Below are 59,562 nucleotides of genomic sequence, written 5' to 3'. Positions count from 1 at the left end.
CATGAAAACCACGCCTACTTAAAAGGAAACGGAGAGTGAAGATTTGAGATTTGATGCTGATAACTCCGCAAAAAAGATTTGAACAAATGAAAATATCGGGGCAATCGGCACAGTGAACGATGTTTGAAGCCAGAAACAAAGCTCCATCCTTGAAAGAAACCAAAGGGTCATCTTATTCCGTTTGTAAAAATCGCTGACTTGTTGACCCCACCCCACCCCCTTCTCCTCCCTCCATAACCTCATTTCCCTTTTAATTCATACTTCCCCTTTCATCCTTGTATCAATTTTTGTTGTCATTGTCGCCCCTGCGTACGTCATAAATAGATAGTCTACAAGCTAAAATCTGCCCACCAAAACCAAGGTGGTGACGTCAGACGCAGCAGGAAAAGATCCTTCAAAATTGAATCGGACTTGTCTACAACATCGTTTGTCCCTATATTCTGCCGATTAATCGACCTTGGACCTCCAATTTGAACAGGTTTGGTGTTTCCAGCAATTTCATGATGGCTCATTTGATGCGTATACATCCCATCTCATCTTAACATCATTCCACCCCCCCCATCTCATCTTTACATCATTCCACCCCCCCATCTCATCTTAACATCATTCCACCCCCCATCTCATCTTTACATCATTCCACCCCCATCTCATCTTTACATCATTCCACCCCCATCTCATCTTTACATCATTCCACCCCCCATCTCATCTTTACATCATTCCACCCCCCCATCTCATCTTTACATCATTCCACCCCCCCCATCTCATCTTTACATCATTCCACCCCCCCCATCTCATCTTTACATCATTCCACCCCCCCCATCTCATCTTTACATCATTCCACCCCCCCATCTCATCTTTACATCATTCCACCCCCCATCTCATCTTTACATCATTCCACCCCCATCTCATCTTTACATCATTCCACCCCCCATCTCATCTTTACATCATTCCACCCCCCATCTCATCTTTACATCATTCCACCCCCCATCTCATCTTTACATCATTCCACCCCCCATCTCATCTTCACATCATTCCACCCCCCATCTCATCTTCACATCATTCCACCCCCCATCTCATCTTTACATCATTCCACCCCCCATCTCATCTTTACATCATTCCACCCCCATCTCATCTTTACATCATTCCACCCCCCATCTCATCTTTACATCATTCCACCCCCCATCTCATCTTTACATCATTCCACCCCCCATCTCATCTTTACATCATTCCACCCCCCATCTCATCTTTACATCATTCCACCCCCATCTCATCTTTACATCATTCCACCCCCCATCTCATCTTTACATCATTCCACCCCCCCCCATCTCATCTTTACATCATTCCACCCCCCCATCTCATCTTTACATCATTCCACCACCCCATCTCATCTTTACATCATTCCACCACCCCCTCATCTTTACATCATTCCACCACCCCCCCATCTTTTCTTCATTCCACCCCCCATCTCATCTTTACATCATTCCACCCCCCCCCCCAATACATCGAAGCTCATGGAAGAACAAAGCGACGGAAGATAAAAAGGCAACAGTTGGACAAAAGCAAGGTAATGAACAAAGAGGAGGAAAACAGAAGTCGATGAACCACAGTAACCTGCTATTAAGAGGGTTGGGTGGAAATGGTGGTGCAAAAGAATCAATGGGGGTGCAAAAGATGACTGGGAGGGATGGAGGAGGACATGACATGGCAGTGCATCATATGTTTGAGCAGCCTCAGGAAATTGGTTCCACAAATGGGACAGAAATGAAATATATGTGTTGAATGTGCAGTCAACCTCGATTTGGATTTGGGGCTCACCGGATGGCTGAGAGGTACGCACACTTGTCTCGAAGCTCTCTGTCCTGGGTTCACATCTCGACTCAGCTATAAACTGTCATCTCGTCTGTTTTTTTTTTCACAGGCAGGGCGATTCATTGGTGTGTGCCGTCCCTCGGATGGACGTTAAACTGGGCATCCCATTTGTCAGCCTCAGTTGGTGGATGTTAGATATCTCACTATGTCCTTCGTGAAGAGGAGGCGAGCTATCACCGGCACCCGACACAAATTACAAATTCCTGCCGTAACCAGCAGAGGGCATTGCATCAGCAGCACAGCCATGCCCTCAGCCAATTATGCCACCCGCAGCCTTGTTCTGCACACAAGAAAAAGAGAGAACCAGGAGGGGGAATAAAGGGAGAACGTGCGTCAGTCAGGAAGTTGCTGGGGAGGGTCAGAGGACAGAGAGCAGAGGAAGCCATCCTGGGGAATAAGAGGCTAAAAACGGAGATCATTTACCTTCCTGTGACGTTGCTGCGAGACAGCGACAGACCTTGTGCTTCGGCCTCCTCATGGTAGATACCAATAATGTTGAGAGCTATAGAATGCATGGAATCTAGGAGTGACAGATGTGATACTGGGGAGCCAACCTATAGGCGAGAGCAGTACTCCACTGAATTACGGACAAAGGCCATGTGGATTGCGTTGTTCTGATTTTCCAAGGAAAGACTTGGAACGACGGAGGACGCCTATTCTGCGGCTGGCTTTGAAGGCCAGCTTTGTGACGTGGTTGTCCATGAGAGGCCGTGGGATGTTGAGCCTATAAATAGAAGAGAAGTCTTCCAGTGGATGACCATGGAAATAGACAAGTGTTCATTTGATAATCCTTCTGGAGCGAAGAGGTGAGACAGATTTTCCAAGATTGAAGGACGTGCACCATTTATTATGAGACCAGCATATAATATTTTCCAGTTATCAGGAAGACACATCTGCTACCTGCCTGTCAGTGGGATGGAGTACAACATAATGTGGAGTTGTCTGCAAAAAGGAAGAGAGAGTTTTCCTAAGCATTGGAGAGGCGATTTATATAGATGAAGAACAAGACTACCTTGGGAACTCCAGCCTCCACTACGAGGGGAGAGGTTTCCAGCGATAGCAACACATTCACCAGGTGAATGGAAGAAGTCAAACGCTCTGAGGTACCAGGGAGGCCTTGTGTCACAGGCAGCGAGCTTGGCGATCAAAGCAGGATGTCAGACTGTGTAATGCCCAAAATATATTCAGGGAGACAGTCTTGCCCTTTTGTTTGACATGCTGGGACTATAAAGTGCTCATGACAATGGAGCAGAAACATGTTCAGAGTTGAGTGACCAAGAGGGAATCCAAAATGATGGTCAGAGATCAGGCTGTTTGAAAACAGGAAAGACTTGACATCAGCAGCAATGATGATTTCCTTGTAATTGGAAGTAAGCTCAGTCGTTGATAGGATCTGATTTTGCACTCTTGTGGACAGGAATCATGTTTGTTGACTTCCAGGTATTTGGGAAGCAGTGAGAAGGGAACAGGCTGAAGAGTGTCCCATCTGACAGAAGCGCAACAGAAGGATTTGAGAACATGGGCAATGATGTCACCTGGGCTCATCCACGAAGCAGGCCAGACATAACTTTTTCTACCTTCGCAGGCGAGGAGGACACAAAGTCCAGTGGACAGATGGGGTAAGATAGGGACAGAAAGGGATGGGTTGGGTACACAGGATTTGGAGGTAAACACCAAGCGAAGACATTCTGCCATATCTCATGCCGTTTGAGGTGAAGAAAGGGATGGACGACGTGGAGAAAACACCAGAGATGGACTTGACAAGGTGCCACCATGATTTGGAGGAAGGAGACTGGTTGGACAGTTCAGCCTTGAGGTTTATAAGATGGTGTTTTCTGGTTTTCCTCAGGATAGATACACTGTTCTTACGAGCCTTATGGAATGAACGAAGAGTGGGAACATTATAAACTTATGTCTTCAAAATGTGATTAATCTACGCATGTGACTGCCTTCTTTGTACAAACTCGAGTTCTGAGGTGATGGCTCAGGCCTGTGATAGCGAGTTGAGCTGCCAGAGAGATGTTCGATAATTTTGGATGTCATCAAGTGATTAGGATGTTGCACGTCATTAAATTCTTTAAACGACCAATAGAAAGATTCTTCTCCAGTAACACAAGTTACACAATCAATAAGAAATGATCATATGGGGTCAGAACACAATTTTATGAAAACTTTATTTACGACAATTGTCGCTAAACTATTGAAAGAGATTAAAAAAAATTCTCAACCAGCTTAAATATACCCACAAACACGTTTATATTCCGTGTGCCTCCTCGACCGATTGCGTCACAGGCGCCCAGCGTCACGGAATCGTGCCAGCAGCTCGTCATTGCTACGCAACGGGAAACTGAGCGGTCGCGTCCGACAGACATCGCCATCACGACGCAGGTCGTGGATGACGTCGGTGAGCAAATGGGCACGCTCGACACCAGAACCTGGAACGTCTGCCGCCAGGTGAGTGATGTGCACATGCAGGTGGTAGTACGATGGCTGGTAGTGCAAGTAGCAGCGGAGTTGACTCGCTGGAACACCGAAATGACTCAACACCTCCGCCTTCAGGTACAGAGAAAGAGAAACAGAAAGCTCATCATTTGATGCAAATTAACATAGTAACATAAACCAGGTAACTAAATCTTGTCATGGTAAACTGTTTGCATTAGGAATAATGGATGAGTGAGATGGGACATAATGCCCCTTCTAGGTACATTTGATGCAAATTAACATAGTAACATGAACCAGGTAACTAAATCTTGTCATGGTAAACTGTTTGCATTAGGAATAATGGATGAGTGAGATGGGACATAATGCCCCTTCTAGGTACAGTGCAAACACCAACCCCGGCCTATCTGTGTGGCGCACTGTGTGTCTCATCACATTACTGTTCACAATAAACCAGACGGTCTGTTCCTCTAACAATGGACTAAAGGAGATAACACTTCCCGGCAATGTCTCAAGGAACGTTGAGGACTTGTTAAGGAATTATCACCTGGTGAAAGTAAATCACGAGACCAATAGACAGAAAAAAATAAAAATAAAAAACAAAACAAAACCATACCCAGTGCAAACCCCCTTTCCCTGGTCACGTGATGATCAATGGGGGAACCTATATGTTTACTAGATGAAAATCCAGGTGCTCAATGAGTGTGTTGGTTACCTGGGTCTGAAAGAAAACATTCTCCAGCAGGGGAAGGTGGTTTCCTGTCAAGTCTCGAAGAGATTTGATGTTGCGGCGACGGCAGATAGCCACCAGGTAGAGCTGTGTTGCCTAAGCAGGAACAGATTACCGGTTCAACAAAGACTCTTTGGCACAGTCTTAAATGTATGCAACCAAAACAATTCCATAACCGAACAATAATATTGATACAAATGACAATACAATACACCCAAAAGTGGTCTGTGAAAGAGGTGTTGCCCCACCCCCATTCCCCCAGGAGATTGGGACCATACTCTGTGCAGAGCATTGGTGCTGCTAAAGCAGTCTCCTTGGCTATTGGGCACAATCCTGGACGGGTCGCCACTCCGTCACAGTATACCAGCATGCTGGCACTCATTTTGCTGACCTCGGAAGGAGGACAGGCCGATTCCCCCAGGTAAAAGCCAAATTGTGACCAACTTTGGGTTGGTCACCTTAGCAGGATCATAGGTCTGATAACATCATTTAACCCCAATATATTATTTACATGATAGCAGTCCATCAATTCGACGATGACACTGACGGAGGGGTAGGAAAAGTCAAACTATGTGTTTGGATCTCTGGTGTGAGCATAAGGTCAAGTCTTCAAATGAACCCCCTTCCACAGATGTCTCAGAACACATATGTTCGAGAGCCATTGTCATGTCTTCAGTGACGTATCCACTGATATGTCTCTTTGGCCTTGCTTGTTGAACTACATTCTTTCCAGATTGGGTCCTCTCCATTCTGGGTTATTTTGGGTAATTTTTTCCGAAGACCTACCGGGTGAAGGTCTGTTGTCGTAATGTAATGTGGCGTCAATCTGGGATGGTCAGAGCTTTAAGATGCTGTTTGATTACACCTTTGTACTTCAGCCTTTTGTCTCCCCAAATTAATCTTCATTTGGGCGGTTCACCTTAGAGCACCGCCTTTGGGAGCCAATGATAGGACATCGCAATTGGGATGAAGTGAGGGAGGCCTCAACACGAGGCATGTTCGTACGCCATTGTATCTCTACATCCAGGACCCTGTCCTTTCTATGCGCTCTAGTGAATCCGTCTGAGGTGCCGAGCAGTTAAGCTCTATATATCCTTGATGCGATACCTGGTGAGCATGAAGGCCTCACAGCAGCATGTTGTCTATATACATCTTTTCTCGAACAGCAATTATATTTTTGTACCACAAACAAAACTACAAGGTGTCGTGCAGATCATACACCACCTCCTTTTGGTCCCATTTGAGATCCGGTAGAAGGACGAAGCCGTTTTCAGGGTCGGGGTCATCAAATACCACATGGTTTTGCTCTGCCCGGCCCTCCAGGATGTTGTAAACCCACTGAGGGATAGTAAGAGACAGGGCAGTAGGAAATCAATCACTATAGGATTGCTCACAAAAACCTAAATGGTTCACGATTTACCTTCATATCTTTCTGCACGTGTCATGTCGTGTCTACATGTGGTGCAAGTGGTCGATTCTTCAATGTCCTCAGAACAACTTAGCAATGAAAAAGGTCCTCCCTTATTCATGGGCCCTAAAAGGCAGTAAATAAGGAGCAGGCCTGCTCACATCCGCCCACGAAAGAACTAAAATAATTTCTGAAAAACCATTAAAACGGAAAACTGTTAAATAATGGAGTGAAGAGCATGATGAAACCAGAGTACAAATTGCCACACCCCCTCCTTCAGTCTCTCCACCACTTACCCTCTTCCTCTCCCAAGAGAGATAGAGTGAGAGAGGGGGGATTGACATTGAGAGTAAAAGAAGGGGAGATGGAGATGGAAGGAGGGAGAGAGGGAGAGAGGCATCGAGATGGAAGGAGGGAGAGAGGGAGAGAGGCATCGAGATGGAAGGAGGGAGAGAGGGAGAGAGGCATCGAGATGGAAGGAGGGAGAGAGGGAGAGAGGCATCGAGATGGAAGGAGGGAGAGAGGCATCGAGATGGAAGGAGGAGAGAGGGAGAGAGGCATCGAGATGGAAGGAGGGAGAGAGGGAGAGAGGCATCGAGATGGAAGGAGGGAGAGAGAGGCATCGAGATGGAAGGGGGGAGAGAGGGAGAGAGGGGGATTGACATTGAGAGTAAAAGAAGGGGAGATCGAAATGGAAAGAGGCAGAGAGATCGGGATATCGAGATGGAAAGAGGGAGAGAGATCGAGATGGAAAGGAGAGAGATCGAGATGAAGATAGATTGACATGGAGAGGGAGGGGAATGAGAGGGACAGAAGGGGAGAGATTGAGAGAGGAACAGAGAGAGGGAGAGATATTGTGAGGGAGAGGGGGAGAGAGAGATATTGTGAGGGAGGGAGGGGGGAGAGAGAGATATTGAGAGGGGGAGAGAGATATTGAGAGGGGAGAGAGAGATATTGAGAGGGGGAGAGAGAGATATTGAGAGGGGGAGAGAGAGATATTGAGAGGGGGAGAGAGAGATATTGAGAGGGGGAGAGAGAGATATTGAGAGGGGGAGAGAGAGATATTGAGAGGGGAGAGAGAGATATTGAGAGGGGGAGAGAGAGATATTGAGAGGGGGAGAGAGAGATATTGAGAGGGGAGAGAGAGATATTGAGAGGGGGAGAGAGAGATATTGAGAGGGGAGAGAGAGATATTGAGAGGGGGAGAGAGAGATATTGAGAGGGGGAGAGAGAGATATTGAGAGGGGGAGAGAGAGATATTGAGAGGGGGAGAGAGAGATATTGAGAGGGGGAGAGAGAGATATTGAGAGGGAGAGAGAGATATTGAGAGGGGGAGAGAGAGATATTGAGAGGGGGAGAGAGAGATATTGAGAGGGGGAGAGAGAGATATTGAGAGGGGAGAGAGAGATATTGAGAGGGGGAGAGAGAGATATTGAGAGGGGAGAGAGAGATATTGAGAGGGGGAGAGAGAGATATTGAGAGGGGAGAGAGAGATATTGAGAGGGGGAGAGAGAGATATTGAGAGGGGGAGAGAGAGATATTGAGAGGGGGAGAGAGAGATATTGAGAGGGGAGAGAGAGATATTGAGAGGGGGAGAGAGAGATATTGAGAGGGGGAGGGAGAGAGATATTGAGAGGGGGAGGGAGAGAGATATTGAGAGGGGGAGGGAGAGAGATATTGAGAGGGGGAGGGAGAGAGATATTGAGAGGGGGAGGGAGAGAGATATTGAGAGGGGGAGGGAGAGAGACACATTGAGAGGGGGAGGGAGAGAGACACATTGAGAGGGGGAGGGAGAGAGACACATTGAGAGGGAGAGAGACACATTGAGAGGGAGAGAGACACATTGAGGGGGAGAAAGACACATTGAGAGGGAGAGAGACACATTGAGAGGGAGAGAGACACATTGAGAGGGAGAGAGACACATTGAGAGGGAGAGAGACACGTTGAGAGGGAGAGAGACACATTGAGAGGGAGAGAGACACATTGAGAGGGAGAGAGACACTTTGAGAGGGAGAGAGACACATTGAGAGGGAGAGAGACACATTGAGAGGGAGAGAGACACATTGAGAGGGAGAGAGACACATTGAGAGGGAGAGAGACACATTGAGAGGGAGAGACACATTGAGAGGGAGAGACACATTGAGAGGGAGAGAGACACATTGAGAGGGAGAGAGACACATTGAGAGGGAGAGACACATTGAGAGGGAGAGACACATTGAGAGGGCGCGCCACATTGAGAGGGAGAGCCACATTGAGAGCGAGCGCCACATTGAGAGGGAGAGAGACACATTGAGAGGGAGAGAGACACATTGAGAGGGAGAGACACATTGAGAGGGAGAGACACATTGAGAGGGAGAGACACATTGAGAGGGAGAGACACATTGAGAGGGAGAGACACATTGAGAGGGAGAGACACATTGAGAGGGAGAGACACATTGAGAGGGAGAGACACATTGAGAGGGAGAGACACATTGAGAGGGAGAGACACATTGAGAGGGAGAGACACATTGAGAGGGTGAGAGACATTGAGAGGGAGAGAGACATTGAGAGGGAGAGAGATATTGAGAGGGAGAGAGAGAGACATTGAGAGGGAGAGAGACATTGAGAGGGAGAGAGATATTGAGAGGGGGAGAGACATTGAGAGGGGGAGAGACATTGAGAGGGAGAGAGACATTGAGAGGGAGAGAGATATTGAGAGGGAGAGAGAGAGACATTGAGAGGGAGAGAGACATTGAGAGGGAGAGAGATATTGAGAGGGGGAGAGATATTGAGAGGGGAGAGATATTGAGAGGGGGAGAGATATTGAGAGGGGAGAGATATTGAGAGGGAGAGAGATATTGAGAGGGGGAGAGATATTGAGAGGGGAGAGATATTGAGAGGGAGAGCGATATTGAGAGGGGGAGAGACATTGAGAGGGGGAGAGACATTGAGAGGGAGAGAGACATTGAGAGGGAGAGAGACATTGAGAGGGAGAGAGACATTGAGAGGGAGAGAGACATTGAGAGGGAGAGAGACATTGAGAGGGAGAGAGACATTGAGAGGGAGAGAGACATTGAGAGGGAGAGAGACATTGAGAGGGAGAGAGACATTGAGAGGGAGAGAGACATTGAGAGGGAGAGAGACATTGAGAGGGAGAGAGACATTGAGAGGGAGAGAGACATTGAGAGGGAGAGAGACATTGAGAGGGAGAGAGACATTGAGAGGGAGAGAGATATTGAGAGGAAGAGAGATATTGAGAGGGAGAGAGATATTGAGAGGGAGAGAGAGATTGAGATGGAGAAAGGGAGAGAGATTGAGATGGAGAAAGGGAGAGAGATTGAGATGGAGAAAGGGAGAGAGATTGAGATGGAGAAAGGGAGAGAGATTGAGATGGAGAAAGGGAGAGAGATTGAGATGGAGAAAGGGAGAGAGATTGAGATGGAGAAAGGGAGAGAGATTGAGATGGAGAAAGGGAGAGAGATTGAGATGGAGAAAGGGAGAGAGATTGAGATGGAGAAAGGGAGAGAGATTGAGATGGAGAAAGGGAGAGAGATTGAGATGGAGAAAGGGAGAGAGATTGAGATGGAGAAAGGGAGAGAGATTGAGATGGAGAAAGGGAGAGAGATTGAGATGGAGAAAGGGAGAGAGATTGAGATGGAGAAAGGGAGAGAGATTGAGATGGAGAAAGGGAGAGAGATTGAGATGGAGAAAGGGAGAGAGATTGAGATGGAGAAAGGGAGAGAGATTGAGATGGAGAAAGGGAGAGAGATTGAGATGGAGAAAGGGAGAGAGATTGAGATGGAGAAAGGGAGAGAGATTGAGATGGAGAAAGGGAGAGAGATTGAGATGGAGAAAGGGAGAGAGATTGAGATGGAGAAAGGGAGAGAGATTAAGATGGAGGAAGGGAGAGAGATTGAGATGGAGAAAGGGAAAGAGATTGAGATGGAGAGATATTGAATATCGAGATGGAGAAGTGAGATCGAGATGGAGAGGGGAAGAGAGATTGTTAGACAGAGAAAATTAATGAGATTATAAAAAAAGGAAAAGCTGTTCATCAAATTAACCATCCCAATTGGACAAAAAAACCCTCCAAGAACCAGGCAAAAGGCAGTACTACTAATTACCAACCAATCCTGACCAGGCAGGAAATGTTACGGAAGATTACTTTTTCTGGCTCAATGTTAGTAAATGGTGGCATGGATGACGACATCAGGGAAGATGTTAGATTATGCAAAGGAGGCATCCACCCTTCATGTAGTATCAAGCATTATACAGGTTTGCCCTGTATTCATTACACAGGTTTGCGTTGCATTCATTACACAGGTTTGCCTGAACAGCATTCCATTTTAAGTTTGTTCGTTTTGCTTCAAGGCAGAAACAATATCTTCGAGTAGTGGTTCTCAATGCATTTACCATAGCGTGCCAAACTTGCAGCTCTCTGTGTTACATGAGCCGCACGAACACAACCTACTTGATGCTTTGTCTCAAAGTGCCTTTTCACATTGGACGTTTTTGACACATTGAGGGCCGTACGATGTGATAAGTAAAATGCCTTCCCATCTCTTTAAAGTTTAAATGATAGCAGACATCTCTTTCCAGTGACCTTGTACCTTTCTGCCTTCTGCTGTCAAACTACAAAGTTTCTCTCCTTTCTTATCTGCCCTTTTACCTTCATTGCTTTCCGAATCCATGCAAGATTGTTTCTATCCATGTCCTACAAAGCGGTCCATTTTTCTGTGTCCAACTTACTCCACTTCAACAAACCATGGGCAACAACAAGTTGTTATTTTGTTTTTTTTCTGCACCAGAAACCGTGGAACTAAATAAGCAATTTCAAGTTGCAATTTGAAAATTTACAATACATAGGAGTTTTAATTTGTGAGATGCTTATACCCAAAGGAACGTGACTTTTTTGAGCACATTCATTGGTTACACCACAATTTTGGGTTCAGGAAAAAAAGAAAAAAAAACTGGTGTCATCTTTACTCTTTTTTTTTTTTTTCCTTTTTTTAAATTAAAAAAACAGGATGTCACTTGTGCCACAGGGGTGTGCTGATTGGGCTGCATGTGGCCGTAGGTTGAAAACCACAGTCTTAGAATAATGCCCGAAATGCTGAGCTTGCACGCCCAAGTCCACTTCTCACCAGAGCCGGGCACTTTACGAGCCACTCTTCTCCCCTCTCCGATGATGGTGCACCTCACCAGGCCCTCTGCCTATGTTGCTGCAACGCGCCAGAATTCCCCTTTGCTGGTACACCAAACCAGGCTCCACCCAAACCCCCACCCATAGTTTTGCAGCTTCCCAGACTTCCAATCTCCAGTGATGCCCTTCCTGAGATTTTTCTTTCTTTCTGAACCACAAACCCTGTAAGTAAGCAATTTCAAGACGCAATTTGAAAAATTACAACACATTGGAGTTTTGATTTGGGACACGCTTGTACTCAAGGCATGTGACTTGTTCAAGCACGCTCATTGGTTCCTCCATAATTTCTGGTTCAGGAAAAAAACCACGCTCAATGGTGAGATAACTTGTGAGGTACCTGTGCCAGACCCTGCCATGGGACACATAAGCCTCAAGATGGTACTATGCACCCAAGAACTCATGTTAAAACAGAAATAATTGAGGAGAAGTATTGGCAAATGTAAGAGGAATTAGATAATTGTTGGGTTAGTTTTTACCTGTAAACATCAACTCTGTTTTGATGTTTTTACCTGTAAACTGAACTGACTCTCCAACAAGAAGGGCAGAGTGATGTCTCGGTAATCCTGCTCAGTCTCTGTCACCAAAAACATCTCCTGTTGAGTGTATTTCTCCAAGTGCTTGGCTGTCGCTGGGCACACCAGCGTTGCTTTCACCTCTAGAACGCACACACAGACATTTCAGCTGTCCTCTGCACAGACAGACGTTATGGCCATGCTCCGGGCAGAAACATCATGGCCATGCTCCAGGCAGACAGACAGATGGACACACAGACAGATCATGGCCATGCTTCCGGCAGACAGACGGACAGATAGATCACGGCCGTGCTTCCGGCAGACAGACAGATACATCATGGCCATACTCCCAGCAGACAGACAGACAGACAGATCACAACCGCGCTCCTGGCAGACAGATATAATGGCTGTGCTCCCTGCAGATAGACATCAGGGCTGTGCTCCCAGCAGACAGACAGATAGACAGATCATGGCCACACCTCAGGCAGACAGACAGACACATCACAGCCATGCTTCTGGCAGACAGACAGACAGATCACGGCCACGCTTCTGGCAAGCAGGCAGACAGACAGACAGATCATGGCTACACTTCCGGCAGACATATCACAGCCGTAGAAGATATCATAGAAGACACATCGATGGCTCGCGTTTTCCCAGGGGATATTACCATTCACATCAGGCGGTGGGCGAGTCAGGTATGAATGATAGATGTCGTTTTTGAGTTGCAAGCGAAAGGTTGTTGCGTCACCAAGAACTGTATCCAAGTCTGAATTGTCGAAAGAGGTTTTCTCCAAGATCAGTACAGCATTATCCATGGGTTTTCCTCCCTCTTCAGATCCTTCCTTCGAGGTTTCAACCCCATCTTCCTCCACGATGCGGGCCAAGGGTGACAATGCTTCTCCACCCTCCTGGAAAAAAAACACCACATTGAGCCCAGTTTTGACTCGTTCAATCAGACTTGTCCCATCGTGGCCACACGTTATCACATTGAGCCCCAAATTAATTCAATCAAGCAGACTGGTTTCACTGTGGCCACACATTACCACAATGAACCTCATTTTCACTCACAGTAGTTCTACTGTGGCCATACATCACCAGGTTGAGCCCCGTTTTCACTCAATTAATCAGAAGGATGGCCTTGGTAGAATCAATCACCACATCGAGCCCCAATCTCACTCAGACCAGTTTCAAATAAAATCAAAACATTCCCACAAAGGTGGTATTTTAATCACATGGATTTCTGGTCACACCACCATTTTTGAGGACTTGCGTTGGGCTCCATTATAAACCTCCCATTGAGCATGACAGCGACAGAGGGCTCATCCTGTTGAACATGAGAAATTGTAAATATCTGTGTGAGTGCCATTCTACTTTGTGCTGATTTGACAAGTCACTCTACGAGTGATTTTTTGGGTGGTCGCAAGAGTACCCTTATTTTCACTTTTTCTGTCTGTCTGTAGGTATTCTTGCGAATTCGCGCCCGCCGGCGTGCGATCGGCCACATAACTCGAATCGCGGCACGTCGCCGACCGGATGGACAATTCAGTCGTGACCCTCTCGGAACAACGCCGGGAGCTAGTCACGGGTGGGTCTTTCGACCTCACCACAATCGTGCCAATCGGCCACCCGCGTAGGATAGGGTTGTTCGCCAAACTCAACCTACCTAAGTACCTACGCGGATGGTTAATCGGGCGATCGTACCTCGCCGCAGGTCAACTTCGGACACGAACCACTTAAGCGGTTCATTCCGTACTGCAGAGATAACCGAGCAGAGTTATCGTCGACCTCGACGGTTCAGATTAGTTACCGGGAACTTACACCCACTACCAATCTCTTACGCGATGCAGGATGGAGAGTCAATAAAAAGAAAGGAGACGAAGCAGAGCGGGAACAGTTCAACAAGCAAGCATTTTATTGCACAACACACAGACACAAAGCAAGCACGTATATTCAGTCACAGTAATAATAAAAGGAACGTATTCAAGCACAGAAAGAAACAGTAAGAAAGAGATACTATCGACTACGACCGACACACGGCAACACTTACACAGTTTTACTTAACAGACGGCTCCACCACAAGCATTTACACAAAAAGCAAAGGAAAAAGAAAGCCACCCTCATAGGCGAGGGGGCAGACAGGTCCTTAGACCAAATGTACGTGAATCCTGGAGGATCGGCCAGGTCCACGAGACCGGGGAGGTCTTACCCGCGTCCTCGTGACGCGATGGCGGGCAAGCCACAATGTTCGCACCGCTGCACCCCGACTCCATGTCCTGGCGTGGTCGGCGAGTCCTCTTCGGCGTGCTCCGCGCGAGCGGTCCCATTGGCACCACGTTTAGGGTGGGGGAGGAACGGGGACCCCCCCCCTCGGCACCATCTCAGCGCGAATGGGGGGGGGGAAATCGTTGATGCTCAGGGAGAGGGGTATGGATGGCTTGCCTGGATCTCGCGACGAGTCAAGCGACCCCCACACCGCAACCTCATCGCCGTCCATCGTCTTCCCTGTAACTCCTCCGCAACTTCTCTCCAAGCTCAACTTCACCCTCTTTTAGTTCCACACTCCCGCCGCGAGTCGCCTTGCGCTCGTATCTTTATAGGTCTCAGGAGGAGCCGATATGCAAATATGCGGATCAAAACGCGATTGGAGGCGGGGCCACGCCACCCTCTGTTCAGCCATTGGTTGGGCAAAAGGGGCGTGAACCTCCCTTGATCCGCATATTTGCATAAACGGACTTCACAGACACGCGCTTGGAGGCGGGGCCAAGCCGCCTCGCGTTCGCCCATTTGACGGAGGGGAAGTGGGCATGAAGCATTTTGGATCCGAATTTTCCCCTCGGAAAGGCCGCCATTCGCGCTCGCGGCTCGGTGCGTTTGGCACCAATCGCCGAACGGGCCATAGACAGCCCGACGTTCAGAGTTCACAGGTGGTGCGGTTGTTGGTTGTGAAGGAGAAAGGCGAAGGTGGTGGAGGGTTTTCTGTGGTGGTTTGATGGTTATGGTGTCGTTTGGGAATGGCGGTGAAGCGATGTTTGCGGGATGGAGTTGTGAAGGTAAAGGTAGTGGCTGTTTGCGTTGTTGGCGGCTTAATGGTTGAAAATAACAATAGAGAAAGAAAAAATGGCTAACTGAAGGATCGCAGCCCGAATGGATCACATAAATTCCCTCTATACAACGGGTGTGGGCAAACTACACATGGACTTAGAGATATCTCACCTGAGGACTCTTTATGGTGTAATGCGAATTTCCACAACCATAACAGTATGTTTGTTGGGTGGTCGCTAGAGTACCCTTATTTTTAATTTTTCCGTCTGTCTGTATGTTTGTATGTTTGTATGTAATGGACAGCTCTGGAGGCCAGAGGAGTCAACCAATTTTGTTGAAACTTGACAGGTCGGTTCATAACAGGATCTCGTTCTATGCTTTTGAGCACCGTTGCTATGGACACCACCGTTGCCTAGCAACGGGACTGAGAATTTTTTGGAAAATCCTAAAAAAAAATTGTTTTTTCGAAAATCAAAAATCGGCTTCCAGGCTTTAATGCGCACTATAATAAACCTCTGTCAAAAATTTTCAGCCCAATCCGTCAAAAACTATGACTAGTATGCAATTATGTAGCGACCACCCATGTCGCCTACCAGCTTATATGTTTGTTTGTATGTCATGGACAGCTCTGGAGGCCAGAGGAGTCAACCGATTTTGATGAAACTTGACAGGTAGGTTCATACCAGGATCTAATTGTATGCTTTTGAGCACCGTTGCTATGGACACCACCGTTGCCTAGCAACAGGACTTTGAAATTTTTGAAAAATCCTAAAAAAATAATTGTTTCGAAAATCAAAAATCGGCTTCCAGGCTTTTATGTGCACTATAATCAACCTCTGTCAAAAAATTTCAGCCCGATCCGTCAAAAACTGTATGACTAGTATGCAATTATGTTGCGACCACCCATGTCGCCTACCGGCTTGTCATTTTTTGGTTTATCTATCCGCTCACTTTTAATCACCTAAAGGTCACAATTTTAAACCGATCTTCACAAAACTTCACCAAATGGTGCATTTCTAACTTATGTTTGACGTGCTTTGAACCAATTATTTACGTAGTCCCAACACACATCGACGTATGTAGACGTATTCCAATGACGTCTTCCGGTCGACAAAAAAAAAAAAAATTTACGTGTTTCTAGCTTACAACTGCCATATAAAGACGTGTTCCCAGCGGTTTTGGGAATTGGTATATAAAAATGCTGCTCATAAAAGGGGAATCCAACAGTGTTTTCGAGTCCTTTTTGAGTCGATGTCCATGTCAGCAGTAACAGTATCAGTATCAGTATTAGTATTAGTAGTAGTTTGTTCATGTTGGCAGTAGTAGGTGAGTATGAGGGGGAGGGTGTGGGTTATGATGGATCGTCCTTGCGTCCACGTGTCCACGGGTAGGAAACATCTTTTCACCATTGTTCGAAGTTCTTCGCGGCTAATTTTTTATAGGGCTTTTTCAACAATGAGCTATGGCTTGTTTTTACGATTTAGGTCTATTCATAACGGGTTGGACAAATGCACAATGAACTAATAATGTGCATTGAGCGCTTTGATTACTTATAGATACGATATACCAACGAATAATTATCGTGAAGCCGGCGTTCACAAACTATGCCCAACGATAGCCCAACTTATCCATATCGTGCGGCAGTTTATCTTTGCCGGTGACGTAGGGTTCGCTATTCATCGGCTGCCACTCAACGATTTAAATGGCTGCATCTCCACTATTGAAAGTAGACGCTTGCGCTCAACAATTGGATTTTTTTGACACTCAACGACTTTTAAACTGTACCACTCAGCTATTTTCATTGTTTACAATGAACGATTTAAATTGCTGTCACTCGCCTTTGTTTTTTGACGCTGGCGCTCGGAAATTTTAATCGTTTCTATTGATCGTGCTAAATCGCTCAAACCCCACTATTGAAAGTAGACGCTTGCGCTCAACAATTCGATTTTTTTACACTCAACGACTTTTAAACGGTACCACTCAACTATTTTCATTGTTTAAAATGAACGATTTAAATTGCTGTCACTCGCCTTTGTTTTTTGATGCTGGGGTTTTGAAATTTGAAGCGTTTCTTCTGAACGTGTTAAAACGCTCAAACTCGACTATTTTAAATAGACGCTGCCGATGGACAATTGGAATCATAGCCAAGCTAGACATCGAAGTGTGAACATCCTCGTCATGCCGAAGAAAAGTTTGAAGAATGCTGCAAATAAGTGTCCTGGCCGTGGCCGTGGACGCTGACGCAAGGACGATCCATTATACCGACATCTTTCAGCCTATGACTAACTTAAAAGTAACGTCTGTCGATGTGTGGCAACGATCGCGTAACGTGCCAACAACACGTTAATCATAGGTTAGAAATAAATTTCGGGTACGCTAAACATTACCTCGGCGTGTCTCAACTTATGATTAACTTACAAGTAGCATGTGTTGACGTCTGTCAACGATCGCAGACCGTGCATACAACGTGTGGCCAGCGTAGCGGAACGTGTGAGTCATACGCCGGCATACGTCGTGAAATTTCAAGCATGAAAAAATTTGAGGACAACCAAAAAGTACAACGTTGAAAGCCAGCGTACAACGACGTATGGCAGTGTTTTTCAGCGTGCTCTCAATGTTATCAAAACTTACCCATAACGTATTCAACGTGTGCCAACGTTTTAGAAAAAAAATTCAAAAATCGGCATACGTTGGCTAAAACGTCAAGGTGTGACCGGGCCTTTAGATGTGCTGCGGATCGATTTAATAGTTAGGGAGCGAACAATGGAGACGTCCCTCCCCCTCTTCTGCAAAGAGGAAGAAGAACCCTGCGGTGACGTCAACAACTCTCTCCCACCCGTGGTTGAGCGTGAGGTGGATCACGAGGGCATGAGTCACGTCGGGTGCGGGGGAGGGGGTGGGAAGGATAAAGGGGAGATCCTTTCTTTGTTCGTGTGGGAGTCCGGTGGTAGGGCTGAGTTCGTGGGAGTCCCGTGGTAGGGCTGAGTTCGTGGGCTGAGTTTGTGGGAGTCCTGTGGTAGGGCTGAGTCCGTGGGCTGAGTTCGTGGGAGACCAGTGGCAGAGTTCGTGTGCTGAGTCCTGTGGGAGGAGTAAGATTTTTTTTGCTTCGGAGAGAGTAGTCGTTCAGCAGGCCATTGGATCCTGCTTGGCTTGAGGCCTTCGGAAGCTTTTTGCTTCGGCTGGCTCAGTGAGTTTCGGCTGCTGCTTTGTTTTAGAAGGAAATTGAGCCAGTTGTTCGGCTCGAGCTGCGAGTGGAGGCTTCTTCCTCTTCTTCCTCTTCTTCTTGGTTCGTGGAGCTTTTCGTTCTCCATTTTGTTTCCCGGCTTGGTGCGACGCGTCGGCCTCTTCTTGGAGTTGGATCCTCGGGGAAGCGACGATCGACAAGAAGGATCGGCGCCTCGTCTCACCAGCACGTGCTGAGAAGCGTGGGAGGATTCGCGGGAGCTCGGGAAGGATCCCGGCGATTGGATCCAGCTCACTCTCGCTGGAGCCCGGGTCCGGACAAGTTGAAGACCACACGAGGTGGAAAGGTTCGAGTCACGAAAGAGCTGGAGCTCGTGATTAAAGGCCTTTGCCACCATTTCTTGGGTGTGTGTGTGTGCGTACGTGTGTCCGTAGGCCCGTCTAATAAGTAGGAACAACTGTTGTTAAGTGTAAATGACTGTACATAATAAGTAGACGGTTGTAGTTCTTTTGTCATGCTTTTGTTGCTTGTATAATTGCATACGTGTTTTGCCTTATTTAATTGCATATGTGTTTCATTATAATAAATGTCCTTGTGTGAATGTAAACTTGCTCGTTGCGTCCATTCCCTCATTGACTGAACATTTCGTGTGTTGGGAGTTAGAAAGCCGTTGGTTTGCCGTAATAGGGAGACATTTGGACAGACGGTTCTCGGCGATTACTCCACTCGGAATCGCGCACGGACAAGCTCGTCTCGGCGGTTTGTTCCGTACGAGTTCCGTCGAGGGTGGAATACCCCTGTAGTTGGATCACGTGGGTATTTAGGTAAATTGAAGATTGGCAATCGACCCTACCCCACGTGATCTGACGATTGGCATATTTCGGTTCTTGTACAAGGACCCGTCGCTCGGAGTTATCCGGGCGGCGATCTATATTCCGGGCGATCGGTCGGGCCGACTCGACTTGCGGCTCCGTTCAGAGCGGTCGGTTGGCGGCTGACCCCAGCCAGTAACAATATTTTAAAATGTAAATATATGTTTTTCTGCATTCTAATTGTTTCTCGTTATGGTCAATATATTGATATACAAGAATAATTATAAAAAAGTGAAATGTATTGAGGGTAAAATAAAAAAATTATAGCTTTTTTTGTCCAAAAATGTAAATTTTTTGTCCCGAAAAATTTTTTTTACCTGATACTGATTTTGGCTCCAGCACCAAAACAAATAAGAAATGTTGAAGACACAAGATGAAATCAAGTCTATGGCAATACAATATAATTATGTAAATCATTGAAACATGACAAAATTCAAAATTCCACTCAGGGCAATCCCATCTGCCTGATGAAGGTTTCGAAATGAAAATGAAAATTCGCATTAAACTCAGAAACTACATCCATTATAAACTTATTATACATGTTGAGAAAAATCAAGCGTATTCAAGTTAGAACTCGACAATGTCGTCATCATCCTCATCATTGTCACATGGAGTGTTTGTGCAGCCAGAGCCCCTGCAGTTTCCACAAGCTGGAGTGCACTCAATGTTGTGCTTCTTGCATGTGCGGGGGAATCAAAATCTGTTGAGTTTGCTTTTGTTGCAATTTGTGGGAGGTTGACCAAATATTTCTGCTAAAATGCCTGTACTATTATGACAAAATTAGGTGGATTTGAGTTGGTTGTGTGACAAGATCAAACCAATTCGATTTTGGTTCAGATCCAGCCTATCAATGGGATACACAACGTAAACTGTTCAGCCTAGCAAAGGTAAGTGCTCTTCTGAGTGCCGTTCTACTTTGTTCTGTTTTGCCAAGTGTCGCGCCACGAGTGTTTTTTCAAGTGTTTTTGTCCGCACAGAACTTGTGCATTTTCTCTACGACCTATTTTCTCTATTTCTTTTCTCTACGCTGCTCAGATTGAGACAAAATTTTCACCACAGGAGCAACTACACATGTAGAACATTTTAATGAAAATTATGACATTTATAGGTCACATGGTGTGGCAGCCATGTTGGAAAAAACTGAAAAAAATTGGACCTCTGTATCTCTGAAACCGCACTAAGGAAAAAATTGAAACTTGGCACATGGCAAGTACTACTTATAGGGAATAAGTGATTTTTTAAATGACGTCATAATTGCATATGTAGAACATTACATCCGATCAGTATGAAGATTTTTGAGGGTCATCGCGGGATAAAATTGTCCATAGTAAAAAAAATTGATGACATCGGTCACGTGATTCGGCAGCTACATCGTTTGTTTGTTTTTAAACCTTCAAAAATCTTCTTCTCTGAAGTGGCTGAACAGATCGAGGCAAAACTTTACACGTATGACCGCCTATCCATGAGGAACAAAAGTTTCACACAAATTATGTCATTGGTTACACGGTTTGGCAGCCCTATTGGATTTACCCTAAAACCCATTAAAATATGTTCTCCAGAAAGGCTGGACAGATTGAGGGGAAACATCACACAAATGTTCCACAAGCCTTGGGAGTTCAAGGTTGTAAAGAAATAATTGATAGGTCAAATGATTTGGCAGCCATATTGGATTGAACAAAAATATTAATGTTTTCTGTGGAACTGCGTAATCAATCAACATAAATTTTTCCAATTATGATCTAGTAGTGATGGGGAATGCATGTTTTAAATTTCAACTTGATTGGACACATGGTCTGGCAGCCAGAATGATTGAATTTTTTGATGTGGGTTCTTTTTTTTTTTTTAAATATTTTTTAAATAAGTCTCACTTGGCTGTGCCTGGATGGGTTTGAGGGTAGAGGAGTAGCAGCTGAAATGTGAATCCTATCCAGGTTTCTCCTGATGACTTCATCTTTGCTTTTTGCTTTTTTGGGGTTCTTTCTGATGACTCCATTGCAGGACTGGTCTTCCATTTGATTTGAATTGAATTTATTTTAATCCCATTCTCAATTCAATTGAATAATTATAATAAAACGTCATAGGTCACGGTCAGGTGTCCAATCAAAGCTGGGTTGCATCAAAGTGGGACATCTTGGAACCCAGTCATCACTGCCAACAGTTATAAAGTGGCATTTCCAATTATGTCTCATTAATTGTGTAACACACCAGTTCACAAACACCACACAAAACTAAACAAACATCACACAAAACTAAACAAACACCACACAAAACTAGTCCTGGTGAGGGTCTGCAATCTCCGATTGCTCTTTTTCTTGTTTGTGCTGTATTTTTCAAATTTGTTTTTGTGTTGTTCAAGGTCTGCCTTCACCACTCCTCGGCAAGCAACTGTGAAAATCCAGAGTTCCTTTTGTCTCTGTATTCCTCGTTTTGCTTTCTTCTTCCCAAATATTTTACTTCTACCTCTTCAACATTTTGATGTTACTTTTCCACTCCACAATGATCTCATTCTACTTGAACTTCCCTCCATTTGTACTTACTGTTCTCCATTCCTCCCCCCCCATTTTTTTCTTCTCAATGTCTCCAAACTGAATCTTCATTGAATATAAATGCTTCTTCCTTTAAAGGCTTTTAAAAACATTTTAAAATGCTTCAATGTCCTTATTTTTCTGTCTGAGAGATTGTCCTTATTTTTCTGTCTGGGTACTCCACATGTTCTTCTACACCACAATCTTTTTCTCTTCATCTTCTTCTTCTTCAGAAATATTATTTTCCAAAACTGTACGTCAGCAAAGCACTTGGTTTACCAACCCTCCTCCTGCAACTGCAGCACCACCTTTCTCCATGCCTTAAACCACAATTCTTACTTTCCATCACATGAAATTTATCTCCGTTTGTCCAATTTGGGAATTTGGAAAAAGCATCCATCCACTTCATATACCCTCTTTCTTATTTCCACTTCCCCCTCCTATTCCATCCCCTCAATGCTTCATGTCCCCCCCTTTCTGCATCCCTCCTCACCACACACACCTAATGCTTCTCCTTCACACCACCACCTCAATGTTTCCCCCCGCACCTCACCACCTCAATGCTTCCCCCTCACTCACATTATCCCATACCGCACCCACTCAAACTTTACCCCTCACCCTACCTCCTCAAAGTCCCCACCTCCATTAGCCCCGGTCGGCACCTTCCCAACGCCTCTTGCCATGTCCTTAATTGTGTGGGCCTCAAACAGATCTCTCAACCCAGCCGCTGCTGATAAACCAGACATCATCTGTTTAACAAAATCCTTCCTCCCACAGGACGTCCCTGACGCCTTAGTGTCTTTTCCTCAGCTATTGTCTACTTTGATTTGATAGGCTTGAACCCCACACTGGCTACGGAGTTGTACTTTACATCAATTACTCAATTTCTCACTGCCCTTGAACTAATCTTACACCCTCCGTCTCCAACAACCAAAGTATATTTGGCTGCGACTTCCCCTCTGCTCTCACCTCTTGTTTGGCTGTGTTGTACCGTCCTCCAAACTGATGATGCCATCTACATATATCTATCTCTATCTCTATCTCTATCTCTATCTCTCTCTCTCTCTCTCACAACATAGACAAACTTTTAACCAATCATCCCAATCAATTGTTACCATTCCCACATGGATTTCTCCCAATTGTAAATCCTTCCTTCTGGACTTGGGGATGACAAACTTCCCTGTAAATGTCTCTTGCTCTTCCTTTGCTCCAATTGGTTCATCTGATCATATACTTCTGAGTCAACATTTCTCCAGCAATTATCAGAGCTGCCTCAGTGACAGTGAGTCCGGCAGTTTATTCAGGCATATTGGCAAGGAATGCAAGCAGCCATCTCACTTCAGCATTGGTCTCCCATATCTACTGCCCCTGTTATGAACTCAGCCTGGGAATTCTTCCATAAAAACTTGCTCTTCCTTATACAAAGATTCATCCCATCTTGTATTCAGTTCCTACACTTCTTCCCGCACATGGTACACTGAATCCTGTGGTGAGACAGTTGCTCCGAAACAACTTGCTTTCTCTTCCTGGAAAGCAAACCCTACCAAAGGCAATCTCGGCTCATTCCACAAAGCCCAAAATAAGCGTGTGTCCACTCCAAGAGAGCCAGCAAACAACATCTCTCCAACCTCAGGATTGAACTTTCAAACTTGTTTCCCTCCTCGAAAACCTGGTTCCGCCTTGTTAAGTCTGTTTCCGGAGTATGTTTCCCTTCCACCCCCTTCCTTCTCTTCAAATGGCACCACAGCTGACACCACTCATAAGAAGACCTAATGCCTCAATTCTGTGTTTGCTTCCAAATATTTTGTCCCCAACCCCTCGCTCTCTGTAACCACCCTACCTAATTGTACCCAACTGCTCCTGGACTCTGTCTTTTGCTCCTGTGATGGTAGAGAAGTTTCTGGCAACTCTTATTTCTGATTCTGCAACTAGACCAGACAGCATCAGCTCATGTGTCCTAAAAACCTACTCTGCTGCTCTTGCACATCCTCTTTCTGCTGTTTTCACCCTATTGTTTGCCCTTGGTCATCTTCCATCTGCTTGGAAATCAGCTCACGTAAAAAAGGTGCAAAAACCGATCCCCTTAATTACAGACCTCTCAGCTTGCTTCCAATCATCAGCAAGGTCATGGAATCCATTGTTGTAGTTGACATGAAATTCTTCCTTTTCTCCAACAGCCTCATTTTAGATCACCAACTCAGATTCAGACCAGGTCACTCCACCTCGTGATTGCTGCTCCTATTCTCCAAACAATGAATGGAGGCCCTCAATGTTAGACATAAGATCAAGGCAGTCTCACTACATTCAATGGCCTGCAAAAGTATTCACATTTTGATGCCACCTGAACTTATTTTATGATGCTTTCAAATCAAACTCAGTATATAGAGTCTTTACGAGCTACTCCATAGTGATAAAGCTAAAAAATGCAGATAAAATGTGAATAAGTCAAATTAAGAGAGAAAATCAGATGATTCTCAGTTGCATAAGTATTCAACCCCTTTGCCTAATTAACCCTAAATCACTTCAGGGGCAAATTATTTGTTTGACAGGACACAAAAATAAGCATAATAGGTTTCACCTGTATGCAAGTAATCAGTGGTTTAACTTGAAAATTAAGCTCGCCCACTTATCTCAAGAGGTTTAAGGTGCAACTCACTGAGTCAACCAACAAGGCCAACATGAAGACGAAGGATCTTTCCAAAGAAGTCAGACATAAAGTGGGGGAGAAGCACCGTTCAGGAGAGGGTTATGAGAAGATTTCAAAGTCATTCATTATCCCTTTGAGTACGTTGAAATCTATCATAAAGAAGTGAAACACGTAACATACCACCAAGACTCTACCCACATCTGGTCACCCATCCAAACTCAGCAGCTGGACAAGCAGGAAACTGGTTCGGGATGTCACTGTAAATCTAACAATGACTTTGAAATATATGCAAGGCTCAATGTCTGAGATGAGGGTCAGGGTTCATCAATCAACAATATCTCGTTCCCTTTGCAAAGTTGGCCTTTATGGACAGGTGGCAAAACAAAGCCATTACTGAAAACGACACATCTTGAAGCTCGTAGAGAGTTTGTGAAAAAGCATTTCAATGATACTGCAGGCATGTGGTGATATGTTTTGTGGTCTAAATTCAAAGTGCTACGTCTGGCGCAAGCTTAATACTGCACTCATCCAGTAAACACCATGCTTAATGTCAAACATGGTAATGGCAGCATCACGTTATAGGGCTGCTTTTCATCAGCAGGACTTGGCAAGCTTGTGAGGATAGAAGAGAAAATGGGTGGTGTGACGCACTGGAGAACCCTTGATGAGAACCTGCTCGAGTCGGCCATGAATGTGAAACTGGGTGGGAGATTCACGTCTCAGCAGGACAATTATCTGAAGTACAAAGCTAAAGCCACACTGGAGTGGCTCAATAAGAAGAAAATAAAAGTTCTTGAGTGGCCCAGTCAAAGTCTGAACTTGAACCCAAATGAACATTTATGGCGAAACTTGAAGACTGCAGTCCATCGACGATCCCCATCAAACTTGGCAGAACTCGAGCAGTTTTCACGTAAAGAATGGGCAAAGATTTCACCATGTCACTGTGCAAAGATGGTGGAGACCTACCCAAAAAGACTCAAAGCAATCATTGCTGTAAAAGGTGCTTCCATCAAGTGCTGACCTTAGGGGCTGAATACTTTTGCAACCAGTGAATTTTGATTAGTACATGTTTTTTGAGAGTATTCCTGACATGTAACCTCCTTGAACTATAACAATGTTTAGTTTGATCCCTTCAGTTATGAATAAAAAAAGTTCATTTGGAAAAAGTTTCTAAATTAATTCATCTAAATGTGGCATTTTTGGTAGGAGGTGAATACTTTTGCAGGTAACTGTACATCAAGCTTTCAATACAGTATGACATCCTGCTTTGCTCTCCAAACTCTCTACCTATGGCATCCAAGGCCAACTCCACACATGGCTTGCTGACTCCCTCTACCCACATAGCCAACATGTGGCACTCAAGTGGCTCTCTCGTAGCCAATGTGTGGCTCCTTTCATCTCTCCCTGTTAAGGCTGGAGTTTCCCAAGGCAGTGTTCTGGGCCCAGTCCTATTACTAATCTTCATCAACAATCTCTTTGCCTCTCGGGAAAATCCTCTATATCTATTTTTTGACAACTCCACCCTCTGTCATGACATCCCTCATCCTTCAGGCAGGCAAGTAGCAGTCTCTTCCCTCTTGACAAAAATCACAAGCTGGTCAAAGACTTGGAATTTGTATTTCAATCCAGCAAAATCTCACATTCTCATTCTCTCTCTCATTCTTTTTTCCTCTTCCTCTCTCTCAGGACCACCTGCCAAACCCTCCTATCTATTTTCTTCACAATCCTCTTGAGAAAGTTGAGTCACTTAAACTCTTGGGTCTCACTAACAGCCATGATCGTTCTTGGTCAAATGACATTTCAAAGTTGGCCACCTATGCCAGTCACCAACTGTGTATCCTCCATTGTACGAAGTCCTTCCATTACACACCTGAACTTCCAATGACAAGGCCGTCATCCTCAGCTTGATGGAGTACAGATCTCCACTCTGGGCAGGGACTCATGTCCCACACCTGGCTCCTCAGCTTGGCGCCATGGAAATCAAGGCCTTCAATGTTATTTAAATATCCTGTGACGAAGCGGAGTCTATTGGCCTATCACTTTCCCATTGCAGACACATCGGTGATCTGTCTGTCTTTTACCTCCTCCTTTCTGGTCTTGCATCCTCTATTCCGATGCTCTTTCCATGCTTTGTCCCTCCCCAACCTCACCCCCCTCCCCACCCTACAGGTTTCTGCATGGCGCACGCAGTCCACCATCAATCCCTTCTGGTGAAACAACCCAAATACAGAATCACTGCTCACCTCCACTCATTCGTTCCTCTTTTTTTTCCCCCACTGTGGAACCAGCATCCACATTCTGTTCAATGTCATTCTTCCCACCAAGTCTTCAAGACACCTGTTAAACACAATCTCAGATCATCCCCCATTCAAAACCATGATCTTTTCTATCCCCATTAAGCATCCGTCCTTCCCTAAGCCGACCCTCCTTCCAAATTTCCAGTTTTCCCTTCCTGAGTGTTTGCTTCTGTATCCTTCTTGCATCTGTATCCATTCCTATCCATACATCCTCCCCGACCCCTCATTCCTTCCCGCACTCATTGTTTGTCCCTCTATTTTGTCCATGAACTCCGCTGATGTTGTTTCGCCCCCCCTTCCCCACCCCACCCCTTTATCTACTGTTGCTTTTGGTCTGTTGCACTTGCTCTTCCAAGAACCTGGACGTTGGATACAAAAAAGGAAAGGGTTTTTCATGCAGAGAGTAGTTACTGTACTTCTGCCACTGAACGTGGACGGTGATTATGTTTTTGTCCCTGTTTGTCTGTGAGCAGGATATCTCAAAAATTTGTGATGGATTCAGACAAAATTTGGTGGACAGGTTGGGTGTGCGGCAAGGAGAAAATGAATCGATTTTGGAGAAGATCCGAATCCAGATCTGGATGAGAATATTTAAGTTTTTAAAGTGATTCTTCACCAATCAGAGATGGGACCAAAAAAAGATATGTAGCATGAAATTTCAAATTTTTCTGGGGCTCGATATGTTCAACTGGATCAGGCATTGCGTGGCGGAGGTATGTGCTCCACCGCGTGCCCTTCTAGTTTTAAGTTCTTTCACAGGATTTTCTGGGAAACCCTCAAAATGGTGTTTTTATGTGCATTGGCTTTATGCACTTCATATTCTGCAAAGAAAGTGGAAAAACATCCGTTCATAGCATGACGTAGGTGGAATTATCGTGATGATTAGACTTCACTGCATTGCTGGACTTTTAAGACATTGGGAGGGGGGGGGAGCCCAGATGCAAAGGCAGGGAAATTGATCGTTAGCAAATGGTCACGTTTGAGTTCATAACATTTTGAAACATGATCAGATCATGCCTGATGGACACGCCATCGGAAACCCACCATCGGAAGCTGAAGTATTTTGCTTGGAACAACCGGGGGAAACCCGTGATTCAACGCAGAAAATCAGCTATTATCAAATGGTCAATGGCCGCCAGCAGTGCAACTCTGCAGCCACAACTCTCAGCCGCTCTGCCTCCTGTAACGCGCACCCTCCCTTGCAGTTCCGAACCGGTGCTCAATGGCGAACTCGACAACTGGAACCTCCGAATTGAGGTGTTTGGATCTTGCGACTTGGAGCAGCAAGTCCCCGACGTCGGCAGTGAAATCATGATAGAGTCAACGGAACCAACTTCAAATAAATCAAGTGGAAATATGTTTAATTGCCAAATGATCGAAAAGGACTGAATTAAGATGAAGAGTAAATTTATTTGAATAAAAAAAAAGGAAAACTATTGAGTAGTTACAATAGACGGATTATATTTAAACTTGCTATTAAATTGTAAATTTCACAAGTAAAAATAACAAGAAGAACAATAATAATGAGAACAGCACTCGGTAGAGCACACACTTCTGCTGGGGTAAATAGTTTACATTTTGTATCCCACTGATCGGCCAGATCTGAACCAAAATCGAATCCGCTTGTTGTTGTCACCTAACCATCTCATCCACAGCTTTTTCAAATATCATGCTATATGTATATCATTTTTGGCTCCATCTCTTAATGGGGGGGAGGGGGGGGGGAAATCACTTAATAATCATAAATTCTCGTATCCTGATTCGGATCGTAACCAAAATTGAATCAATTTTTCCTTGTCACACACCCAACCAGCCCACCAGGTTTCGTGTGAATCTGTCCATAACGTTTTGAGATATCAGGCTCACAAAGTCCAACAGACAGACAGACAGAGGTGAAAACAGAGCATCCGTCCACCTTTTGTGGTGGAGGTAATAATAGAGCTGTACATGTTTAGCCTGGGTAGTCTGGTATGTAAAAAAAAAAAAAAAAAAAAAAAAAAAAATTCATTGATCATTCAAACGTCATCGATTTTCCACGGTAAGGAACTCCATTTTCAGTTAGGATTGTTTGAAAGTTAATCACGCTTAGATGTTGATAGATTGCACCATCAGAAGACATAATTCAGTGTGTGTGTGTGTGTTACGTTAGTGATTGAAGTGCAATGCCAATGATGAATATACGGTGCACGTATGATCTCATAACTTGCATTGAAAGTACATTGTGTATGCTATAAGCCATAGTAAATGAAAGCTTGCATTTCCTCCTGGTGCCTGCAACCCCAACTGGAAGTGTGCACAATGATCAGAGGTCATAAAAAACCCCCGATGTAGCACAACCTGTCGATTTAAGATAGCATCCATTTTCACGATAAGACACCGCACGTATTCTCGTGTACACCACCCTCCCTATTCAATCTCCAGGTGCTGCATGCATTGCCGAAGGCCCTTGGCACCCGGCGATGATGTGGGCTGAAAAGGCACACCGGTACTCAGTTTTCTTTCGTTTTCTTGTTTGTTTGTCCAGGTGATGTCTCAGCCATCCTTTTAGTTCGGAAGCTGAACTTTGTGCACAATAGTGCACTCGTGCTTTGGCAAAAACAGTAATTTTTTTTCATTAATCAATTACGAAATAATTTTCGATTTATTAATTACTTATTTATTTTCTTTCTTATCTGGGCAATATCTCAGGCACCTTTTTGAGCTCGGAAGCTGATGTCTGGACATGATAATGAACAAGTGATTTGGTTATAAAGGGTATTTTTTATTTATTAATCAATTAATTACTTATATAAATTATGCAATTGACAAATTAATTATTGTACACCGCTCCCTCACAATTACGTCTCCATGTGCTGCAATGTCACACGCCGGAGGATGTTATTTATATATTTAGTATGGGCCAGTGTATTTTGAATGTACCTCTGCCTGCTTGTGCTTTTTTTTTTTTAAGGAAATTAAATATTTCATTATTTTCCCCCCTAATAATATAAACTAGCAAATGCCACCCATCGCTTCACTGACGGGAATACTAAAGAGAGGGGGGAGAAAAAGAGGGGGTAGGAGAGAGAAGAGAGTGAGGAGGTGGAGGGGAAAAGAGAGAGGAAGGAGGGGAGCGAGGAGGGAGGAAGAGTGAGGAGGGAAGGCAGCACGAGGTGAGAGGAAGGGAAGGCAGATGTCCCGTGGAGCGTTTATTACGACTCACACCGTCTCATAAAAATGATTCTGTATAGAATAACAGTGAAGATGGAAACAAAATAACGTCTGAAAACCATTTTCTTCCAGTCATACTATAAGTACCACCTGGAGACAAACACCGCCCGGACACGTCTGGAGACAAAAAGAAAAACTCGCCGGATGCATCCGTAGCCAAGCCATCTGGAAACAAATTCCCGTCCAGACATAAACATCGCCCGGACACGTCCAGAGACAAAACCCGAGAGAGGCGTCCAGAGACAAACACCGCCCAGACACGTCTGGAGCCAAACACTCGTCTGGACATAAACAATGCCCAACAAGTCCAGACACAAACACCATCCAGAGACAAACATGGACACGTCTGGAGACAATCACCGCCCGGACACATCCTGAGACAGAGAGCGAGGGGATAGAGAAGTGTGGGAAGGTGCTGCACTGTCTTCGGAGGGGGTGGAGCGAGATTGGGACAGACAGATAGACAGAGAGACAGAGATAGAGACAGAGGGTGAGAGAGACAGGTGGGGGAAGGGGAGTCAGCAGAGAGTAAATGTAATGTTACACTTTCTGAACAACGCTCACGCGCATGCACGCACGCACATACTTAGCCGATATCCACAATTTTTCAGGAAGCGGCAGGTTGGCCACAGACTACAGTACTTACTGTATACAACCCAGAAACCTTGAGTAGCTTTCACCGAAAATCAACGTTACATTTATATAAACATTTCAGGGAGATGTTCACAAACATTACTCTTTATAAACAGCTGCGTGTGATGGGTGGAAAATCAATTGGCTCGGTAATGAAGAAAACACGTTATTACGGCAAACGGCTCAGAAATCAGGCGTTATCAAATATGTTTTACTTTGAAACTCACGAAAAGAAACATATAACCTTTGTAAAGCAAATCCGATAACCAAATGCTTTCGAAACAGTTGCAAGGAAACAGTTGCAAAGGAAAGCCTGATAGAACCTCCTCAAGATACGGGATGAAACTTTGCACCACAGCGCCAATAACAGGAATGTCATGTCCACAACTGCGGACGGTCCGTACAGATCCAAATCTACCCATATGCACCATGACCGTGTGTGCTGAATACGCACCTCTACCTTGGATAGCATCTGCCGACCGTACATCTCGATCGGGACACAAACAGTACTGCTTTTGACTGTGGGGCGCTCGGCAAGTCATTACCAATTGGCAAATCGGCAAGTCATTAAGCAACGGAACGCCTGGCTTGGCAAGTCATTACCAATTGCTGTTGTTAAACCCATGCACCCGGAAACGCCCCAAAAATGCCCGAATTGGACGAGTAAACACTTTTTTTTTAGCAGTTAGAACTGCTACCAAGTTCGATTCTGGAGCTTAAATTTTGTAATTCGGTTTACTTTAAGAGATTTGAGGTTATGGCATGTGCAGAAATGAAATAAAGCCACACACACTGGTGTCTCTGGGCGTTTATAAGCATCGCAATGTAACCAGCAATTCATAGATATGATGAACAGGCATTCGATAATACGAGTGAGGAAATGAAAAAAAAAAAAAACTTTATCACAAACAAATCACTGTGGCCTGTTCTGAGTCAAGGCATGGTTGAGTAGGCCAAAAAACATGGCGGCTTCAGACCCCAGTGAGGTTACCTCGGATACGCCTTAAGACCCCATAGACAGTGGAGACCAAGGATGCGCCTGATGAAGGATATAATTAAATAAAACCGTTAATTATCTTCAAAAGGAGTGTTTTAATGAACCCAAACACCCAATTTTCACTCTTGCACTTCCTTATAGTTTTCTTAGGACACATGCAAATTTTCAGGCTGATAGGTTTCATGGTTTTGGAGGACACGCACGCACGCACGCACGCACGCACGCACGCACACACCACTTCCTCGCCCTGCCACCGCCCCAGAGTTCCTGTGGTTCACCCAATCATTGGATCCGTACCAAGTTAAGTCCATTAAATGTTCCCCCAAAGATCAGGTGATTATATTTACATGTCAGACCCCCACACCGTCATCTAAATTCCGATTTACAAAACGGGCTGACCGTGGCCTATATAGATCCTCGCAGCTCTGAAGATGTGGTTACTATTATTACTATCTATATATTAATACTGAAGGGCCAATTTTGTGCTCCTCCTTGCGGTCGCGCCACGTTTTTCTCGGTACTGTGACCTGGACTGGAAGAAACTTCGTACCTGTAAGAGTGCATCGCACATAGTGGCAATAGTCAACTTTCAACTCTGAAGCAGAATAAACACTTTTCGTTGAGATGGGGGCGAGGAGCGAAGAGGCGGGGGGCAAGGTAAGCAAATTTTGGGGCGGGGGTGAACAAATTGAAAGCGGGAAAACGGGGGAAATGGGGCGGGGGTGAGTGGGCAGGGGCTGGGGTGAATTAGGCAGGGTTGAGTGTGAGGCGGTGGACAGGGGCGGGGGCCCGGGGGAAAGTGGGGCGGGGAATCAAGAGACGGGGGGCTGGGAGTGAAGAGGCGGGGCCGGGGTAATTAAATTTTTGGGCGGGGGTAAGCAAATTGAAGGTGTGGGGGGGAATGGGACGGGGGGGAAATGGGACAGGGCGGGGGATGAGTAGGCGGGGGCAAGCACGCCCTGTCCAGTCCATGTCCCTCGAGTGTGGGTGAGCTGGTGAGGGTGGTTGAATGAACGGAATCCGTCTGTGACGGGGTTTCTGCTAGTTATTATTATTAAAGAATGCGTTTTGGAGCGTTATGTCGCAGTCTCTGTCATATATATATATATATATATATATATATATATATATATATATATATATATATATATATATATATATATATATATATATATATATAAATATATAAATATATACATATATATATATATATATACATATATACATATATACATATATACATATATACATATATACATATATACATATATATATATATATATATATATATATATATATATATATTTCCTTGATATTTTTAAGGGGCGACGGGATGGAAGGCGAAGAGAATCAATGGTGAACGTTCGGTAGTCAAACCAGGTGTGTTTAACGGACGCGAAGCACACCTGCTGCGCGGGGAGTCGACAGTGCAGCGAGATGGTCTTGTTCCGCGGGTTTTTACTCAAAACGGACACCAGGTGAAGGCCACGGAGAGGTCTCTCCGCGTTCAGACTTTCGTTCAACCGGCGCCGTTTCGGGCTGCACGCCGAACCTCGCGCTTCCGCCGCCATGGCCTGGAATGAAATTAAATGAATATTTATACGCTTCTTCTTCTTCTTCTTCTTCTTCTATCTCAAAAAATAATTACTTCTTCAGAGCTCGAGGTTCCACATACGCCACTTTACTATTCTTCTTCTTCTTCTTCCACAAAAAATAATTTCAGAGCCCGAGGTTCTATATACGCCACTTTCCAAAAACAGGTTTTCAGCAGGTGAGGTGTGACGTTTTCGACATAGACGGGGATGAAGGCTCTGAAGTGGGAACAACAGGTTTTATTCGGATACGGGTACAGCACAGCACAACACAACACAACACACGAACATGGTATGTTGAGCTTCAATTGTTACAGCAGAGGATGAGGATGGCACCACGAGAGCTTCAATCCGTTTGGAGTGGGCATCAACTACGATAAGGAAGAGCTTCCCTTGAAATGGACCAGTATGGTCGATGCGCAGTCTGGACCATTGCTTTGATGGCCACGACCGCATGGCCAATGGACAGGGCCGGATTTATGTGTTGCGGGGCCCTGGGCCCTCGAAGTACGCGGGGCCCTCTCAGGGCCGCAGCCATTTTTACTTCATATATGCTTATAAGAGTATTCATATATAAATGCACCAACCTCGGCTGGGCAAAAGAAAAAAAACCACGGTTTATGTGTAAAAACATGTATTTCAGAAACTACGAGTAACAAAAGTTTATATACAAGAAACACCACTATGGATGAAAACAACGGAACAGAGAAAATAATCGCAAAACCAAAACGTGATGGTATCATCTCAAATCTCAATGTGGAAAGTTTTTTTTTTGTCGTTTTTGCAGATGTGATTGCATTATTGAACACTTTGTGGTAATTGCTACAATATATTTGCAAGATGTTAAAAACCTACAGAATCTTTTATCTTCTTTTACGCCTGCGCAGTACAGAGCAAACATAGATTCAGGGCGGGCGTGTAATTTTGCAAAAATGAAACCGAGACGGCCATAGCTTGCTGGGATTGGGAAAACCCTCACTTTTTTCGTGTGACCTATTTCTGTGGTAGACCTTAACATTGCGCTCTCATGATCAATGGAAAGAAAAAAAAAAGTAAGTTCAAAGATGTAAAATAAATGACAAACATAACCAAACAGATGCCAAATTAACAGGGATATTGAGAATTTGTTTTGTGATTCACTGACCATTTACACAAACGAACTAGATTTTTTTCACAAACAAACAAAAGGGGGGAAAATAGCAGAATTTCTTGTAATCTCTGCGTTTGCGCGGGGCCCCTGGGAGGAGCGGGGCCCCGGGCCGTGGCCCTGTGGGCTCTGCCCTAAATCCGGCCCTGCCAATGGAGACTGTGGCTGTGTCTTGGCACGGGCTTCACAAGTGTAACAACGGCGTGCACTGGAATCAATGTCACCGTCCAAACCAGGCCACCAAACATGGACTCAGGAAATAGACTTCATGGTGACGATGCCTGGATAAGCATTGTGGAGGTCACTGATCATTTTCCCGCAGAGTTGAGGTGAAATTATCACTCGGCGACCCCAAAGGAGACAGTCTGCATCAATAGAGAGAGAGCCCATCCTTCCGGATGAGGTACGGTTTCCGGTATTGATGTCCAATTACCTGACATAACACAGGGTTTAACTTGTGACAAATCTGGATTGCTATTGGTCGCACAAGCAATCTGCTTCGTGGTTACGGGCGCCTCGTCTTGAATGACATTAGCCATGAGATGTATGATATCGCCAGATTGGGGAGGTTTTGGGATGGTTACGGGAAGCGGCAAGTGACTGAGCTCATCACCACATTACATTTCCTTATCCGGGTGGTAAACCAATGAATGGTCATAACCGGCAAGGGTCAACGCCCAATGTTGTGCACGACCAGATGATGTGGGCAGAATGGCTCTGGTTTCTCCTCGGATACCTAACAAGGGTTTGTGATCAATCTCAATGATAATATTGTTGTGGGGCCGGGTATCGGTGTCGAGCACGACCGCGAGAGGGAGCAGTAGAGTCGGCTCCACCGAACACACTGGAATTTAGGTCATGACACTCGGATCAGTCCGAAAGGCACGGGCCCCTTACAGGACCATGAATCGCCAATAATTTGACCGCGTGGTATAGGGTTAATTGCCAAACTTCAATATACCTAAGTACTCACGCGCAAAGCTACCGGGAAATTCACACCCTCGACGGGCCTCGAGCGGGACGAGCCATTACCGTGCCCAAACCGTGTGTAATCCGAGCAGATGGTCACCAAGGCCTGTCGGTCCAAATGCACAATTTACTGTCTCGCTATTTCCCAATACGCACCGTGTTAAGCCAATAAAAGATATGACAGGGAATGAGTTGGGACATTCAACAAGAGGGGAATTTATTTTGCAATAATGGGCAAAAACAGGGAAGGGAGACAAAGAGCAAATTACAACCGAATATATTCCAATGTACAATAACGCAAGCTCTTAACAGTTCTACTTAACATATGGGCCCACACACAGACACACACCCAAAGAAATGGACCCTGTCGGGTCTTTATTGAAGGCTTCCAGCTCAAGGAAAGGTGAGCTGGAGACCAGAGCGAGCTTGGACCTTCCCATCTCGTGCGGCCCTTGACAATCCGGCTTGTCGGGACTTGAACCCGCAACTCAATACTGCCACAAGCACCAGGTACGGAGAGCAGTGTTGGGCTCCAACACGCTCCTCCGGCACGTGACGAGACAGCAAGCGTCAGCAGAGGAGACAGGCAAGCGATTCTCCGCGGGACAGAATCGCAGACAGGCGATCCTCCGCGGGACAGGCTCAAGGGAAAAAGATAGGACCTCCTCGCGCACACCCGCTCTTCTCTTCACCCCCCCCCCCCCGACACAACTCACCTCCGGATTGGCCGGTTGGTGTCAGGCGATCCGCTCACCGTTCGTGATTCATCCAGGGGGCATGGCGAGCATCCTCGCGGCCCATCCCCCGAGAGGCATTCCTCCTTCTTCGGGCGACGTGCCTCTGTATTGGCTGGAACGCGGTGTACGTTGCTTGCGCTTTGCCCATTGGCTGAAGGCAACAGGTCTTGCTCGACCCTGGAACGGAGCCGATGCGTCGGTTGCCAATGGAACTTCGCCCACAGGCACTCGGCACGTATGCGCGTCAGAAAGGCCGACGGTGGAAGGAGCGAAGGAGTGATGTTGTTATAGTTGTTGATGTAAAAATCCTAACTATAAAATAACCCATAACGCATGTGCACTTAATTTCCATTAGACATTGGGGAAAGGGAGCTATCTATCCACATTTACTTATCGAAATAACTGAGCTACGGGGACCTGAATGTTGAGTGCTCATGGCTGCCAGATTCGTAACAATATGTCTTCCAAAGACATATTGGTGCATCTTCAAGGTGGCCCAGACACACGCTAACACCTCTCGTTCTACTTGAGCATAGCGAAGTTCAGTGTCAGATAGGATTCATGATGCATACGCAACAGGATGGAGATAACCGGTTCCAATTGTTTGCAACAACGCACACCCGATGCCACATGAAGAGCTCTCACAACTGAGAATAAGTTCCTTGGATGGGTCATAATGGACAAGTAACGGCGAGGAGGACAGCATGGTTTTAGTGGCCTTGAATGCTCTTGTTTGGGAAGCTTCCCATTTTCAGACAACGCCGTTCCTGAGGAAAAGACACAAGAGGCTCGACGGTTGTGCTAAGTTGAGGCAGGAATTTACCAAAGTAGGTCAACATACCCAGGAATGCACGAAGTTCTAAAATCTTTTGTGGCATTGGTGCATTCACAATTGCTTCAACTCTGCTCGGAGAGGGCAAAATGCATTGACAGGAGATTTGATGACCGAAGTATTCAACTTCATGTGCCATAAAAGTACAGTACACTTCTCACGCCACAGCTGATTGAGGGCTTTGTTTCGGTTCTCAAGGTATTCATGTTGTGACTTGCCAGTCACTAGTATGTCGTTCTGAAATACTATTGTCTTTGGTACAGTTTTCAATTCATGTCTCCTTGCGTTGGAAGATTGGTGCAGCAGAGCATTTGCCAAATGGGCGTCTGTTGACGAGACGTCTCATCGAGAGTCCTCGATGAGTGTTGATGCATGGAATCATCATCCAGTTCCATTTGAGCATAGGCATTGGTCAAGTCAAGCTTCATGAATGTCTGGCCACCCATGAGAGTGGTGAACAGATCCTCTGCTTTGGGCAAAGGGTAGCCATACAGCTTTGAATAGCGGATGATCATCATTTTGTAGTCCCCACAAATGCGCACTTTTCCATCTGCTTTGAGTATTGGAATGATAGGTGCTGCCCAGTCGGAGTACTCGACTGGTGAGATGATGCTCTGACTCTGCAGGCAGTCAAACTCACATTCGATCATTGATCGCATCATGTAGGGCACAGGTGTAGCCTTTTGGAATGATAGCTGAGCATCTGCAGAAACATGAACCCTCACTTTGGGCCCTGCAAAGGTGCCAACACCATCGCCGAACAGGTCAGGGTACTTGTTGAGCACAGTATCGTATCCAGCATCAGAGTTGGAGACTGTTTATGTCACTCCAATCAAGTCTGATTATTCGTAACCAATCTCGGTCTCAGAGATTTGTTCCTTCTCCAAACACCATCAGTAGTGGTAGGACATGAGTGCTGTTTCCATATCCTACAGTTACGTTAGCTGAGCCAACTACAGGAACCACCTCCTTGGTGTATGTTCTCAAGTCAGTAGATACAGGCTGGAGTGCAGGAGCCTTTCTCGGAGGGTAGATGGAGGTGAACTTGCTCTCGCTCATAATTGATCTGGAAGCGCCGGTATCAACTTCCATCCTCACCGGGATCTTATTGATTGTTACATCAACTATAATTGGAGTATCAGAGCTCTTTGTTCCAGAGAAAACCTCATAAAGTTCTTCACTTGACTCTTGGCTGCAGGCTGTGTTCTGTGACTTATCGTCCGCTGCATCAGGGTTCACCCCAATGTGAAAAGCAGGAGACAAGTTCTTCGACTTGGATCGAGAACAAGGACACTTCAAGTGTCCCCGCTTACCACAGTTGTCACAGGTATAATTCCTGTTTGGACATTGGAAAACTTGATTACCACCACAACGCCAACAAGTTACCCCAACCTTCCGGGTAGATTCAGAAATGTCAGGAGGTGAAGGTGAATTTGGTGGCTTGCTAAAACACTTTTGCTTGTCGCCAAAGGTTACCTTGTTAACCGATGGGTCCTGCTGGATAACTTTTGACTTGTTGGAGATCACATGGAGGCTCTCGGCAGTTTGCATACACGCAGTGGCTATTTCCATGACTTTAGCCAAATTGGGGTCGGATTCAGTCAGGAGTTTCCACAGAATTGAGTCGTCATTGATGCTTATCATAAAGAAATCACGTAACATCTCTTCGAGTTTATCTGGAAACTCACAATGTTCGGTGAGTCGGCGTAAATCAGCCACGAACTCGGATGCTGACTGACCATCTTGATGATGATGGGAATAAAATCTATATCTTGAGACGATCTTACCCGGTTTAGAGTGATAATGTCTTTTCACGAGATTGACGAACGCTTCATACGACTTGTCAGAAGGTTTGGCTTGGGCAAGAAGATCTTTGATGAGGCTGTACGCCAGGGCGCCGCATACGGTCAGTAATACAGCTCGCCGCCTTTCAGCTTCCTCATCAACACTTGATGTGGAAGTTGATCTGGAACATCAAGGCCACAAAGAAAATGATTGGTACAGACATATACAAGCACATACTGTTTCTACATGCAGTTCTTGAGTGCGACACGACATCTCGTCTTCATGGGATTGGAAAGGGAGCTTCCCTCAAAAAGTTCTAAGCAAACAACACATTCCATGAGCAGGCCAAGGTTTTTGATACAAATCCAGCTTCCGTATGTGATGTGGCAGATGCAGGAGAAGAAAACATTGGTGATAATCTACAACGGAAAGTCAACTGACACCCTGGACACCCTCCGGTATCAGCGGTACTGGGACAAGATGGCTTCGAGCTCCTCTCACGTGCAACCACAGACGTTACCACCAACATCAGAAGCAGCAAAGTGTCACAGCCTGCGCGTGTATCTGCAAGTCCAAGAATGGAAGGGATGTGCAGATGAACTTCTTCCAACAGACTGGGGTTGGCAGAAGTGTGACGAGGGTTTTGTGCCACTTCAGACATCAATAGCTCCAACTCCTGAAAAGATATTACGTGTCATTAGGTGCAACTGCCAGGCTGAATGTAGCACCATGAGATGCACATGCAAGAAGCACAACATTGAGTGCACTCCAGCTTGTGGAAACTGCAGGGGCTCTGGCTGCACAAACACTCCATGTGACAATGATGAGGATGATGACGACATTGTCGAGTTCTAACTTTAATACGCTTGATTTTTATCAACATGTATAGTAAGTTTATAATGGATGTAGTTTCTGAGTTTAATGCGAATTTTCATTTCGAAACTTCATCAGGCAGATGTGATTGCCCCGAGTGGAATTGTGAATTTTGTCATGTTTCAATGATTTACATCATTATATTGTAGTGCCATAGACTTGATTTCATCTTGCGTCTTCAACATTTCTTATTTTTTTTGTCCAGGAGCCAAAATCAGTATCAGGTATTTTTTTTTTTTTCGGGACAAAAAATTAACATTTTTGGACAAAAAAGCTATAATTTTTTATTTTACCCTCAATACATTTCACTTTTTTATAATTATTCTTGTATATCAATATACTGACCATAACTAGAAAGAATTAGAATGCAGAAAAACATATATTTACATATTAAAATATCAATCTTTACAATTTTCTCATTTTCCCCGAAACCGGGTGGCGGCCATATTGGATTTCCATGATTTCAGGACTTTCCCCATGGAGGATCCCTTAGGACTTTTTTTCTGTCACTGAGGACATATCCAGGAATCAAAATCTGTTGAGATTGCTTTTGTTGCAATTTGTGGGAGGTTGACCAAATATTTCTGCTAAAATGCCTGTACTATTTGGCTTGAGGCGAACATTCGGACCAGTTCTGTCACAGCAGTCTTCGGTGAAGTGGTTAGAACAGTGTTTCGCAAGGTGGGGCATGGCAATATTTTGGTGAGGCATGAGGATTCAGAATTAATGAATCAATGTATGATCGCTTTCATAGCTTTGCTATGAGTTCCCTTCTTGGTTGACTCAGCCATTTCTGGTGGATTTATTTGAAGCACCAGAGCAATACCAAGAGGAGTTATGCGAGTTGCAACAAGATGAGTCTGTGAAAACTCTTTTCAAGACCAAAGGAACCATGATGTGGTTGTCTGAGGAGAGCGAAAAGAAATACCCAAACTCGACTACTTTGGCAAGGGAAGTATTGATAAATTTCCCATCATCTTATTTAGTCGAATGTGGATTTAGTGTTGTTACCGATTTGCTGCAAGCGAAGAAAAATCGACTGGAAATCACGAAACGTGGTGATTTAAGGCTGAAACTGACAAAATTGGTTCCTCAAATCAAACAAACCTGCAGCTAGCGTCAAGGGCAGGGCTCCCGTTGAAGTGAGTAGCAATTGAATAAAATTTGCAATAAAGTTTTAATAAAGCCTTTTGAATACATATGTAGTATATACTATAGTGTCACCAATCATGGTGGGCCGTACGATTTTTTTGAAAATCAAAGTGGGGCGTGGGACAAAAAAGGTTGAGAAACACTGGGTTCGAATAAAGATGAGTCCTTTTTGAAGGTGCCCACCCATCCCTCTTAATGTTGATCACCCATTTTTATAAACTCTCTGGATCACAGTGCTGAAACATTTAGGTAATAAAAAGACAGAATATTCAGTCAATAGGCCCACACTTGTCAACAAGAGCATCAAGTTACAGGAACAAATGCTCATGAAGTACCAGGCTACGCTTCTCCAATTTAATAAACCATTCCAGTAAGACACTTATTTGTCTTTGTCCCTTGAGCTGACAGTTTCGTTTAACTTCCAGTAACACACACAGTAACACAGTGATTGAAGCCTCACCGATGGAAAGTCACTACTGTCTCTCTTCGTCCGTGTTCATCACAATTGGTACACCTGTAGACAGCACACGGCGGCATGTTGCTTTAAAGTACAGTGTTTTTAGCAGTTCAATCGGTATGAAATCAGAATATTCTTAAAAATAATGAAATCTAACAGTAGATCAGTGACGACTTTCCACTTGCGTTCACACATTGAGTGTGAATATTGGGGGAAACAATATGGCCACCAGTACTTAGGCAAATCAGCGTTGAGCCTCAAATCCAGTTAGTATAGAGATCAGTGGTCCATACACGGGAGTAGGGTGGATTTACTGGTTCTGGCTCACTTTTCCCCATGTAAATGAATGGGGGATTTTCAGCGATTCCCTTTTTTTTCCCCTAAAAATAAACCCCCTTTTTATCCCAAGGTATATTTATTTGTCTCCCCTTTTAACCTAGGGGCTCTCTATTCAAATAACCCATACAACAAGATAAAGATTTGTTAAATATCTGAAACGTCTAAGCCCCGGGACACTCTTTATCAAATAACCGATGCATATTGTTTAGCTCACTCATTGAACCTATAAACATTTGTTCATTCTCAAATTCCTTCAATAGTTTAATTTTCTTTGCACAATAATCCCATCTAAAATATTGAAAAACAAAACATTTGAATCTTTATATTTTTTAAGATACCCCTTTTGCGCCATTACGAAATGATAAACTTCTCTTAATGCTCTTGTTTGACCACCTCCTGAGCCACATATCATTTTGAGATTATAGTAAATTGTTTTTTCATTGTTCAATTGATAACCATCAAAGTTTTCAGTCCATTCAAGGATATTCATTTTTTTCTTTACATCCTCTAACTTACTAGTTTTTAAATTGATTCGCTTATTTGTTTTATTTACCTTTGTTTTAGTTATTTTTTCAATAAGACTTATTTGATATTTTTCACATTCATTATGTTTTCCATTTATATACCAAGACTGAGATTTTCTCCACTCTTTAGTTTGATTAATACTTGGTTTAATCATTTATATATTGCGAAAAAACGCGGCGGTAGCCCTTAAAAAACCCTAACCCATCTTCCCATCGTTAAAACACAATCTATTCTATTCACTCTATCATACAATATCCATATGGAACACAATCTATTCCATTATCTAAAATAAATCTCTTATCATCAAAGGCTCCTAATGCCTTTTTATTTACTTCTTCACTATATATATATATATATATATATATATATATATATATATATATATATATATATATATATATATATATGTTATGTTTATAACTTCTTATTGTATTCATTTTCCTATATTCTTCTTTCTTATTCATCAAACAATTATAATAATTTATAAAAGTTATTGATTTCTTTATTACATATTTCTTTATTCCCTTTAACCTCTTATCAATCTGATCACCATACTTATAAGCATATGCCTTTGCTCTCAATCCAATTTACTCACTCATTACTTTTCCACCCAACTCATCCTTAAACTTACCAATAACCTTTTCATTCTTTTTGGAAAATAACTCACTCTTCTTGCTGAAATTACTTGTATCATATACTCCAATATTTTTCTTCATATCTTTATAAACATCATCAGTTTTTATATCTAGGATAAAACTATCAGTGTCCATATACAACAATGAAACATTTTCACCATACTCTTTCTTTAAGTCATTATACAAATAATCATACATCAATATCTTTGATAAATCAAGAACTGCTGTTCCAATATAAATTGGTTTATCCATTACAATACTTTCCTTTTTCATATGAATTGCAGAAAAGTTCTCTGAAAAAAGCTCTTCTCTCTCAAAACTTGGTTTATTTATCAATCTCGAAGCTTCTTTCCAAGATGTTGCGAATCTAATGTTTTGCCTGTTTCTAACATTTTCCATAGTCTTTCCAAATACAGCATTATTCATTAATTTATAAAAGTCCCCTTCAAATTTTACTTTTGTATTTGCTCTCATATCTGTATTGAATTTAATATACTTTTTCACCCAAGGACTTTGTTTAAATTTTAAAACTATGAATTTTAGCTACTCTCAATCCTTCTCTCAAAAACTGTTTTAAGCTTCTCTGATGCAAAACATATCCCTCTTTATCATAGAATGTTGTTAATAACTTTTCTGTTGATTTACCTTTAATATTAAAACTTTTATGATAATCACTTAACCATTCTTTCTTTGGGGTTTCTTTCTCACATGCAAAAGGAAGATCTTTATGCTTATTATGAAGATCACTCGGGTACCTCAAATCAACTTCAAAATAATAACCTTCTTCTTCCTCATTCAATTCCTTTTGAGAAGAAATAACAATATTCATCAAAGCCTTTTCATAATCCTTTTCTTCCACCCACTCTAATTTACCATAAGGCAGAGATTGAGACATTGCCCATCCATACAAATTATTAGCATCAAAATACATCAAATAATTACTATCTTTTTCACTATCATAATTTGGAAGATATTTATTATTTGCTTTAGCATATCTTTTTGAACATACTTGTGATATTCCACCTCTCTTGGACTTCTCAATCATCAAAAGCATATCAACATCACTGATTAAATCTATATCTTGTTTTGTCATTTTCAACATTGCACTCCAAGCTAAACCAGGAGCTGTGAAATAGTGGGCAGGATCTAATCCATAACAATTTTTATTATGACAGAGTGATCTAAAAGCTTCAAACACATCAGCTAACACTAAAACATCTGTTTTTAGATATAAATCATGATATTCTCCAAGGTTCTTTATCTTAGATATTTTCCATATTTCTTGTGCGTGTTTATATTCCTTATCACTTATCTCTTCTTCATAAAGGTAATTATAGAAACTTTCTTTTGATGGAAGTTGTGTTTCTTTAAATCTCATAAATGAATCCATATAATCATAAGGATAAATTCCCTTACTTGTAAGAATTTTCTCTTTACTTTGAATTTCATTCCTTGTTTGAATTTCCTCTCTCGTAAGAATTCCTTCTTTAATCAGAATTTCATCTTTAATCAGAATTTCCTCTTTAGTTAGAATTTCTTCATTAATTTCCTCATTAATTAGAATTTCCTCTTTACTTTGAATTCTCTCTTTAATCTGAATTTCCTCTTTAGTGAGAATTTCCTCTTTTGGAAAGAATGAATTAAGATTTGGAAAAGAGTCCGTGGAGCTTAGATTTGATGCGAGGTAGGCTAGTGGTGTTCCCATAAACTTGTAAGAATCAAGAAACCGAATACGAGTTATAGGTTTTGTGAATATCATTTTTGTAAATGAAATATACTTTTGACTTGTGTTTGTTATGGCAGAAATATTCCCTGGTGTTTTTGAAAGTTCATTTATAAATAGATGTGTATCATAGTTGGCGCTGTTGTGAAGAAAGACTGGAATAAAAGAAGGTAATTTATAATTAAGATTACAACAGGAATGAGCGGGACCTCTATATTTACCAGTAAGATGACAATGATCCCTAACTTTAGACTCCTTAATTTCCCCCTCACAAATATGACAGATATTGTTCTTTCTAAATTCTAATTTTTCTTCTTTGGTTAATTTCATCGGTTCATTTGTTTCTTTCATTAATTTAGTGAGTCTTATACAATCCTTTTATAATCGTTTTACAAACTCTTGTGAAGCTTTTTTTCCACGATAATGTTCAAGTTTGTTATACTTTTCTCCAACAGATGATTTGATATAATAACAGAAACCACAAGAAATATGTTTTTGATATTTATTTGTATATGATTCTTTTGGATTAGGAGAAGCAGTATTTATCTTTTTAAGGATACACTCAAAATCAGCGTATATCACAAATGGGTGCATGATAGATTTATTATAATCTTCAAAAGAAATCTTTTCACCAGGTTTAGGCATTGTAATTACAGCTGATTTATGATTACTACAATATTTTGAATGTTGTTCTAATCGTTCTTTTGTATGAAATGAATTAAGACATCGCTTGCAAGGATATATTTTGTTTGCTGTTCTGAATACCTGAGAAGAGATTAATCTTGATAAATTATTGATGTATGTGTAATGTGAATTCTTTCCAACACTAAAATATAAAAGATCAATGTGTGTTTCTTCATTTTTATAGTTGTTTGAAATTTTTAATATTTGAACTTTGTTTGTATCCGTTAATCCATATACATTAATAGAAAGATTATTCTTTTTCTCAAATTTAGGAATATCTGTTAGTGGCATTGGGAATTTAAAATCTTTAATGTCCAAGGTATTCTCATATTTCATATATTGTTTAACTCTTTCTGAATTACATTTTGGTGGATGAAAGTGAGCAAGAACAGACCAGAGAAAACATTTATTATCATTGTTCTTAATATTAACAACTGCCTTCTTTAGTTTTATTTCTTTTGGTAATTCAATATAAGAAGAAGCTTTAAGAGGGTTTGATTTTAGAATGTGTATATCTAAAAAGATGATTTTTTTAATATTGAATCCACTTCCTACCACTGTATTATCAACATCCTCCTCTTGTCTTGATAGTTCTTCATAAACCCCACTATTCAAAAAATCTTGAAATGATGTTATAAAATGAAGATCTGTTCTCATATAAGGAGTTTGGTCTTCATCTTGTCTTTTCATATTCATTTTCACTCCCATATAAAACTTTAAAGTTTTCATTTCTTTTAATGTCTTTTTAATAAATTTTTCAACATGGGGTTTCACTATTTCAATTGATTCAGCTATTGATGATGGACCGGGTTCTCCAAATTGAAAAATCCTTATTTTTATATGCCCTTTAAATGCCCCATCAGTGTTTTCAATATAATAGTCTCCCTTTACTTTAAACTCATTTTTCTTGTGTTTTTGTGATTGAAGATGTTTATTATAACTACTCTTCAAAACATCCTTTGAACAGATATCACAATGTTTTCGTTCCAACTCAAGAGGAGATATTTTATGAAACAGATTAAATGTGTGTTTGTTGGTTCGGAGGTGTTTTCTATAATGTTTATATTTGTGATTACAAACATCGCAGTATGTTGTATTCACCATATTTATATAATAAATCTTTGCTTAAACTAAAATTTTCTTGATGAAAATTTCGTTTATTTTACAGGTGAATCTGTGCTTAAAACCATTTTATCCTCCAACTTTTTCACTTAATAAATACAATGTTTCAAGACACAAAAGACAAGTTTCAATCAATCCCTTCATTTGTTAAAGATACTGAGAAATATGTCAAGGATGTAAAATTGAACAAAGATAAATATAACAACTATTGGATAAAAACTATTATGGTAAATAATATGAGTTCTTCAATTTCCTTCAGTGGAAGGGCTTTTAGTATACCTGGTAGAACATCAATTAAAGTATCTCTAACAAAAGTTTCTCCTCTCCTTCTAGTAATATATTCAAAACTAGAAAAAGCAATGAAACAAGAAAAAGTATCAAAAAACAAAAACCTTATGGATGAAGCTTTAGAAAGAAAAGATAAGACCATCTGTAATATGCAAGGAGAAATTTGTATTTTTTTCAACAACCCTAAAGATGTAAATCCTGATGAAATAAAGGATGTTAATATATCAGGTGAAATGACATTTCGTTCAATAGTAATTAACGATCATTTTAAAATTACCTTTAATATAAAAAATGTTGTCGTTGAATCTGATAATGAAAAAAAGTATATCGATATCGATGGTAATATTTTTAAATATGAGTCAATATACAACTGAAAGTATAGATGAATTTCAGTTTAAGTAAAGTTTTACTTTATAAATATGCTAGACTTTCCTGATTCTCCATATGACAAATTTGAGAATTGTCCTGCGTGTGAAAGACGGGGATTAAACACAGAGTCAAAAGCCTATAAACAATGTATATTCTGTGATTATCTTCTAATTAATGATAATAAAAAATATAAAAAGGAAAATAATTCTTTTAGATTTACACCAAAAATGAATTACTTTACAAGATTGATTAGAAAAATGAATGTAAAGTATGAGGGTGATAACACACCTTTCCTTACAAGGGAATAAACTGAACGTATAAGAGAAATGTTCAAAGGATTGTTGTTATATATTATTCATGGATGTAATTTTCAGGGAAATATCAACACAATATATTGTATAAATAAAATAATGGATTATCTTGAAATTAAACCTGAACTTAAGATAAAATATAGAGTTTCTAAAAAAGCCAGTAATAAATTAAATAACCTGTTTTCCAAATATATAAATGAATGATTTTTTACCTATTTGGGAAAATAAGATAAAATTTAACAACCATAAAAATCTCCCAAATTCATGAAGATGTCTCATAGTTGGTTCAAGTGGATGTGGAAAAACCTGCTTACTTTTAAAAATGCTCCTCACTCCCAACTTTTTAGATTATGATAATTTAATAATTTTCACAAAGTCGAGTTTTCAACCAGAGTATCAACTACTCTCACAAGGTTTTAATGCTGGTCTTCAAAAAGAAGATATAATCGGTTTATTTAAACGTCAAAAAAACCTAAATGATTATAACATTGAAGATATAATTCAACTATTTTGTGATACACAGAGATGTAAAAAGAAATCAAATCCTATAACTTGTATTCTTAGTGATAATACGGATGATATACCGTCTCCCCAAGATTTGGATAAATCAAAAAAGAACCTCGTTATCTTTGATGATTGTGTTAATGAGAGAAACCAAACGGTAATGGACAGCTACTACACAAGAGGGAGACATTCTTCTTGTAATTGTATTTATCTTAGTCAATCGTACTTTCAACTTCCTCGTCGTTCCATCAGAAACAATGCTAATACTTTTATTTTATTCAAGTTAAATTCAATAGATATCAATAATTTTTGGAGAGATAATTGTTCTACATTATGTAGTAAAAAGAAATTTGAGGATTACATGAAGCACACGACTGAAAAATATAAATATATTGTTGTGAAACAAGATGAGATATTAAGGGATATATTTTTTGTTTTATAAACAATTACATATATAAATGACAACTATTATTATAAATCTTGTGGGTAAATCTGCTTCTGGAAAAAACTTTCATAAATCAAGGTTCTTGTGTAGTACAAATGAGAATATTGTAAATTTACTTTAAAAACACCCCGTGATACGAATTGTATCAACAACAACTAGAGCAATAAGACCTGGAGAAGTAAAAGGTGAAGATTATCACTATATTTCAGTGGAGGAACATATGTGATTGAGGAATGAAGGACAAATATTTGAGGAGGTTTCTCTTGGTACAACAAAATATTCACATTGTAAGAGTGAGTTAAGGAAACTAAAATCTGGTGGTGTTGGGATATTAGAAACTAATCCAGAAGGAACGAGACAAATTATTAAATATCTGAGCGGAGTGAAGATTTTATCATTCGGTTTTGATGTTGATGAAGAAACTCAACGCAAACGTATGAAAAGCAGAGATGCAAGGATGAGTGAAGAAGAAATTACAACTCGCATTAATGTTAATAAAGAATTTGATGAAATATTTAAAGAAAAGGATTTATTTGAACACATCTACTTGAATGATGAAGAAAAGGAAAATTTCCCTGTTGATCTTTACAATTCATTAAATTATATTTTACAATAAATAAATGGATGCAAAAGAAAGAGCAAGAAGATTTAAGGAACATCAAGAGTTGGTTTCAAAAGTTGTAAAACAACAGGAAGACATAAAGAAGAAACGCAGACAGAAACTAACGGGCGAAGAAGCATTTGAAAGAAAACAAGAGAAATTTTTTAAACCACTTTTAAAAACTTCCCAAGAAAAAATGAAAGATGTTTCCACAGTTCCCACAGTAGAATATACTCCCAGAAAGCTCCAAATGTTAAAAGATTTCAGTCAAATGACGGAGGAAGAATTAGAGCATATTGGAGAATTAGAATATCATGATGAAGAATTATTTCAAAAACTGGAAGAGATTAATCAACCCCCTGATTATATTGTGAATGCTGTTCAAAACAATGAATATTCAGCAGATTCAAAAACCAAAGCAGGACTCATTCCAACAGAACAATCAGCAATATTTCATCTTGTTCAAGAAAAGGTATTGATATTTAATGATGAATTAAGGTTTTTAGGTTCTGCTCAACCCCCTGTTAAACTAACTCCGAGATTAATGTTTCTTCTCACAAAAGATGGAAGACAAGGTTCAACTGTGAGGGATGAATCAAAGTATATTGATAAACCATTGGATATGGAAAATAATGATGATAGAGTATATATTGATCTGCTGAACACTCTAAATTATAAGGTTATTCTTTCTGGTAAAAGTAGGAATAATGAGAAGGAGAAACACATTATTCAGGCTTTAAGTATCCTTGGTTCAGGTGTTAGTTTTCTTCCAAATGACCCATCGCAATTAGTTAATAGACTGTTATTGTTGTTAGGCAGTAAGAAGGCTGGAAATAACAATTGTTTTAATGAAGCATCAGCCATTTTAGACCAGTTGATGAACATGAAAATAATTAATAAATATCAATATAAAGACATTTTATCTCATATTAAATAAGATGAGAAGCACAATCCTTAGTTTCAATTTCACAACAAGCGACCACACATCTTCATTCCCATACCCACTACAACTTGACACAACAAAAGAATGTGAGGCATCTTTATTGTCCATGGAAACTTATAATACCTTATTTAATATAACCGAGAAAAATGACAAGTGTAGTTATAATCCGGGAAGTGGATACAAAACGATAACAGTCTCACCCGGAGCATATGAGATTTCTCAAATATCTTCCGAAATTGCTCGTCTTATGAAAGAACAGGGTGATGAACCAAAAATATTGTTATAAACATTCAAAAACATACTTCAAAATCAACGATTAAAGTTAAAAATAACTACAAGGTTGATTTCACAATTGATAATTCATTTCGAGAGTTATTGGGTTTCTCCTCAAAGAAGATTGAAACTAATGGGACGTTTTACAGTGATAATGTCATTCAAATATCCTCAGGAATAAATTCAGTGTTAATTCACTGTGATTTGATTGATGGTGCTTATAATGATGGAAAAAAAACAAATACAATATTTTCATTCAGCGCATACTCAACCCCAATTGGTTATAAATTCAATATGGAACCTAAAAATTTGGTTTATCTACCTGTGTCAGGAAAAACCATACACAGAGTAAATTTTAGGATAACCGACCAAGATAATCGTGTGATTTCTTTTAATGGAGAAGTTATATCCATCAGAATTCACCTACGTGAAGTTTTTCAATAAATAAATACGATGGTTATTGTGAGGAAACACGAGTTGGGAAAATATAAAATAATTACAGGGGATGAGATGTTCCTTTCCCCTTACTACAAGGGTGAAGGTATGTATCTTGGTAGAGGATACTATAAACCTAAGAGACAAAGGGGTGTTGGACATCAATTTAGAGGAGATGGGATAATTGATACTCTCATGGGTATTGGTTCAACTATTCTTAAACATAAAGATCTAATTGGTTCAACTGCTTCTGCTGTGGGAAATGTAGCAGGTGCTGTAAAGAGTATAAAAGATGCTCAGAAGGAATCTCATAAATTACAAGCAATAAAAGAAATTAAGAAAGGCAAAACACAGTTGTCCCCCCAAGAACGACAGAAAATAATTCAAATACTTGGATCAGGGTTTCAAAAGTTTTAACATCTTTTTTTCTAAATAAATACAAGTATGGAAGCAATTGATAGTATCTATGATTTGGATGATACTATTATTATCTCAAACTCCACTAAAAAAGAAGATTACTTCAAGGTAAATGCAATAACTGGAACAGACTGGAATACGAATGGTACAAAAAGTTTTGAAATAAATAATCAACAAACCTATTTGAATCTCTCCGAAAGTTTCTTGTTGTGTAAATTTAAATTCACTAAAGCTGGGAATAACACAAACGCTACACTTGTAAATGATTTCTTCTGGAAAATGTTTGATAGTGTGCGTTTGTATATTGGAACACAAGAAGTTGAAGCGGTTGATTATGTCTCTGCTGTATCTGAAATGATGAAATTTACACTCTATACATTCAGTGATAGAATGGGAAAGGGGTCTGTCGAAGGTTTTATTCCTGATATGTCAACGGGAACAAACACAGACCCTGGATATACTCAAAAGAAAGGAATGTATAATGATGATACAAAAGCAGAAAATAGTTTTACTGTGGCAGTTCCTCTTAAAGGTATATTTGGATTTTGTGATCATGATAAAGTTCTGTATGGTCTTAAAATTAGATTTCAACTACAAAGGAATGATAATGAAAATCGATTGCTTTTTGGTGTTGGTAGTGCTTTTTGTGAACAGAATAAATTTGTAATTGAGGAAATGAGTTGGTATATCAGTGAATATACTCCTAATCTTAAAACAGAAGAGATGTTGAATCGAAGACTTAACTCAAAGAAACCACTCAGTGTATCATACCTCAAAAGAAGATGTCAACACGTTAAACTCAACCAAACTACTTACACGTGGAATTTGGGTGTTCTGGAAGGAAAGCCACGATATCTGTGGATCATTTTAAAAAAGCCAGATGGTGATACTGCAACTGATAAGAATAATGCATTGAGTGATAATGCTAAGGTGAAACAACTTCGCGTTTCTCTAGATGGAACATTTTATCCACGAGATAGATTGGAAATTAATTGGGAAAAAATGATTTTGCTGAAGCATACAAGTCTTACCAAAAGGTGTGTGAAAGTAATGGAAATAAAGAACCTATTTTGGATATGACAGCATTTAAAAGTTTGTATACAATCTATGCGTTTGACCTGAGCGCTCAAAAGGAAACTATAAAGTCTAATCGAGTGGATACTTCCCTATACATTGAAAGAGGAGAGAGTGAAGAAGTTGATGCATATTGTTTGCTTTTGGAAGAAACAGAATTGCAGATTAATACAGATAATGGTGTGATGATTAGTCTCACATAATTTTTTGTTAAATAAATGAGTGGCAAAGTACCAACTGGGGTATATGTTAATCAAATCAATCTTCATAAACTATCATCTTGTGTTCAAAATCAAAAGCCTTGTACGATTAACGTTAATACAATTCAGAGAAAAGGAGCAGTAAGAATTGATGTTTTGCTCACAAGAGAACAGGTTAAAATCTTGAATGACACTGGCTCACTTAAAATTAAAATGACAAAACCAATGTTGAAAAATATTCAACAAGAGAGACGAGTGGAGGATTTCTCCCATTTCTAATTCCTTTATTTGCTGGTTTAAGTGCGGTTGGAGCATTGACGGGTGGTATTTCAACAGCGGTGAAAACTGCCAAGGAAAGGAAGGCTCAACTCCAGGCTCAAAAAGAATTGGAAAGACATAACAAAGAGATGGAGAAACAAATTAGTGGAAGTGGTGTAATTGTAGATTTTGCTGAAAAACTTGAAGGTCTGCCTGATAAAGCGAGATTGTTAGTTGGAGATACGCTTTCTTCTATAGCACAAGCAGGTGTAAAATTAACGAAAAGAGGTAATGGATTATATCTTTCTAATGAATAAATGAGCATTGATGAGTGGTTGAAAGAATTTGGAAAGAATACAACATCAAATTTACAACTTGTTAAATATTGTAAGAAATTAAAAATTCATAATGTGGTTATTTGTATGAGAGATGAATTAACAAATGTGCCGAAACATACAAAGAATATTATTATGAACTTAGAAGATAATAATGGGAACGGTTCTCATTGGGTTTGTATTTTTAATAGTCAAGACAAATATTATTTTGATAGTTTTGGTCTTCCACCACCTGTTGAAGTCATAAAATTCTTACAGAATGGTGTTTATCAAACATTTCAAGTCCAAGAATTAAATTCCAAGTGTTGTGGTCAATTATGTTTATATGTGTTATTTCAACTCAACAAAAACAAAAAAATTTATGATATTATTTTTAATCTAATATAAATGACTTATGTTGGTAAAGATGGTTCTATCTTTGGTGTATCTCAAGAACTGGATATTGATTTATCAAATTATTACACAAAGGCACAGGCTGAACGACATAAATATAATATAACCAAAAATATTAACATGAAAAATGCTTTTAAATTAAAAAATTATCCAAGCCCGACTGACGCGAATGACTTGGTGATATTAAGTGATTTATCACAATATATATCCTTAAATAAAACGGCTGTGTATTCCAAAGAGACAGAAGTGTTGATATTATCTCCAGGTCATACAGAATTCACAGTTCGAATTAAAATAAATTTTTATAAAGAAGGGCGTATCATTTGTATGAGAATAGAACAATGGGGGTATGATATGAATGATTTAGGGTATAATTGGTCATTTAAAATTAACCTCGAAGACCTGGAACAATTAAATCAGTCTCATAAGGAAGAATATTATCCACTTGGTATCGAGAATGAGTTTTGTGGGGCTACGATTAGTAAACAACAAATAAAAGAATTTAATAAGGGTAAATATAATAATGGTTTTGCCCTTGTTTATCTCATGAAAACAGAAAAAACAGGATTATATATAATAAGTAAGGAAATACAAAATGATTTAACTATGGGAAGATGGGGAGGTGTTTCGTGCCATAATATTATTGTAACATATATTTCTAATACATAAATGACAGCAAGAAGGCTTCAAGAAAATTATCATTTCTGTGTCCAAGCATACCTTCAAGAAAAGGGTATTCGGTATTTTAATAAATATGTTCTACAACATAAGAATGAGGTATTTTCAATAAAAGATTGGCACTATGCTGATGTTGATAAACCGACAACTTTAGATTTAATTAGAATGTTAAATAATGAAAAAATTATAAAGTTAAGAAAAGGTAAGGCTCTTTTAGAAATTCAAAAGAAATTTTATTGGTTTCCTGTTGTAAAAAATTATTTTGGATACAGGAATAACAAGAAATCCTGATGAATATATGTATAATATTCTATGGGGTGTAAGCGATTCAAGGATAGTAAGGGATGAGGAAGGAGTTGAAGAAGAGAGGGAAGAGGAGGAAAAGGAGAAGAGAGAGAAGGAGGAGAGGGAGAAGAAAGAGAAGGAGGAAAGAGAGAAGAGAGAGGGAGGAAAGAGAAGAGAGAGAAGGAGGAGAGGGAGAAGAAAGAGAAGGAGGAAAGAGAGAAGAGAGAGGGAGGAAAGAGAGAAGAGAGAGAAGAGAGAGAGGGAGGAAAGAGAGAAGAGAGAGAGAGGGAGGAGAGGGAGGAAAGAGCGAGACTAAATTAATATGAAAATATGGAAACCAGTGAGATTCAAAAAAGATTAAGGGTATTACAGAAAATAACTCAACCCACCGAGGAGGAAAACAAAGAATTGACAAGTCTATTTGCAATATTTTCTACAAGACTATTGTCATCGGCAAGATATTCATTTTAATTCAAGTTTTTCATTTTTTTTTTCTTAAATAAATGGAGGAGAGAGTGAAGGCATTTCTAAGGATTCTTTATGTTTTAAAAATTAAGATTCAAATGTGTATGTTGGAAACTAAAAAGGTTTTTGCACTCTGCAGGAATTTTTCTCATAAATAAATGAGTTATTGTCTCAAATGTAAAAAGAAAACTAACACTAAAAATATTTCATATATTAAAAGTAAAAATAACAGGGTTATACAAAAAGGTATATGTTCGGTGTGTGGTTCAAAAAAAAATCAATTTATCTCCAAACACAAACTCGGAGGAGATATACAAAAGTTTTTATCAGGAAGTAAATTTACAACTACTGGAATACCAGGGGAATTACATCTTCCAGGGTATTCTTTCTGTGGTCCAGGCACAAACTTGGATAAAAGATTAGATGAGGCAGACAATCCTAAATCCTGGAGTAAACCAATCAATGGAGTTGATGAAGTGTGCATGAGACACGATATTGATTATGGGAATACCACAACGTTGGAAGAAAAACATGAAGCCGATAGAGAAATGTTGTATAATTTGTCTCTGATACAAAATCCAACCTTGAGAGAAAAAGTTGATCGGTTCATTGTGAAGAAGATGATCAGTGCTAAAATGAAACTTGGACTTGGAAATTCAAAAAACTTATAGGCTCTAATGATGCCATTAAGACTGAAGAGCAATTAGCTGATGAATTACATAAACCAATATTCACAAAGTTTCAGAGAAGGAAAGTTTATTCCAAGGAAGTTGATTATATCTGGTCTGCTGATTTGATTGAACTCAATAATGATAAGGGGTACAAGTATGCTTTAACCGTTATTGATTTGAGGAGTAGATATGCGTGGGTTGTCCCTTAAAAAAAACAAAACAGGTAATACTCTTATGTTAGCTTTTCAACAGATATTTAATAAAAGTGAGAGAAAACCTAAAAAATTGTGGACTGATGAGGGTAGAGAGTTTTATAACAAGACATTTATGAATTTTCTAAAAAATAACAGTATTACATTATACAGTACCTTTAATGAAGGGAAGGCAGTTGTTGTTGAACGTTTTAATCGTACCTTAAAAGAGAGACTATATAAAAAATTCACACAACTCGGTTCACAACAATGGTCATCTTTTATTCAGGATATTGTGGATAAGTATAATGGCACGATTCACACGTCAACAAATATGAAACCATCAGAAACATTTACAAAATTAAAATATGAAAAAGAGATTAATGTCAGAAAACCTAAGTTCAAAGTTGGTGATATCGTAAGAATATATAGGTGGAAATCGCATTTTGAAAAGGGTTTTACTGAACGATGGACGAAAGAACTTTTTTAAAATTGTTGATGTAATAGATACGGTTCCTTGGACTTATAAAATATATGATTTGGAAGGGGAAGAGATTTTAGGTTCATTTTATTCACAGGAATTACAAAAGACAAAGATAAAGTGAAATTTTTTGACTCCGCCCCTTTTTGACTCCACCCACACAAGCCCCGCCCACACAAACCCCACACAAACCCCACACAAGCTCCACACAAACCCCTCACAAGCTCCAATAAATTGAAATTTTTTGACTCCGCCCCTTTTTGACTGCCCACACACACCCCTCCGACACAAACCCCACACAAACCCCACCACACACAAACCCCACACAAGCTCCACACAAGCTCCACACAAAAACTCCACACAAGCTCCACACACACAAACCCCACACAAGCTCCACCCATATTCATCATATTCACATAATTAGTGATTAGTTAATTAGTTCCCCACACACAACATGTTTATTTAATTAAAAAATTATCCACCCATCCACACAAGCTCCACTCATCCACCCATCCACCCATCTCACCACCCATCCATTTATCCACACAAACCTCATCCACATAAGCCTCATCCACATTCACCCCTCCCACATAAGCTCCACCCACATAAACCCTGCCCACATAAACCCCTCCCACATAAGCCCTGCCTACACAAGCTCCACACAAAAACTCCACACACATAAACCCTGTCCACATAAACCCGTCCCACACAAGCTCCACCCACATAAACCCCTCCCACACAAGCCCCACCCACACACACCCCGCCCACACAAGCCCTCCCACACACACCCCACCCACACAAGCCCCACCGAAGCCCCGCCCACACAAGCCCCGCCCACACAAGCCCCACCCCCTCATCCCCCTGTGCGCCCCCACCTTTGACCCACCACCTCCCTCATCCCACCCCCACCCTTCCCCACACACACACATGGGGAGGAGGGATGGGATGAGGGGTGATGGGTCATTGGGGAGCGCACCTACCCCCTCCCCCACCCTCCCACCCCTCCCTCTCGTTCATGTCTTGATCCTCTTCTTGAAATTCAGAATCAAGTAATTGTAAACAAAACAAATATAATTTATTAATATTGAAAATATTAAATATTCATTTGCGAGAATGTATAATCTTTCCCAGCAATCTTCTTCAGATGTCTTGTGATTTCGAAACTCAGACACCATATTCTGTTTTGAAACAAAAAGTGGATAATAATTAGGTTTTATAAAGATAATTACATGGTAATATGAGTAAGCCTCGTTGACCACTGAATTAACACACCAGGAGCCTGTCATCCTTTCAAGGTCAATAAAATGAATTCCAGTGTACTGACAAAACCGCGTCCAAACTAATGATGCAACCAACATAAGACGACATTCTAAAGAGAGAGTGATATTAATAATAATTCAGAAACATTTACCTCCAGAAAATCATGTGTTGTACAAGATTGCTTCAACAGCTGATGTTGTGTGATAGTGCTGAAAAAAAAAAATAAGTCAAGGGTATAAATGAAGAGACAGACAGAGAGAGATACAAACAGACAGGGAAAACAACACACACACACACACACACACACACACACACACACACACACACACACACACACACACACACACACACACACACACACACACACACACACACGTGTCTCACCATTGGTTTAATTCATTCGAGATCAGAGACCGTGATAAGACTTCGTACCAGTCATTATAAATCATTGACCTCTTCAATAAGAGCAGAGAGAGGTAGGTAGAAAGACAGACAGAGAGAGACACACACACACACACACACACACACCCCCACACACACACCCACCCACACACACACACACACACACACACACACACACACACACACACACACACACACACGTGTCTCACCATTGGTTTAATTCCTTTGAGATCAGAGGACGTGATAAGACTTCGTACCACTCATTATAAATGTCTTTCAATTCTCTTCTAAAATCATTGATCTCTTCAATAAGAGTATTCATTTGATGCACCTCATCGTGATATGTAAACTCAATTTCTTCCAACGACCTGTCAGGAAAAAAAAATATCAGAATTATCATGATTTAATTAATAATCAATTGCTTCATCGTTCAAAGAGAAAACCATACACAAACTTACCAACTCTGTAGTGAGCTGTTGTCTTCATCGGAAGAGAGTGAGTCCATGTCTCAGTTGTAAAAATGAAAATCCCGTCTGGCAGAAACACTTATAAAGCAACGATGAGGAGATTGCTTAATCATTGGGTGTGGACACAGGAAATGGCAGCTTGGAAAATAACTGGGAGATATATTCTCAAATTGTATGAATCATTTACAAAACATACTTAAAATGGTTTTGATTCAAATGTTTTCAGTTCGTGTTCTGAGATAAAATATAAACACGAGACCTTGTCTCACAGAATAGTTCCTATTTTTTCACAGCATGACAGTCCAAAACCACTTCCTCATTCACACAGCACGACCGTGTCAAAAAAACACTTCCTCATTTTCACGGCATGAACTGAAAACATTTGAAACAAAACTTTTTTTATGGCGTGGTTTATACACAAAAATGATTTGCAACTCGGGCGGTGGTCAGATGAGATCATTAAGAGAAGTTTATCATTTCGTAATAGCACAAAAGGGGTATCTTAAAAAATATAAAGATTCAAATGTTTTGTTTTTCAATATTTTAGATGGGGATTATTGTGCAAAGAAAATTAAACTATTGAAGGAACTTGAGAATGAACAAATGTTTATAGGTTCAATGAGTGAGCGAAACAATATGCATCGGTTATTTGATAAAGAGTGTCCCGGGGCTTAGACGTTTCAGATATTTAACAAATCTTTATCTTGTTGTATGGGTTATTTGAATAGAGAGCCCCTAGGTTAAAAGGGGAGACAAATAAATATACCTTGGGATAAAAAGGGGGTTTATTTTTAGGGAAAAAAAGGAATCGCTGAAAATCCCCCATTCATTTACATGGGGAAAAGTGAGCCAGAACCAGTAAATCCACCCTACTCACGGGTAATAATAATAAAAGAAGTATTATATCATCACAGTATGATACAAACAGCAGGTTATTCCACTATGTACTTCACCAGTGACGAGACACTAATGCGAACAACAGTGAATAACTTGACGAGCATGTTGTCAATAAGAATCGCACGATTTCTAAAGCTATACACTGATTTCCTGAGCATCAGGAAAAGACATCACCCGATGACTTACAAAGGTTTGAGAAGCACTATGCCGACAAGTAACGCTCAACAACCAACGGAACCGGCATTGCTATAGCAGGCAATAATTTTGCGCAACGTTAATTGGACAAAATTCCCCAACAACTCTGATTAGTACAAGTTATAACAATAGGATTTAAACAGATGACACTTTCTTCAGAACAAAGGAAAAAAAACTCAATTAAGGAGCATATTTGCTGAGAGAGAGAGAGAGAGAGAGAGAGAGAGAGAGAGAGAGAGAGAGAGAGAGAGAGAGAGAGAGAGAGAGAGAGAGACAGAGACAGAGACAGAGACAGAGACAGAGACAGAGACAGAGACAGAGACAGAGACAGAGACAGACAGACACAGATATTGTCACTTAATGGCAGAGTAATCACGCATGTCTGCTTGCATATATGTATGCATGTCCACTCTCTACCGACTGGTTGGACAGCTGTTCTGACACCCCCCCCCCCCCCCCACAATTGCAACCTGAGAAAAAGAAATCGTACATCTGCCATTTTGGTAAGCCGAAGACTTCTTCGAAGTGTCATATTCATGATCACCATGCCCTCCCTATAAATTTTCCGTTCAGTGTAAAACAACCTAAGCAACTGTTAATAGGAT

The 59,562-nt window shown here is 41.4% G+C and overlaps 1 protein-coding gene and 1 long non-coding RNA gene across 2 annotated transcripts; both read right to left on the bottom strand.

Moving 5' to 3' along the window:
• Positions 1-4,026: 4,026 nt before the first annotated feature.
• DCPS (decapping enzyme, scavenger) lies at positions 4,027-33,248 on the bottom strand. Its single transcript, XM_085899023.1, has 6 exons — positions 32,954-33,248; positions 12,808-13,048; positions 12,138-12,283; positions 6,263-6,376; positions 5,024-5,134; positions 4,027-4,422 (listed from the first exon to the last, which is right to left on the bottom strand). Exons 1-6 carry the CDS (start codon positions 33,116-33,118, stop codon positions 4,156-4,158), a joined length of 1,044 nt encoding a protein of 347 aa, XP_085755149.1. The 5' UTR covers positions 33,119-33,248; the 3' UTR covers positions 4,027-4,155.
• Positions 33,249-56,743: 23,495 nt separating this feature from the next.
• On the bottom strand, positions 56,744-59,113 carry LOC147035467 (uncharacterized). Its single transcript, XR_015062563.1, has 3 exons — positions 57,857-59,113; positions 57,608-57,766; positions 56,744-57,205 (listed from the first exon to the last, which is right to left on the bottom strand). It is a non-coding gene; the product is annotated as an uncharacterized LOC147035467 (long non-coding RNA).
• Between the last annotated feature and the right edge of the window lie 449 nt (positions 59,114-59,562).

The sequence above is a fragment of the Eptatretus burgeri genome, chromosome 1, assembly GCF_056783735.1.
Source record: "Eptatretus burgeri isolate ZD-2024b chromosome 1, Ebu_testis_v1, whole genome shotgun sequence".
In the NCBI taxonomy this organism is placed as follows: Eukaryota; Metazoa; Chordata; class Myxini; order Myxiniformes; family Myxinidae; genus Eptatretus; species Eptatretus burgeri.
Note: the sequence above shows the minus strand (reverse complement) of the source record. Positions and strands in the feature narration are given on the sequence as shown.

Excerpts from the sequence above, each read along its gene's own strand:
- DCPS (XM_085899023.1), bottom strand. The coding sequence starts at position 33,118 with ATGGCGGCGGAAGCGCGAGGTTCGGCGTGCAGCCCGAAACGGCGCCGG. Across the intron at positions 12,284-12,807 it reads CCCACCGCCTGATGTGAATG|AGGTGAAAGCAACGCTGGTG; the intron begins GTAATATCCCCT and ends TGTGCGTTCTAG. Across the intron at positions 6,377-12,137 it reads AGAGTCAGTTCAGTTTACAG|TGGGTTTACAACATCCTGGA; the intron begins GTAAAAACATCA and ends ACTATCCCTCAG.